The sequence below is a fragment of the Jaculus jaculus genome, chromosome 11 (genome assembly GCF_020740685.1).
Source record: "Jaculus jaculus isolate mJacJac1 chromosome 11, mJacJac1.mat.Y.cur, whole genome shotgun sequence".
In the NCBI taxonomy this organism is placed as follows: Eukaryota; Metazoa; Chordata; class Mammalia; order Rodentia; family Dipodidae; genus Jaculus; species Jaculus jaculus.
This window is the reverse complement of record NC_059112.1, coordinates 22,785,305-22,857,193: the sequence shown is the minus strand read 5'-3', so window position 1 is coordinate 22,857,193 and position 71,889 is coordinate 22,785,305. Positions and strand designations below refer to the sequence as shown.

Sequence of the window (71,889 nt, the reverse complement as noted above, 5' to 3'; positions counted from 1 at the left end):
ATAACAAAAATTAGCAATGTTAAAGTTTATTTGATGATGAATGGTTAATTCCTTAAGAGGTCACAGCAATACTAAATATCTATCTAAATACAAAGCTTCAAAGCACACACAGAAAAAGTTCTAGAACTGAAAAGGGAATCAGATAAGCCCACATGACACCAGTGTCCCAATAATCAACAGGTAAAAACCAGCACGTCCATAGACGATGTCAGTAACGCTAGTGACCAGCTGCCCTTGTTCGACATTCACAGAACCTTCCATCCCAAATCATCAGAACACTTTTGAAGGGTACTTGGAATATTTGCCAATAAAGACCATCTGCTTGGGTATAAAACACACACCTTAACATAATATAAATTAATATGATTAATGACATTTAAATCATACTAAATATGTTCTTCGGCCACAAGGAAATTGAATTAAAAAGCTGTAACGTGGAAAATTGAAATGCATGACAACAGTGCCACAAAGGACAGGAACCGGGACTTGGAAGGGCACTGAGATTGTTATACCACTCATGAAACCACTGACCATTGCAAGCAGTCTGCAATAAGGTCTAAATGTACATTTATTGTCAATCAGAGAGCGGTCACTAACAGAGACACACATTATTATTACGTCCATTATTTTTGTTGTTGTTGTTGTTTACTTTTCTTCTTCTTGTGACCAAATGCCTGACAGGAAGCAACTTAAGGAAGGAAAGGTTTATTTCAGCTCACAGTTCAAGGGGATAGGGCCCATCGTGGCGGGGAGGCATGACGCCAGGAGCTCACAGCAGCTGCTCATTCAATCCACAGTTTGCACTTCCCTCATGATCTGTGATGGGAAACACCTTCTTGTGTTTATCATCTGTGCGTCTCCTTTGGTTAGCTACCACTTAAAAGTTTTGGGCTCAATTTTAAAATTGGGTCATTGTTTTGCATATCTGTGTGTGTATCTGTGCTTGGTTTGGAAGCCAGAAGGCTATATTGGGTATCTTTCTCAATCACCTTCCACCTTAGTGAGAGGAAATTTTTTTTTCTCTCACTCTTGCCCAGGCTGACCTGGAATTCATTATGTAGTCTTAGGGTGGCCTTGAACTCATGGTGATCCTCCTACCTCTGCCTCCCAAGCGCTGAGATTAAAGGCACGCACCACCATGCCCCGCTACGCCTGATTTTTTTTTTTTGGGGGGGGGGTGGCTTTTAATTTATTTAGTTTTTTTTCGAGGTAGGGTCTCACTCTAGCCCAGGCTGACCTGGAATTCACTATGGAGTCTCAGGGTGGCCTCAAACTCATGGCGATCCTCTTACCTCTGCCTCACAAGTGCTGGGATTAAAGGTGTGCACCACCACACCTGGCCTCTCATTTTTTTTTAATATTTTATTTATTTGAAAGAGAGAGGGAAGGCGTACCACTGCAAATGAACTCCAGACCCATGTGCCACCTTGTGCATCCAGCTTTACGGGGATCCTAAGGAAGGGAACCTCGGTCCTTTGGCATTGCTGGCAAGTGCCTTAACTGCTAAGCCATCTCTCCAGCCCTAAAGCTTGACTGGGCTAGACTAGCTGGCCAGGAAGGCCCACGGATTCTCCTGTCTCTGCTTCTCCAGAATAAGCATGACAGGCGAACGCTACATGGCTGGCTTTTTTTTTAAATTTTTTTAATTTTTTTTTTAATTCATTTATTTGAGAGCGACAGATACAGAGAGAAAGACAGATAGAGGGAGAGAGAGAGAATGGGCGCGCCAGGGCTTCCAGCCTCTGCAAACGAACTCCAGACGCGTGCGCCCCCTTGTGCATCTGGCTACCGTGGGACCTGGGGAACCGAGCCTCGAACCGGGGTCCTTAGGCTTCACAGGCAAGCGCTTAACCGCTAAGCCATCTCTCCAGCCCCATGGCTGGCTTTTATGGTGGGCGCTAGGGATCCAAACTCAGGTCCTCATGTTGGCTATGCAAGAATTTTACTGACTCAGCCACTTCTTTGACCCATGGCTCTTATAGCTAGTTACCTTTTATTTATTTATTTTTTTTTTTTGAGGTAGGGTCTCACTTTAGGCCAGGCTGACCTGGAATTTACTCTGTACTCTCAGGGTGGAGCTCAAAGCAATCCTCCTGCTTCAGCCTCTTGAGTGCTGGGAATAAAAGTGTGTGCCACCATGCCCAGCCTATATATATTCTTTTTTTTCTAGGCAGGGTCTCACTCTAGCCCAGGCTAACCTGGAATTCACTGTGCAGTCCCAGGCTTGTTGGGCCTTGAGAGGCCCAGACCTGCTACTTCTGCGCAGGAGTTGGAATTATCATTTCAACAGTCACAGTTTACTTTTGGCTCTTACCTCTCCCCGCATCCTAGAATCCCCGCCTTCGTGCTCAACATTATATAGGTCACCGCCTGTAACAATAAAGCGAGTTCCTGCTTCGACAAGACTCCTGGCTCAGTGTGGTTTTTCTCTGGTGATTGGAGAGGTTCTGAGTCGCCCAGAGTTCACCCTCTTCCTCAACCCCTTGGGAGGAACCAGCGGGCCTGGTCCTTCCTCAGCACTACCCTCTGGGGGAGCCCGGCACCTAGTGCCTAATGTGGGGCCCCAGGAACCAGGCAGATGAGTGCCCCATGAGAGGCATTTGTTGAGGCCAATCGGTGTGTGGGTGAGCGTACCCTCATGAGTTATGAGGCAGTCTTCATATTTAATGTACTAAACTTTGCTTCTATAACCTATACTTGCTGGTCAACATCTCTTCATTCTCTTTCTCTTTCCTTTCACTTTTGGTTCACTGGCAAGCTGAATCTGTGGCTTTTGTATTTCTGAATGGGTCATATGTCCTTAGTGGACACACTGTGTGGCTTTTGACCTTTAGGCTTGTGTTTCTCTCTCTCTGTTTGGGCCTATGAAGGCAGGCCAGCTTTTTCTGCCATTATGGAGCTTCCCCTGGATCTGTAAGCTTCAATAAATATCCCTTCCTCCATAACTGTACCTGGTCTGGATGTTCATCTCAGTAAACTTGAAGCTGTCTGATACAGAACTTGGTAGCAAGAAGTGGGCTGAGATGAACCTGACCATGTGGATGTTGATCTTTTGGAACCTTTGTTTTGGAGGGATAGGCATGGACTTGGTGCTTGCAACTGAAGTTGTCTTCTGGAGTGGCAAGCCAAGTTTTATGGGCTATTCTAATGAGAGTCTTAAAATGCAGACAGCATTGAACTTTGAGGCTTGGCTTATAAGCTTTCTAAGGGGAAGGAAAGACTGCAGAGGACTTTGTTGGAACTGGCCTACTGGCATAAGGGCTGGCTGCGTCCTGCTGCCCAGGCCCAGAGAGTTTAATCAAGGTTAAATTTGTAATGGACTGATGTACATATGTAGGAAACAATTTTCAGGCTAAACCTAAATGTCATGCCTAAAGTTAGAGATTTTTCAACTGTTCACAGACTCTTAAGGAAAAGTTTTATATAGGGACATAGTCTTAATCTAAATTCATCTTACATTAGACACAGGTGATACTTATGCTAGGTGGGTCACAAAGTCATAAGTACAGATGTAATTGGAGGTTTAACCAGGTTAAACATAGATAAGAGTCTATCACCTTGTGTTTTGCAAATGGGTAAATTTGCTATATAAAAATAAACAACTTCAGACTAGGATAAGAAATGTCAGGATGCTTATCTCTCTGCTCTGTAATTTCATTTTGTGCTTGTTTTCCAACATATGCTACTTAAATTCATGGAAAGCTGGACTCTGAAAAAACAGATAAAACCCCCTTTATCTCAGACCCCATACTAATTTAAGCCATGTGTACCCCAGACTCTGACTAGAGACAAAATGGCCAATTGTCTCTGACAAAAAAAAAAGTACAACATATAACTGTGGTTCTCCTTAGTTCTTCTCTTTTAAACACCTAAAGTCACATCTGTTAGATAAAATTTCTCACTAGACAAAATGTTAAATAGGTCAACTGAGGCAAGGTATTTGACCAGGTTACAAACTCCTTACATAAGATAAGCATCAGACTTACCTAATGTGTATATCAGGGGAAGGGTCCCTTCATTAAAACATTTAATTGGATTAAATGTAATGTTTACCTGATGCCAAGGTTTTAATCAATGGAGAAACTGAGTCTTATGATAAGACCTCACTCATTAACAGGTCACTAATGCTAATTTGTTATGATTTAAGGGTTATAAAACTGGCTTTAACACTCTCTCAGTAAAGTAGATTAGGTTCCTCTTTTCATGAAGGTTTTAACTATTCTTAAGATAAAGGCTCACATAGAAGTGGTTATTTTCCAAAGGTGAAGTACTTATACCTAAAGACATTGTAACTTTAAAAATAGCTTCTGTCTTATTTATGCTAATTCTATTAAATGGTCATAACTAGGTTTAATCACTTAGGTTTAAGTGATTTAATTTCAGTAATGATAACTTTCATCTTCCTAGGATATGTTAGGATAGCTTACTTAAGCTTTATCAAATTTAAGTCATGGGTAAAACAAAAAATTGTTTTGTGTTAATAAAAGTTTCTGTGGTACATAAATCAATAGCTATCATGTTTAAACCAAAATCATGGGTTGTCAAATAACATTTTTTCTTTCAAAAAGATTTATCAAGGGTTATATTAAAATTTAGCTAGCTGGTTTGGCTTAAAAAATAATTAAACACTATGGTTCTATTTCCAATATTCTCTGGGTAATTTTTACCAACACAGGTATCTAAACTAACCAGAGATGTTTTCAAACACAGGTGCTAAAAATTTATAGGTTAAATGAGTTAGTCTATAAATGAATTGGTACTGTTTCCAAGACTGGTGACAGGTTCTGCCTGTGTTTATAAATGTTAAATATTTAAAATGTGAGATATTTATAAGTATTAGATATTTAAAATATGAGATATATCTACTTTCTATACCTCATATATGAGGCTTATACTACCATAGTACAACTAAAATTTTAGAGATTGGTAAGATGGAGGGACCCATTGACTGGAGTCTGCAGAGGACCAGACCTGATCCTCACAGCAGGGAGAGGGTTTAGATGTGTCTTCCCTCAAGATAAAAAAAAAAAAAAGACCCATTTGGGTATCAGCGAGAGACCTAAAATATTTGTTCCAACAAGGGGACACTGACAATCACTTCTCCAGGGAGTGTCCCTCCCCTGAGGACTATTCCTAAAATGGTCTTCACCCTGCTAAACCAAATAATTCCCTCCCTTGCAGAGGATTGCTAGCTTTGCCTCTGATCTAGTCCTCCCTGGCTGCTTGCAGTACAGTTGACCATACGACCTTAAAAAATTTCTCAGCCACCTTCCCCATCCCCATCTAGCTTTTCCCAATGTTTCCTCAGGAACTTGCATTTGAGCCCCACCTTCCCCTAAAATTCCACTATAGATGTGGGATACATTCATCCTTCCTTCTGTACTTTTAACACAACTGAGCCCATTGCTCAATGCTGCCCGCCTTCTGGAATGGTTTATGTTTGTGGAGGTGGGATGGCCTATGACTTTCTGCCCACCAATTGGATGGGCTTTTGTGCCCCAGCCACCTTAATCCCAGATGTAGATATAATTCCTGGAAATGAGGCCCTCCCTATGCCCTCCTTTGATCATATCGGAGGGAGACCTATCTCCAACAACAGCTAGTTTCCCTGGCTGAGGTGGTCCTACAAAACAGGAGAGGACTAGACCGAAATGGCTGAAAAGGTTGGCATATGCTTGTTTTTACAAGAAAAACGCTGCTTTTATGCCAATAAATGGGGAATCGTCCAGAACGAGATTAAGAGGCTCCAGGAAGACTTGGAGAGGAGGCGGCGGGACCTCCAGGACAACCTGCTGTGTTCAGGCTTACATGACTTCTTACCCTACCTTCTCCCTCTACTTGGGCCCCACCTTCTCCTTCTCCTCACTGTTGGGCCTTGTGTAATTAACAAGATTACACAATTTATTCACTAAGGGATAGAGGCAATACAACTTTATCAGATCGAAATACGTTATAGGCTCACTACTCAGGAGTCAAGCTCCTCATATGACTGGCTGTCCTCATATGAGCGTCCCTCCTCCGCCCTCCATCTGACCAATGACTGGTAAGATCTCAGGCTGGGACAACTTAAGACAGGTCATGAGTGGATTCTTAACGATCTGGATACATGGTACCCAATGACGGGTAAGATTCCCCAGAGGGTACAACCTAAGACAGGGTCCATGGTGACTAATGCTCTTACAAAAACAAAAGGGGGAGGTGTTGGGCCTTGAGAGGCCCAGACACAAGGACTAGTGGAACTTCCTGAGCCTAGCTAAAGTTTGGCGACCTGTGTCTGGCCAGCTAGGACTCAGCAAGATGCCTAATGGCTTCTTGCCTGCTACTTCCACACAGGAGTTGGAGTTATCATTTCAATAGCTACAGTTTACTATTGGCCCTTAACTCTCCCCCCCATCCTAGAATCCCCACCTTTGTTCTCAACATTATATAGGCAACTGCCTATAACAACAAAGCGAGTTCCTGCTTCGACAAGACTCCTGACTCAGTGTGGTTTTTCTCTAGTGACTAGGAGAGGTCTAGCTGCCAAGTCTCATGGGTCCTGTGCTGTCAGATCTCAAAGATACTGCTAAGTCTAAGGGCATGGGGACTTTCTTATGTTATTTTCTAGGGTTTTCCCTGGCTTGATGCAAATGTACATCTATTCACCTAAAGGAACACAAATAACAAACCAAGGCATGATTGCACCAAATCCAATTTTGGTGAACCAATGGGGTACTTGCAGAGTTCAGGGTGAGGGGTTGCTTACAGGAACAGGGATGACTCAGTGGCAGCTTCATTACCTCAAAGCCCACCCCAGCATAGGTGACCACTTATGGGACCCATATCTCTGGATCACACTGTCCAACCTGCAGGAAGCTAGGCTGACCAGTCTCTCCCTTAGGAAGAAGTCTTGTGACCTGTTTGTTGTGGTGCATTTACCTTCTCCTTGCTGGTACAAAACAACCCATGAAACCACCTGATGGTTTATTTTGGCTTAAATTTTGCCACAGAGAATGGAAGTAGCAACGAGAGACTGAGCTCAGAGCTGGCTATAACACCACCACCTCCAGCAAGGCTCTACCTCCCAAATTTTCACCAGATGGGGATCAAGCATTCAAAACATGGGTTTATGGTGGGGGGTGGGAGTGACCTTATCTGATTCAAATCACATCTTGTAAGTTTCAGCTTTCCCAGACTTGTTTACCTCAGCCTCTTTCTTCCCTCCAGGAGGGAATGTTACAATTTGAGAAAAATTGCTACACAACAGAGAACAGAGTTTCTTTTTTTTTTTTCTTTTCTTTTTTTTTCTGCAAGAATGAGAGTGAGAATTAACAGCAGGGCTTCAGCCACTGCAATCAAACTCCAGACGCTTGCCCCACCTAGTACACATCTGCAATCTTGTGCTTTCCTCACTTTTATGCCGCTCTCCTGGCTTACAAGGGATCTGGAGAGAGATTGACTCTGGTCCCCCAGGCTTCGCAGGCAAGCACCTTAAACGCTAAGCCATCTCTCCAGCCTTCACCAGAGTTTTATGGTTTTGTGTTTTTCATGCAGCGTGTGCTCTGATTTAATTTTCATGAAGGGTGTAGTATTTGCGCTTCCATTCATTTCCTGGTAGCCGCCAGGTGTTGAGACACGGCTTGTTGAAGAGACTAGGCTTTTCTCCCATTGTGTTTGCTTTTGTCTTTTTTTTTTTTTTCCATGTGTTTTCTTAACGCATTTCTTTTTCAAATTTTCTTTATGAGAGAAAGGAAGAGAATGGGCACACCAGGGCCTTTAGCCACTGCAAATGAATTCCAAATGCATGTGCTATCTTGTGCATCTGGCTTTACATTGGTACTGGGGAAGTGAACCTGGGTTCTTTGACTTTGCAGGCAAGTGCCTTAATCACAAAGCCGTCTCTCTCCATTTCCATGTACTTATTGGCCTGTCTCTTTCCCTCTCTCTCTCTCTCTCTCTCTCTCTCTTTCTCTGCCAATACCACAGTTTAGTTTAATTTATTTCAGACATACAGTGAGAGAACAGTGTGGACACATCAGGGCCTCCTGTCACTGCAAACAAACCTCAGACGCATGGGCCACTTGGTGCATCTGGCTTTATGTGGGTACTGGAAAATGGAACACAAGCCATCAGGCTTTGCAAACAAGTGTCTTTAACCACTGGGCCATCTCTCCAGCTCCAATACCACAGTTCTGATTACTATAGCTGTGTAGTGAGTCACTAAGTGAGACCCTGTCAATATTTAGACTGGATTGTCATCCTTCGGTATGGAGTGATCTGTTCAATCTTTTTTGCCACATAGCCACAAGATAATTCTTTGTGGGGGGGGGTTCTGTTGAATCTGTAGATTAAATTCAGAAGAAGTGAGTCTACATTGAGACGTTCTGTTTGTGAATACGTAATCTCTTTCTTTTAGTTTAATATTTCATTTAGTTTCTTTCTGAAGCTTGATAGCTTTCTCATACAGCACGTCTATGAAGGACTCAGGAACCAGAGGGACGCCATGACAGGCTTCAGAGTCACCAGTAGGCCTAAGTTTCTGTTTCCCAGCAAGGTTTAAATAAGAATTTAACAGTTACTGAAAAAAGATCACAAATTGCTTATGCTATACATTTCTATAGTCATAAGACAAGTTGCTTAAGTTCCTCAAACACACATGTAGCCAATCACAATAAAGGTTACCTAATCTTCTTGAAATTCCCCTAGCCCCCTGCCCACCAGCTCTGCCCCCCAGCATCCTCACCCTATCAGAAAAGTACAAGTGCAGTTACTACTTAAATCTATCAATCATGTAACCATTCCCCTACTTCTTTGTTCAAATACCTATAAAAAAAAACCTTGGGCTGGAGAGATGGCTTAGCAGTTAAGCGCTTGCCTGTGAAGCCTAAGGACCCCGGTTCGAGGCTCGGTTCCCCAGGTCCCACGTTAGCCAGATGCACAAGGGGACGCACGCGTCTGGAGTTCGTTTGCAGAGGCTGGAAGCCCTGGCGCGCCCATTCTCTCTCTCTCCCTCTATCTGTCTTTCTCTCTGTGTCTGTCGCTCTCAAATAAATAAATAAAAAATTAAAAAAAAAAAACCTTGCCCCCTGCTGCTCAGGGCTCTTGCACGGATCTACTGGGTTGGTGAAATCAAGAGTCAGAGCTTAAGCCCGAAATAAAGCTCCTTGCCTTTGCATACGTGTTTGGTTCTCCCTGGTGGTCACTGGGGGCGCCGAGAACTGGGCATAACAGTCTACATATTTTATTAGATTTATACCTAAGCATTTTCATTTTGGGGAGTGTTAATGTGAATGGTTTTGCGTGTTAATTTCAAGTTCCATTTGTCTAGTTCTAGAGCTGCAGGATTCCAGATCCAGGGAGGGATTAAATTTCATAAAGATGCGGGAGATTCCCAGGCCTCTGGACCTCAACTCTTGGGTCCTTATCTGAGTTAGCAAAGAATTTGCCCAAGAAGGGTAAATTATGAATCAAGAAGTTTATTTTAGGGAGGGTTAGGATCCAGAGGGAAGGCTAGCAGAAAAGCCAAAGCCAAAAAGAATTTCTCTCCCTTCCCAGCCAGGCTGGGATTAAGGAGGGGGAGACATAGAAAACCTCCCTCACATAGGGAAAAGTCCGAGCACACACACACACACACACACACACGTGGAAAGCAAAGCCGGGGGCTCAAGGCACAAAGCGCCCCTCACGCAGTGGCTCGAAGAAGGCTAAGAGATAGCGGAGATCTCAGAGCTCAAAGAGAGATCATACACGGAGCCAAGCAGGAAAGTGCACAGTCTACAAGAGACCCTTCCTCCCTTACCAGCCAGGCTGGGAAGGGGGAGGAGGCAGACAGACTTACACACTTGTGTCCAGATGGATCCAGAGGAAGAAAGGGGAACCAAGCAGGAGGCGTACACATGCAGTTAGGCAAGGAAGTGTAAGGTTCAGGAGTGACCAAGCCCACGCAGACCACTCTGAGGCAAAGTGGAAGCTTTCGTTAGAGGGGAAAATCGTGAGCTGCCAGGACTGACTCTCAAGAGCGGAGCACAGCCAACTTTGAGATTCCAGATCGTGGGCTTTATAGAGCTCTTCCACTGGGGGAAGGTGAGGAAGGGAAAAGAACTTTACATTAGCCATTTCAAATAGCTAGACGGGTGAGACCACAACAGTGACCAGGTGAGCTGAGAGATAAGGAGACAGGAAACCTAAACCTGGGGCACTGTTAGGCAAGGAAGGGATAATGGCTGGGTGGTTCCTTGAGGAATGTAGATGACTGCTTCCTTATGTCTCTCATACCCTCCTGCTGGCTTTGGTGACTCCCATTTTCTCCCGACCTAACAGGAAACACCCAGAACAAGACACACATGGAAAGTATGCAGAAAGATGCCATTGTAGAAAAGGAAATCCTCTCCCTTCTGGAAAGGGGGAAAGAGTTTACCAAAGAAGGACCAAGAGAGTCAGGTACCAGGAGAAGGAAGAGAGAGCTGAGAATTCTGTACACATGGACAGACGCCCTTATATGGGTCAGACATCCACTTTAGGTTGAACTTCAGCATCAGACTCAGGTCAGGGAGAGACCTGATTGGTTAGTGGGCTCAAGAGATCCAACTCTGGGGCTGGAGACATGGCTTACCAGTTAAGGCAATTGTCTGCAAAGGCTAAGGACCCAGGTTCAATTCCCCAGGACCAATGTAAGCCAGATGCACAAGGTGATTTGTTTGCAGTTCCTAGAGGCCCTGGGGTGCCTATTCTGTCTCTCCCCCCTCAAATAAAATTAAATAAATAAATTTTTAAAAAGAGGCCAACTCAGAAAGGGCCAGACCACAAGTGTGCCAAGCTAAGGAAAAAACAGGGAGCTGTTGCTGAGGAATTGCTCATAGTCATGTTGGATGAGACTGGAACAGAAGCAGGTTCTAGAACTTCCAGGGAAGGAAAAGGTACCATTCATGTTCTTCTTGGGCCTCTGTCCCTGGCTATAAAATAAGCTTCTCTTGCGCCTATTTCCCTTCGCTAGTATAGTGATTTCTTTTTTGCAAGCTATTTCTAGGGTAGTCATGGAGTAGGAAGGACTATCAGGTGCAATTTTTTTTTTTTTTTTTTTTTTGAGGTAGGGTCTCACTCTAGCTCAGGCTGACCTGATATTCACTATGTAGTCTCAGGGTGGCCTTAAACTCACGGTGATCCTCCTACCTCTGCCTCCGGAGTGCTGGGATTAAAGGCATGCACCTCCCCCAGCCCCTCCCCAGTTAAGGTGCAATTATTTTTGAAGCTATTCAGCTTTTATTTTTCAGAGTGCTAAAATAATAATCTTTAATAATGAAGATTCAGATTCAGGCTGGGTGTGGTGTTACACGCCTTGAATCCCAGCACTCGGGAGGCAGGAGGATCCCAGTGAGTTCGAGGTCACCCTGAGACTACATAGTGAATTCCAGGTCAGCATGGACTAGAGTGAGACCCTACCTCAAAAAAACAACACCAAAACAAATAAACAACAAAAAAAAAATGAAGTGTCACTACGAACTTTCATCACAAGACAGTCTTTTGGGGCTGGAGAGATGGCTTAGTGGTTAAGGCGCTTGCTTGAGAAGCCTAAGGACCCAGGTTCAATTTTCCAGGTCCCACGTAAGCCAGATGCACAAGGTGGCTCATGCATCTGGAGGTCATTTACAGTTGCTAGAGACCTTGGTGTGCCCCTGTCTCTCTCTCTCTCTCTCTCTCTCTGTCTCTGTATGAAATAAAAACAAATTTAAAAACAGACAGTCTTTTGCCATAAGCCTTCAGTGGAGAAACACACATAAACACATACTTCAGGCACTCTCCAGGAATGTTCCAGAGGAGTGGAGCTTGGCACCATTATTCACTTCCCCCTTTTACCAAGACCTGACCTAGAGCTGTTTGATTCTTTCCGAGCAGAGGATGTGGGGATGAACTGGGTGACCAGATGAACATGCTGTTCTGAACACAGGACTCTCCTTGTGTCCTGAATCTCTTATTCCTGGTGATAGGTGCCCGGGGCCCAGGAGTGACCACTTACACAGCCAACTAGATGCTTAAAATATATATAAAGGAGCCGGGTGTGGCAGCACACGCCTTTTATCTCAGTACTTGGGAAGCAGAGGTAGGAGAAATGCCACGAGTTCGGGGCCACTCTGAGTGGAATACAGAGTGAATTCCACGTCAGCCTGGGCTAGAGTGAGACCCTACCTCAAAACAAACAACAACAACAACAAAAATCAAAAACAAAAAACCAGAAAGATATATAAAGGCATTGAATTCCAGAACTTTGGAGGCAGAGAGGCAGAGAGGCAGAGGTAGGAGGAGCGCCATAAGTTCGAGGCCACCTTGAGTCTACATAGCGAATTCCAGGTCAGCCTGGGCTAGAGGCAAGACTTTACCTTGAAAAACATATGTACATGAAAGCAATTGGATTATTACATGGTTGTTTGTAAAAAACAAAAAAAAAAGGTTTTTTTTTAAAATTTTAATTTTATTTTTATTTTTATTTATTTATTTGAGAGTGACAGACACAGAGAGAAAGACAGATAGAGGGACAGAGAGAGAATGGGCGCGCCAGGGCTTCCAGCCTCTGCAAACGAACTCCAGACGCGTGCGCCCCCTTGTGCATCTGGCTAACGTGGGACCTGGGGAACCGAGCCTCGAACCGGGGTCCTTAGGCTTCGCAGGCAAGCGCTTAACCGCTAAGCCATCTCTCCAGCCCAAGGTTTAATTTTTATGAATGAATTTAAGCAGCTAAATTTAAATATTCTCCCCAGGTATCCTTAGGCACTTAGTGCCTAGGCGATAAGACACATCTGCTTCCAGAACAGATACTGTTGATGGGGTAACAGCACTGCGACAATTCCATTCGCTTGGCTGAGGACAGCCAAGGGAGCAGAGGTGGGGAGATGCAGGGCATGGTGGTGGGGGTTCTGCCATGGGTGCCTGTTTGCAATATAAATGGCAAGCTTGTCTGGCTCACATAATGGGAAGGATGCTCCTAGCTCGGAAGAATTGTCCTTACAATGTTTCCCTACAGATATTTCAGTGCAGTGTTTCTTTTTTTGTTTTGTTTTTTGTTTTTCGAGGTAGGGTCTCACTCTAGCTGACCTGGCTGACCTGGAATTCACTATGGAGTCTCAGGGTGGCCTCGAACTCACAGCGATCCTCCTACCTCTGCCTCCCAAGTGCTGGGATTAAAGGCGTGCACCACCACGCCCGGCTTACAGTGCAGTGTTTTTAAATATTAATTATTCTGCTAGATTAAGACATGGCATGATTTTGAGAAAGGATGTATAGAGTGGTTCTTGGGGTGTCTGTGGGGGAGCAAAGCTACTTCCTTTCAGTGATTATAACACCATGCTTTTTTTTGAGGCAAGCTCAATAGACTTGCCTTTTTTTTCTCAATTTTTATTAACATTTTCCATGATTATAAAAAATATCCCATGGGGGCTGGAGAGATGGCTTAGTGGTTAAGCGCTTGCCTATGAAGCCTAAGGACCCTGGTTCAAGGCTCGATTCCCCAGGTCCCACGTTAGCCAGATGCACAAGGGGGCGCACGAGTCTGGAGTTCGTTGGCAGTGGCTGGAGGCCCTGGCCCGCCCATTCTCTCTCTATCTGCCTCTTTCTCTGTATATATATATATATATATATATATATATATATATATATATATATATATATATATATATATATATATATATTCTATATATTTTTTTTAAATAATAGAGTTATTTTTGAAAGTTCCTGGCCAGCATTGAGAGATGTCCTTATGCCAACAATCAAGGTGGTTTGGAAGGGAAAGAGGGATAAAGAGTCTTGAGAGCGGGTTCCAGAAATAGGGAGTCCTGAAGTGTAAGTAACATAAAACAAGGGAACTGCAGTTTTATGAGGGGTCGTTATGAGGGGTCTTTCCGGTGACACGCACAGGGAGTAGGCAGTGCTAAGATTAAATCGATTAAGAAGGGAGAGGGGGCTGGAGAGATGGCTTAGCGGTTAAGTGCTTGCCTGTGAAGCCTAAGGACCCCGGTTCGAGGCTCGATTCCCCAGGTCCCACGTTAGCCAGATGCACAAGGGGGCGCACGCGTCTGGAGTTCGTTTGCAGAGGCTGGAAGCCCTGGCGCGCCCATTCTCTCTCTGTCCCTCTGTCTTTCTCTCTGTGTCTGTCGCTCTCAAATAAATAAATAAAAAAGTAAAAAAAAAAAAGAGGCAGAGGAAGAATTGAGACTATGAAAACGTTGAAGTTTGGATGGGATTAGGGTGGACAGGCGGGAGCTGGAGAGGAGACCCTTGAGCTGTGATGGGCAGGAGAGGGGTATTGTAGGGAAAAGAGGCAGCGTGGGAGAGGCTCGCCTGAAGGAGGCGAGAGATAATGGGTTCACGTTCCTGACAGTGTTTGAGTGAGGTCGGATATTGGGGCCAACAAGGGAGCAGTGTAGGATCCTTGAGTTTGAGATGCACAGGTGGGTGATGACAAGTCAGAGCAGGTGATGAAGTGTCCCACACCTGGGGATCAACCTCAGAAGGAAGAAGGGGAAAGATGGCGGTCTTGGTAAGGAAGGGAGCAGGGGTGAGAGTGAGGATGGAAGGAAAGTGGGGCTCAGGGAGAGGGAGAGTTTTTGCATGAGGTCTTGTCCTGGGAGTGGAGCAGGACAAGAAGGCATCCCAAGAGAGGAGTGGGAAAGCAGAGCGACTCCGACATTGCAGGGCAGAGGAACAGTCCTATGAGGAGAATGAGGTCAGCCAGCTACGCCCACCATGATCTGTAAGGGAAAAGTCTGGCCAGGAAAGGATGGCAGGACTGACCACGTGGCCCCCATATCTAATACAAACCAGACAGGCCTACCTGCCACCTGGACTGTTACCCCGGGCTCCTCCACTGTGATGTGGAGAGTCTTGTCAGGGGCCCAGGTCCCAGGACATTGTCAGTCTTCGGCCACCATGCCAATGAGATCATTGAGTGGCTCCTGTAGGGGCTGACCACCTTTGGTGAGGCAGGGAGGGATGGTCAACTTTCCATTGTCCCTGGAATCCGCAGCGAGGGCAGAGTCCTGGAGGAAGGCACGGGTGGAGGCAAGGTCTGGCCCCGTGACCAGAGGTGCTGCACCTGAAGCAGGGTCCTGGGGGTGTTCAGTAGCAGGCGAGGGGTGTAGTCTCATGTGCCAACGTGACTAAGAGGAGAAGCGGATAAACCCAAGAACAGGCCAACCCATGACAGACACTTACCAAGGAGGAGGGAGGAGACAAAGAAGGGAAGAAGAACGAGAGCAAATCATGGTGGGTGGGAGAGCAGATGCCACACAGAGATGGTCTGAGGCCTTCAGAGAGCCAGTGGCAGCTCGGTGGTCTGGTTGGAGAAAGGAGGTCTGGCCACCCCAGAAGAAATCAGGGAGCCTCCTGGCCAAGTCACAGCACCAAAGGTGACTAAGGTTCAAGAATGACCAGAACAGGCAAGCCCATTGTGAGACCAGGCTATCTCATGCAAGAGCACAGCACCTTTGGGTGTGCTAAGGTTATGATTTATAAGGTTTCTCTGCTGGGTGGGGAATAGGGCTATGGAGGGCTTGTTTGTGAAATTAGGTTAGGGGAGTTTCTTCAGGGGAATTTTTCTGTTGATCAGAAGATTATGGACAGGCAATTAGGGTGTGTCACCAAAACAGAGGTCAGATGGCTCTTGAGATAACCAGGAAACTGTGGCCTAGGGGCAGGAGGAAACAATGGGTCAGGTGGTTGCTGAGGAAAGTTTTGTATCCACCCCCACCCAACCCCAAGGCCGCTTCTCTTCTCATTTTGACATCTGAAGGGACTCCATCTTGGGACCTGGTCTGACCTAACTGTGCACACGAGCCACCTTACGCGAGCCTGTGTCACTCTGTGCAGCTGGCTTCCGTGGGACCTGGAGAGTTGAACATGAGTCCTTAGGTTTTGCAGGCAGGTGTAGTGGGATCAGGATTTCAGGGAGAAGGTATCCCCCACACACGTGGTTCCTTATTTATGTAAACAGCGTACTGAGCAGCACGCCAAGATTTGCTCGTCTAGGATGGTGATGACGTGGACTTTCAGACAAACCTAATTGTACAACACGTGCCCCTGGGGAATGTGTTCACTTACCCTATCTCCAAGGCTCTTCTCTGTTGTATTGTTCTGTCAAGTACATGCCTTCTTAGGACTAAACTTCCTTCCACTCTGGGGACACGTCACATTTTGTCTGCTCAACCCTGGTGGACTTCTATATTATTTCTACTTTTGGCCATTACTAGAGCAATGCTATCAACATCCACATATAAATTTCAATTTTTTTTTTTTTTGGTTTTTTGAGGTAGGGTCTCACTCTGGTCCAGGCTGACCTGGAATTCACTATGTAATCTCAGGGTGACCTTGAACTCATGGTGATCCTACCTCTGCCTCTCAGGTGCTGGGATTAAAGGCGTGAGCGTCACCACAGCCAGCTTCAAAGGACATTCTTAATTCTCTTGGGTATTCTCAGGTGTGTATAGAAACCCATGAGGAAATCTACTGGGTTATCGTTTTCCCCCATTTTGGGATCAAACCTAGGTCTTGTGCATGCTAGGCAAACACTCTACCACTAGACCACAACACCTCAGCCCTTATGACTTTGTTGGCAAAGTCCCACTGTTTGCCAACACAACACTTTTTTTTTTTTGTCTTGTTTGTCAAGGTAGGGTCTCACTCTAGCCCAAGCTGACCTGAATTCACTATGTAGTCTCAAGGTGGCCTCAAACTCATGGCGATCCTCCTACCTCTGCCTCCTGAGTGCTGGGATTGGCATTAAATGTGTACACCACCACATCCTTTACTTTCCTACCTGCAATGTCTGAGGGTTTTAATTTCCCTATGCCATTTGTCATTTTCCTGTACCCCATCCTGGTTAAGTACTGTCTTAACAATTTGAGTTACTTTCCCAAGTGCTGGCGTTAAGCATCTTTTCCCCTTACTTATTGCGAGTTGCATATTCCTTGGGGTATATATATATTCAGATTTGCCTGTAATTGGCGTACTTGTCTTTACTGCTCATAAGAGGTGTATGTAATCTGGCTGTCCCTTTTTTCTTTTTACATTACCACACCTATCTTTTCACTCACTAGGATACAGACCTGTCAGGCATGGTGACGCATGCCTTTCATCCCAGCACTCAGGAGGCAGAGATAGGAGGATCACCCCAAATTTGAGGCCATCCTGATACTACAGAGTGAATTTCAGGTCAGCCTGAGCTAGAGTGAGACCTTACCTCGAGAAGCCAAAAAAAAAAAAAAAAAAAGATACCTGCACCTTAAAAATGATTTTCACATTCTGAGCTTTTCCTTGTTTTTTGTGGTTTCTTTTGAGGCCCCCCCCTTTTTTTTAACTTGTTGAAGTCTAATTTATCTTTTCTCTTTATTTTGTTGCTGAAAGCATTTAGCATCACATTAAACAAAACCATTACTGAACCAATGATATAATCCTACCTTTAGCTTTTAGGATATTTATGTCTGTGACCTTGAGTCTTTTTTTTAAAACATGTGGTTGAAATGGAGTTCCAATTCATTCTGCAAAGTATGGATATCCCATTGTGCCTGTATAATTTATTGAAAACAATTATTCCTTTACTCAACTGCCTTGATAATCAGAAACTGACTACCTAACTTTCTTTTGGTTATCCAGCCTTTTTCCACTTCCAGCTGTAGGATCAATCAGTGTGGCAGTTTCTTCTAAGCAGCCAGCCTAGGTTGACAGCTTAAATGAATTTTTGTTTTTCGAAGTAGAGTCTCACTCTGGCCCAGGCTGACCTGGAATTCACTCTGTAGTTTCAGGCTGGCCTCGAACTCACAGCGATCCTCCTACCTCTGCTTCCCTAGTGCTGGGATTAAAGGTGTGCGCCACCATACCCGGCTGAATTTAAGTTTGGGAGGAGAGCAAGCCAGTAAGCCAAGCGTCTTCTGCACGCACCCCTTTGTGCATCTGGTTTTACGTGGGTACTAAGGAACAGAACCTAGGCGTGTAGGCTTTGCAAATAAGCGCCTTTCATCTCCCCCAACCAACTTCTTACAATGTTGCCTTCCACTTTATTATTATGGGATAGTGTTCCAGTATTTACGTCAACATTCCTTCCACTGCCGTTTTATAGTTTGCAGTATGGAAAAGTCGGCACTTACTTTGTTAACATTCCCGGAGTATACTGTTCTTTCTGATGTCACTATAAATAGCATCACCGAATTTTATTTTCAGATTGTTTCTTGCTAGTACATGTAAACAAAACTGACTTTTCTGTTGGCTTTTGTATCCTGTAACGGAATCTGCTGTCACCGTCAAATTACTGAATTCTTTGGAGTAGCTTTCATTTCATATTCTAATCAAAATTATGTGGATTAGGTTTTCATCCAAAATTCTAGATATATGTCTATATACCTGTATCTATATCTCTACATATAATTTATTTGAGAGAGCGAGACAGAGAAAGGGGGGGGGAGGGAGAGAGAGAGAGAGAGAGAGAGAGAGAGAGAGAGAGAGAGAGAGAGAGAGACAGAGAGAGGGAGAGAGGGAGGGAGGCAGAGAGAAAGAGAGAGAAAATGGCCACGCCAGGGCCTCCGGCCACCACAAATGAACTCCAGATACATGCACCACCTTGTACCTCTGTTTACATGGGTCCTGGGGAAATTGAACCAAGGTCTTTTGGCTTCCCCTGAAGTGAACCTGTTTTACCATTTAACTTAGCCTGGCTGATGAAATCATCTGTGCGATCCCACAGTTCCATGATACTTTCATCAGGTTTGTATTTTATGCATTGCTTTAGGAAGCACCAGCCATGTCACCTTAGTCATTTTGCTTTTGTGCTCAGAGCACTGTCCAGAAGCCATCAGCAATCAGCATTTGTTCCTTTTCAAAGGTCATGACTACCGTAGAGTCCTTTCTTCTGATGTGATTGTGTTCTGGGCAGAAGGCACACGTTTAATGTGTGGATAGGCGAGACCGAGAGCAACTCCTACATGTTACGTGAATTCACTACTAGGTCACGGGAGTTTCTAGATGATTTCTGGTCACCTCCCTGGCATTAAGTTTTTGATTTGGATTTTCAGCAGGGAACATTTTCTTTGCAGTCAGGGACAAGCAGAAAAGCCCCAGCCAGCCTCGGAGGGAAGCGTGCTCTACTCACGGGCCTAGAGAGGCTTTTGCAATGAACGGACGAAAAGAAGCCAAAAATCAAACTAACACACATAACAGATACTTAACATTTATTGTGCAATTTTTTTTCCCCCAACAGAACATGTGGCATTCTAGAGGTATATGAGGTAAGAAAATCAATATCCCAATTAGAACACCTGAAATAATTGGCTCTAGTAACAAATGTCTCTTATAATTAAAAATATCGAATGTTTAAAAAACTCTTATAACATTTTAAGTACCTAAAAGAAATGTGTCTAACACTTAAAAAACAACTTACTCTTCTATATAAATTGTTCACAAAAGATTTTTTTTTTTTTTGCTATTCTATATTATACTATGCGGGTTTTTTTTTTGTTTGTTTTATTAACATATCCCTAGTGGGTGTTAACTCTACACAGTACAATCAAATAGAAATTATTCAAGAGAAGCCACAAGACTCCAACAATAAAAATATTAGGATTAATGGATCCGTCACAGTTTCTCCACAGTATTCATCATAGAAAATAGAGTGAAGGCAATTGGCCCCAGTGTTAGGTTGCTACATGATGTTCTGGCTTGGCACGCTCTTGAAGGATGTTAAAGCCAGAACTACAGGGAGGAATCAACAGATTGCTATATTCTTCTACAAAGTTTAACACTTCTCACAGTGACATTGTCAGATAAAACAGTCTTATTTCAAACCAGAACTGGCAACCAAAAGGCTACAAAATGGCCAACGTGAGGAGATGGAACCCTGGCCGATGCCCACTGTAACTCCACTGTTTTCTTTGTATCTCTGCCCGCCACTACGGGGAACCTACAGGTCACGTGGGGAGGACGGGGCAGTGGTAACGCGTTCACTTCTTTTACGAGCATTCTGGCCGGCCTCGGGGATCAGACACAGGCCCAGCCTCATGCAGGCCCCAGGGCTGCCGGAGGGTACGCACTTTTCTGTGCCATGCAAGCATTTATTTGCACACTTTGAAAGTTGATTTTATTAACGCCAACATCAACTTGCCTTCCATGGCAGAAAAGGGTGTTGGCAGACTCTGATAACTGTGCTTACCTGGGGAAACCTGAATGGATCGTCGTACTTTCTAAAGCCCAGTGACTTTCTCAGTACTCCAGGCAGATTCCTTGTCCATTAAGGGAGGTAACTACTGTTACAGCTTAGGGCAGCTATGGGTGTCAACAGGAGAGGGGTGCATTAAAGTGCTTATTGATACAAGTGGTGTGAAAGAACTCAAGAGCTATTCGTTAGCTTTAGTTAACTAGTGTTGTGAGCGTTTTCCAATAGGCCTGAGCTGTTTTGAAAGATGCCAAGACACACCCAGCCACCTGTACTGGCCCACTTCGAGAAGGATCAGGCTTACAATGGATCTTACCAGCAGATGCGCTTTCACTGCCATCAGTCGAATTATATGATTCAACGGACGTGCAGCCCTTACATTTGCCAGGTAGGGATGCTTTTAACTTGGTGACGGTTGCTTCAAAGATCTCGTAAATTCAGTGCTTTCAAAAACTGACCAAGCTGGTTATTAATTAAGGGAATTCCAGCTCTTTTGTATTTCCTGCAATTCAACATACTGTGGGGAGTGAAAGTGGTCTCTGATGTATAAGTGTTATCAGCTGAAGTTTAAACATGGTACATTTGGAGGGACAGCGTTGGTAAGGGGTTATTTTTGCCCTCCATGTTACTAAAGACTGTTCTTCCCTCTCCTTAAAAAACAAAGTAACAGCAATGAAAAATCCCACCCAAATAAAAGAACTGACGCCACAGGCTGATAATACAAGTAGCCGTGTCATCAGTGAGGCGACATTTTCCTCCAGTGTTTCAAGTGAAGTGGTTATTTTTATTCAGGACCTAACATGACTGAAAGAAGCCATCACTATGTTTACAAAAATACATCATAACGATATATGCTGCTGTCCCGACACGTTTACATTAGAGTTCCACTTGACGCGTTTTGCCAAGCGGTTTTGGCAAGTATTGCCACATTAAACATACACCAGCGAGGCGTGCACCATATGTGCAAATCATTTTTTCTATTACATTTCTACAAATCCACGCGTAAGAGCCACCAGAAACGAACACACGACACAGTACTGAATGAGCGAAGTTAAACACTGAAATCTTTTCTAGAAGTGAAGTTATCTAAAAATAGCGTTTAAAAAATTGCCAAACTCTACACAGAAACTAAGGAGGTAGTCGGTGGGTGTCGGGGTTAGGTCGCTAGCACACGCGCCGTGTCGCGGAACCCCAAGCACCACGAAAACACAAAGCGAAACAGGAATTCAAATGAGGGCCACGGGTGTTTGCATACTGAAGTGTCCGCTCCATCTCCACGTGATGCTCTGTAGACAATTTCCCGAGAGCGACACAAAGGAAAGACAGGTCTTTAAAGGCGGCAGGGAATATATAGAAATCCTGATCCCATAGACTCTCGAGTTTGGGTTCTGCCTAGATTTTGTGTAAGGACGTATGATATTTCAGTTAAGTTCCTGGACTGAAAAAAAACAAAAGGCCATTCTTTCTACATCACTGACCACGATTTGAGGCCACACAGGGAAGGTTACACAACCAAAGGACAGTAGCAGGTCTCCCCCATGATGGTGATGAAGGCCTCTCCTCCACTGATGTGTTTATCACTGATACAATGTAAAACCAGGGCAGGAGAGATGGCTTAGCGGTTAAGCGCTTGCCTGTGAAGCCTAAGGACCCCGGTTCGAGGCTCGGTTCCCCAGGACTCACATTAGCCAGATGCACAATGGGGCGCACGCATCTGGAGTTCGTTTTGCAGTGGGTGGAGGCCCTGGGGTGCCTATTCTCTCTCTCTGTCACTCTCAAGTAAATAAATAAAAATGAACAAAAAATAAAAAAAAAAAAAGTAAAACCAACCAGCCACTCCCTCTACTGCTGTGAAACCATACCCTGGTCCAAAGAAAACCACAATGTGTTGAATTTGGTTATTACCTGCTACCTTCCTAATGAAGCTTTAAGAAACACTAATGACAAGTCACCTAAATGCTGTGGTGGAGTGGGGACAGTCAGATAGCAACGCCCAGGGGTGAGGGCCGGAGGAAACGCCTCCAAGCAAGACAGGAACCTATAAATGGAAATGCTTCACTTAACACTAAACCACTAGATGCCGAACAACAAGCTGTTAGAAGTCTGCTCTTACTGCCTGCATGCACACCACTGCTCCCTTCCACAGGCTCCCAGCCCAAGTCCCCTAATGGAGGTCATTCTTAGCTCATCCTCAGCCTTAAAGGATTTGTGCTTGAGGGCAGAGAAGCCCTTATGACCTTGGTGACATTTTAATTGGAGAAACATGAGACTACCAAGATGGCACTTTTAACTATGGACCTTCTGACAGCTAGGACTCTGGATCCAACCAGTCACACGAAAATACCCTACACTTTAAGTGCGTGATGGTCACGGCAGCCTTGCCACCAGCAATGAAGCCGGGCACAACCGCGTCCCGAGCAGCTGTGGTTCACTCTACTGCACAGCAATGCGAAGTGACCCAAGGCGACATCTACAAGGCCACAGAGGAAGTTTCTTCTTCTTTCACGGCTAGCAATGGTCTTAAGTGCACCAGACCAGAAATACAGAAAATCAAATCAAGTTGATAAAAGCAATACCTTCAGACTTCCAGACAAGTGCAAGGCTCACAGGGCAACCATGGTGACAGATTCTTAAAAGGAAGCTAGCTCTTAACCGTGCTCACAAAGGTGCGCAGGCCTTAACCAAAGAGCAAATGAGCATCCATCTTGGATCCCAATTTTAAACTCGGGTGACCATGTGGGAAATCGTCACGAGATTAAGCAACACGGCAATGAAACGAGTATCTGTCTCAACATTCTAGAACTGGTGACAGACTGGAAAACCACAGACGCAGCAATAATTCACCTGGTATGGGAACAGAGGGGAGGAGAGACCAGGAGTGCTGAAAGAGAAAAGACAGTATTCAGGCCACGCACAGAAGCCGTCCAAGTGGCTCAGCTCCTGCCCCTGCTCATGGCTGGGGTGCAGCATGACCCTGTCAAGGCCATGGAGAGTGGGAGCATAGTGTCCTCATCACCCTCAGTCAAGACTAACGCTACACAGAAATCCTAGATGCCACTCAAATGCACAGGGCCCCAAAGCTTATCTGACAATACAGGCTGGAAGATTTTTCTTCAAAACAGTGTTCTAAAAAGACAACACCCTCAGCAGTGAGGGTCCCTACAAGCCAGATGGGGTGATGGTGGTGGTCAGACCCAGATGTCAGGCATGAAAGAATCTCTTAAGACTGACTTTCCAGATCTCTGATGACATACCAAGAAATAGTCTTCTTTACTAGACAAAGCTACTGGCCTCATGTGCCACAGGCAATGTCTCATTTGCCATTATTTCGTTTACTTCTAAACTAAATAGCCAACTGCTCAAAACAGGACACTCATTATTGACTGCAGAAGATAATCTATGATTTAACTTGGACAAAAAAAGTAACCAAGAAATCCTTTTCTAAACTGATGCTCAGGGGTCTGAAATTCTGCTGTATTTTCAAAGGCTGCCAATAATCTTCAATAAATGCTTCCCACTCAGCTCATGGTTCAACACAAAAGTCTAGGGATGCTGACTAATTAAATCTTCATAGAACCAAGACCCCAACAATGAAGATTCTTTCCTAATATTACTGGGAAGAAAACGATTCAAAGACACTTACTCCGCACATGGAATTCTACAAATTAACCAGGGAAGAAGAGCAGCGCCAGCTTAGAGCTTGGAGCGTACTGGAATATTGGCAGAAAGGTTCACCTGGATGAAAAGTTTCATCCACGACAATGGGAAACAGAAATACCACACAAATTTAAAACCTCTACTCACCATAGGAAACCCTTCAAGTTTTGGAGAAATTACTTACAAGCCCACTGCATAGTTGTCAGAATGGCCTTGAAGCTATGTACCTACAATGCCAGGACTTCAGGCAATCTGTAAATGCCATGAGTCACCTTGTGTTTGGTCTTCCTGCACCAAACTGCTAGCTTGGCATTGTGTCGACAAAGCACGACTTTAAGGCTATGGAAACTGTTCATCGATGAGCCTATGAAATCAAGAATTCGAAAATGGTTTTAGATCTTTGGATGTTTCTTGATGGACATAAAAGAAAAACTCCAGAAATCACACACTGCCTTTTTGATCAACATGAGTATTATTTATAAAATAACAGGAAATTAGCTAATTCCACTGAACCACTACAGAAATGGCCTTTGTTTTCTGGCTTATTAACAGTAGCTTTTCTAAGACACAGAGATACAGTGTCACTTATCCTCGGTCTTTGCTAAGAACTCTGGATTCAAGTCTTTGGGAAATCTAAGAAAAACTTACTTGAATTAAGTAAGAGAATACTTGTCCCTTAAAATAACTCCTTCTCGTAGTCAGGAACACTTATCCACAACCTTCCATGGAGACCAGCTCTGCTTAGAAGGTTGGGCTTACCTGCAGATTTGGGGACAGGTGACACCCTCAACATCTAGCCAGCAATTGCTTTACCTAAACCATAACATAACATAACATAACATAACATAACATAACATAACATAACATAACATAACATAACATAACATCATAACATAACAAACATGTCCTCAAGTCCACTGTGTTATCAGAGATTTCTCAAACACCCCTAAAGTGGATTTCTATCTGGGAACTGCGGCAGCAGGTCAAGAAAGTTTTGAGACTGTAAAGAACAGAGTAACATGCTTTGGGCTACAGTAAATGGACATTCACAATTGGAGCTCTTAAATAAAGGACCAGTGGTTGCAATGGGAACTCTGTCCACTACTCCCCCGATGCATCCTGTGAACTTTTGTTGAAGACTTCATCCTGTGAAGCTGGGTGATCAATCCCTTCATAAAATGATCCGCCGTTGTGCAGGAAAGTCCCCACTGCCCGCCCCTGCCGGGCGTGACCCACAGCATCGCTGAATACTTTGTTTATCTGCTCCTCTGAAGGCATCCACCAGTCAGGGTTGGAGGTACAGTGCATCCTAATGAATTCTGCGGGAATACACACAAGAGCAAAAAGAGAGAGAAAGAAAATACAGCTGGTTTTGACAAAAGACAACAGGAAGGCTGCTTAAACTTTATGGAAGCTCTGTCAGAAAAACTGCATGGGAGAGCCAATGCAATGCCATGATGACGTCACTCATTCCACTCAACTCACTCCACACAAATGTTCTCACAGGGAGCAAAGGTCACGAAGGTGTGAGGGGCGCATCCCCTCCATGGAGCAGCTGCTGCTGTAGAGGCCAGTCTCACTAGTGAGGCATTACGGTAGTTTGAATAGATGGCCCCCAATATATTCAGTGTTTCATTAGCTTGTAGTTTGGATCCGCAGCCACCTGGCTGGAGGCGGTGTCACTGGGTGGATCTTGGGGTCCAGCCCTATGGTGTGGTGGTGGGTTTGAGATTCCAATCTAAAGATATGCAAAGTGTGTCTAGCTGAAGTTCCTGAAGTGTGCAGTGGTGTGTGGCTTGTGGTTTTTGTCTCTGTGTTAGGTCCTGTGAAGGCAGGCCATTTTCTTCTGCCATTATGGAACTTCCCCTGGATCTTCAATAAATATCCCTTCCTCCATTACTGTGCCTGGTCTGGACGTTCATCTCAGCGCGTCTGAAGCTGTCTGCTACACGCCCAGATGGCGTCCACTGTGCCTTGGGAAGCTAGGAGCCCAATTCTTAACCTGCGCTGTCATGCGTGCGCATTTTGAGGAAGCTGACTTGTCTCCAGGACAACAGCATGTGTCAGCAGTATGGACTTACGTAACCAGTTACTGCCCTGGAGACAGAGTATGAGAAAGTAACAGGGTCTCAGTGACAGAGAAGATGCCTTCTGTTTATAGTTCAAAAAAACCTTCCTTATTCTTAAAATGTCACCAGATAGGACATTTGCTAGACTTCTTCCTCTACTCTGATTTGTACACGTACTGGGTCAAGTCCCCCCCCCCCCCAGGTCAACCCTTTTAAGTACCTCTTTCTGCCGGGCGTGGTGGTGCACACGCCTTTAATCCCAGCACTCGGGAGGCAGAGGTAGGAGGATCGCCGTGAGTTTGAGGCCAGCCTAGGACTACAGAGTGACCTCCAGGTCAGCCTGAGCTAGTGAGATCCTACCTCGAAAACCCAAAAATAAACAAATAATCTCCTTCTACCAGAAACCATTTAGTATGTGTGGAAGAGGGAGGAGGTTCAGCTGCTTCCAGCCACCATTTCTTGCTACACATTTCCCACTCGGGGGCATGAGGTGTGGCCCTTCGTGACTGCAGGTTCTGGAACAGGCAGTCTGGATGGCATCAGTGTGACCAGGCACCAGCGACGCTTATGGCAGCAGCACTGAGTTCTCTTATGATTTGTTTGCACGTGTGTGTGTGTGTGTGTGTGTGTGTGTGTGTGTGTTATGCACGTGCACATGGAGGACAGGGGTTATACTCTTCTACTGTTCTCTGCCTTATTTTCTCAGGCAGCCGCTCACTGAGCCCACAGCTCAGGAACTTTGCTGGACAAGCTAATCGGCAACTCCTGGGGACTATCCTGTCTCTGCCTCCGCAGCCCTGGGATTATAGGCACACACCACCTTGCCCAGCATGTGTCATGGGTGCCGGGATCTGAACTCACGTCCTTGCCTCGTGCAGAAAGCACTTCCTAAGCCAAGCCATCTCCTTGCTTTGAAAGTGTAAAATGTGAGTTAAGATTTTCAGACACGGTCCAAAGGGACATGGTCAAGACATTCCTTCTATGGAAGCCTGTGGGAAATGCCCTTGAGTGTTCCAACAGCACCCAGTGGAGGCCCCAAGCTCAGCACCACCATGTGGTGAGCAACTCTGTCACCTTTGAGGATGTTGAGAAACAAAGGCAATGAACGATGGCCAATTTGATAAGATATGGAAATTTCTACCAGCCGGTCACTGAGTTAAGTAGAATTTCCAGACTGGCCAGCAGGAGGTGCTCTGGAGCACCATGCCTGCTTCCTGACGGTATGTTTAGTGTCAGGTGGCTTTCAAAACAGGCAACTGGCACCAGCGATCAGCTAGGGTGCTGGTGGGAGCTTACATGCCTCCTCTGTTCCTGATGAATACACATCTCTGGGGTGGGCCAAGAGAACCCCAGCTGCTGGAAACGCTACACGCCCCTCAGGTAGGCGAGGTAGCAGAATTCCAGTGTCTATGGTAAGGCTGCACATCCCAGGAAGGAGTACAGGAATATGCTTTCAAATAGCTTTAAATTTTTATTTACTCATTTATTTATTTATTTATTTATTTTTGGTTTTTCGAGGTAGGGTCTCACTCTGGTCCAGGCTGACCTGGAAGTAACTATGTAATCTCAGGGTGGCCTTGAACTCACGGCTATCCTCCTACCTCTGCCTCCCGATTGAGTGCTGGGATTAAGGCGTGCGCCACCACGCCTGGCTCAAATAGCTTTTTAAAAATAAAGAAATAAACTATGACTTCCTTACTGGGCCAGATGTTGACTAACTCCAATCTAGATTAAATCAACTGTCTTCCTAGGGAGTAAGTAAACTGCGGCTGGGACCATAGAAATAATTGCGCGGGCTCTCCGCTGTGCACTTCCAGATGTGACAGAGACAGGGACAGTGACAGTGTCTGGCTGGCACTGTGCTTCTTCCGCCTAAAGTCTGAGTTTTGTTTCTTTGCACCTGCTCCATCAGCTGTTACCTTCCGACCCCCTCGCCGGCCTGTAGTTGGTAGCATTACCAAGTATTTTTTTAAATTAGAATAAAAAAATTTTTTAACCTGAAGAACAAATGTTTTCCCCGAGTGAGGGGATACTTCAGGCACTAGGTAAAATGAATGCCAAACATTTTTAAAGAGTTGGGCCAAGTGTTCTGAAAAAAAGCTGCAAGTGGAAACAAGGTCTCATTTTACCTTTTTTTCTTCCCTTTAAATTAACACATCTTCCCTCCCTGTATTTCCCTGTGCTTCAGTTTAGCCAAAAGTGTACCTCTCTGGCAGCAAGGAAAATCTGAATTTAAAAGTGTGAAACCAGAGGTGCTATGCAGTGTTTCTGTAGCACTGAGCGAGAACAACGCGGCTACTGCAGAGGAAGCTTTGCAGAGCTTCTCCATGCCAAGCGGACGGGCCACATGAGGCCTCTAAGAACTCGGGGCAAAGACATCAAAACGCAGTCAGGGCCGAACACTTGTGTGGGCGCCACAGCCAATGCAGTGAAATGGGATGGTGGACACTGAGCGGAAGGATGCAGTACCTCGGAGGCACGTGACTTTAACTGGATCCAGAGGGCGTCTTTCAGGACCTGTCTCTCCTGACTGCACTGACCTTTTCCTTTTCCCAAGGCCGCATGAGTACTTAAGCTCATCGGTTGTGAAAACAAATCTGATGAGGTATCGCAGGAGCCGCCTCCCATCTTTCTTTGAAGAATTGACGGCTTCGTCCCACTGTTTGCTCGTGATGTAGACGGGATAGTTGTTCAACAGCTGCTTGCTTCCCTGGGAGAGCAAAACACTTTCCCATTACCTACGGAGCCCGCCAGAAGCCAAAGCGATCTACATTTCAAAGGCATAAACATGCTTTTTAACCAAGTGGCTAGGCTGACAATGAGCCAGGGATTGAAGAGCACAGGCAATTTGCTCACACTCACAACGGGCACTTTTCAAATTACATTTGCATTTTCTATAACAAGAGCCAATGAGGTATAATGAACACCTCTGAAACAGAAGCTATTTATAACTCGTATTTTAACAGGTAGGTTAAAATGTGTCGGGATCCAATGACAGGGACCGCTATTTAAATATAACCTGTAACTTTCCTTTTCAATCTATTAAAATATGCAAAAGTGACTTTTAAGAGTGTGATCAAACAGGTCTCTCTCTCCATTCTCTGGCAGTTAGGTGCTTAAGAGAAATGACGCTGGTGGTCTACTAATGTTTGATGCACGCCACCCCTGATAACAGTGGAAACACTCAAGAGTCTATTTTTAAAAAGGCAGGAGAGTTGTGGAAACTGGAATAAAATAACACAACCAAACATTAACAATAATGCAAAACAGGCTCCAAATTACATCTTCTGCAAATGCCACTGTGTCAACTCAAAATTTTTCTTACTTTTCACCTTCATAATTTATGTCTGCTATAAAATTCCCAGGCTAAACAGCTGCACTGGGACTAATTAGAGGAATTTCTGTAACACTTATAAGCCATGTTTAGTCAATTCCACCTATACAACCATTACTTTAGTTCTGGCTGTCCATAAACTTCTGCAGTCCGGGACAAATTAATTAACCCATGATCCCAGTTTTAATGCACTCCTTCCCCAGTAATTAAGGTGTACAATATAAAAACTCACTCAGTTTTGGAACTCAGCAAATTAACTACAGCTTAGAAATCTGGCACTGTTTCAGTCTGCAAGGTTTTTTTTTTTTTCATTATTTATTTATTTGAGAGCGACAGACACAGAGAGAAAGACAGATAGAGGGAGAGAGAGGGAATGGGCACGCCAGGGCTTCCAGCCTCTGCAAACGAACTCCAGACACGTGCGCCCCCTTGTGCATCTGGCTAACATGGGACCTGGGGAACCAAGCCTCGAACTGGCCTTAGGCTTCACAGGCAAGCGCTTAACCGCTAAGCCATCTCTCCAGCCCAAGGGTTTTATTTCAAAAAGCACTCTAATTCGGCAGGAAGACAAGCAGTATGGAGGCCAGGAAGCCTGAGGAAGCCAAACCTGGCCAGGAGACATCAGCAAACAGTGCACTTGGAAACCCATCACTAGCACATTCACGTTTTCCCAAAGGCAACAGTGTGACTCAGTTTCTTTTTTTCAGGAAGGCCACTGAGGTTGTGGGTTTGTGCTCTGAATTTTAGAGACCGTCTGGCTTTAACACTGAACCTTGGGTCCATGTCTTTTAGCTTAAGCAAATTACTTGCACGTGTTGGGAGTCAAGTTCCCCCATCTGTAACAACGTAAGGAACTGCGTCACACTGGGCACCCATGGCCAACCCTTGGCTCTGCGGACAACGGGAGAGCCTGTGTGTAGGCGAGGAGCAGATGCCATGGGCCTACATGTCCCTTCAGCCTGGCTCCTTTCCAAGGCAGGTGGTGAGAGGTATGAGCGAGGTCTGCGGCAAGACAGAGAGAGAGAGAGAGAGAGAGAGAGAGAGAGAGAAAGAGCGAGAGCGAGCGAGAGAGAGCGCGCGCGCGCGCACGCGCGCAGGAAATGAGAGTGGCAGAATCAAGGGAGTCCGCCCACCAACGCAGAGGCAAGGCAATTCTTCAGTGGAACGGCTGTGTCTTGCACACAAATTGCCAAAGGGGCGATTGGGAAAAGAAGACAGGTGATAAACACGTAATCCACTGCTTGGCTTGAGAAGGAAGGATATGTAAATTGTGCACAGGGTTGTGTGTGGGACCTGGGGCAGGATGCCAGGCTGGCTGTGTCACTAATCCTGATGCAGAGTGGAGTTTCAAAGGTGGGGGGAGGGAGGGAATTACCATGGGACATTGTTTACAATTATGGAAGTTGTCAATAAAAAAAAAAAAGAAAAGAAAACACTTTGGTGGAATAATGTCAATTACAAACCAAGTGTGGTGGCACACGCCTTTAATCCCAGCACTTGGGAGGCAGAGGTTCGAGGCCACCCTGAGACTACATAGTTCCAGGTCAGCCTGGGCTACAGTGAGACCCTACCTCAAAAAAAAAAAAAAGAATGTTAATTACAGCTGTGTCTGAGGCACTTGCCCCTCGGGAGTGGTGCCGCTGCAAAGCTGGACCCTGAGCTTAGCCTGAGCTAACAGCTCCTTTCTGTCAATATAGGGATAATAATCCCAGATTCACCTGATGTGCTGGCTCACAGATCTTGCCTCAAAAACAAAATAAAACCAAACTTCCGATTCCTGTGTGAAGGCGTCTACCTATCTCCCACCAAAGAGCCTGAGGGCATGTTTATTCCAGGCCACAACATGCTCGCAGGACTGAGAACTGTGCCTGGTACACAGGAGGGCAACGCTTACTGACAGAACAGGCACAAAGCGGTCCAGCAATGGTGGCCGCAGTTAAAGAGCTCTCTTATTAAAGCCACCGTGGCGTGGCACTGGGATCCCTGAACTTCTCACGGATATAAACTGGCAAAGCAGAGGGACTTTCACAGAGCAATAAAGACAAGGGGCCATCACAAAGGATGCCCAGCATCCTTCACTGTTCTCCTGGTCCCCCTGTGTAAACAGACTCATTGACCTTAGAAAAGGAGACTGTGTAGCAGCTTTTTCTAAAAAAAAAAAAAAAAAAAGAAAGAAAGAAACTTTTTGTAATTTCTTTGTTTTTGTTTTTCAAGGTAGGGTTTCCGCTCTAGCCCAGGCTGACCGGGAATTCACTATGTAGTCTCAGGGTGGACTTGAACTCACAGCAATCCTCCTACCTCTGCCTCCTGAGTGCTGGGATTAAAGGCATGCAGCACCAAGCCTGGCCCATTTTTGTGATTTTCACAAGAATATTTATGTGTTTATTTAATAGGAGCTAGAAAGGGAGAGAGATGAAATGTTAGGACTTCCTGCCATTGTAAACGAACTCCAGATGCATCTTGATTTATGAGGGTTCTGGGGAGTTGAACCTAGGCTATCAGGCTTTGCAAGCAAGCATCTTCAACCGCTGGGCTATCTTTCCAGCCCCATTTTTTAAATACTATTTAATATTTAAAAAATTGTTTCCTTGGGGAGAGTTGCTTACCTGTAAGGTACTATTACTATTTTATTGAGAACCCATTCTTTTCCAAAGACTCTCAACTCAAAGACTAGAGTGGGGAGTTAGAGAGCCCAGTGCCTGACCTTTTAACCCTTCACCCTGACCTGTGCCCCTCAACTGAGTCCACTTCAAGATGGGGGTTGTGGCTTCGGAGCTGACCATTCAAGACAGGTGCTTTCTCTCACCCTAAGAAACTCACAGAAGAGCTCAGTGCTCTTTCAAAAAGGCAGCAGCTCTTGGTAAAATATGGTCCTCATAAGATGTAGAAATACAATTTGGAGATAATTTCCATCAAGAAACAGGAAAAGAAAGAAGTAATTTACAGTTCAAAAACACCACTCAGAATGCCCTGCGGGTTACAGATGAGAGAGATACTCCTGCTTTAGCATAGTTAATAGAAATAAAATGCCATAAATAACAAAGACAGGAAAACACTCAAGTGCCTAAAATGGCAGTAAGAACAGTAGAGTAATGATGATGACAGGTAATAAAAGTTGAAATAGCCCTATCCAAGGGGAATGCAGATATTTTCCCTCATCTTTATATTTTTAATGGAACCCATTCTGCATCCTCTTCAATTAGCTACCAATAGGTTATTAAACTCTAACCTATTGTTGGGTCTCTTTGAAGAACATCGTCTTCAAAAGCTCATAACCCGGGCTGGAGAGATGGCTTAGTGGTTAAGCACTTGCCTGTGAAGCCTTAAGGACCCCGGTTCGAGGCTCGGTTCCCCAGGTCCCACGTTAGCCAGATGCACAAGGGGGCGCACATGTCTGGAGTTCGTTTGCAGAGGCTGGAAGCCCTGGCGCGCCCATTCTCTCTCTCCCTCTATCTGTCTTTCTCTCTGTGTCTGTCGCTCTCAAATAAATAAATAAAAAATTAAAAAAAAAAAAACAACTCTCAATTCTTTTTTTAAAAAAAAAAAAGCTCATAACCCAAAGGAAGACTCAGGTGTAGATTTACTATTAAGCAAGTTGGCCGGCTCAGCCAAATGTACATGAGCACCAGGCAGGGCAGCCGGAGCACTTCCCGGAGGGAGTTCCTTTTCATGTGTGTTGAGTGCACAAACGTGGACTTCATTCTAGGGAGAAATGAATTTTAATTTAGATTACCTCTTTAACTCTCAAAGACAGCTTTCCACCATGGAGATCGGAAAGAGCCTGTGTCTGTCTGTGACAACGTTCCAGGTGAAAAGTGGTGACCAGTGACCAGAAAGAGGTAGCATGCGATGTCGGGACTAAGAGGAAAGGCAGAGATCTTGCAGGAACCTTTTGGGTGGGTATGGTGGGACTTAGTGACGAGAAAACACGAGCAGAGGAGTGCTGAGCAGGCACACTGAGGCCCAGGGGGCGTCCCCCACGGCCTCATGTGTTTAGACTACCTGGTCCCCAGCTGGGGGCGATGTGTTGCTGCGAGCGGGCTTTCAGGTGCAAGACCCCAGATCTCCCTCGCCAAAGCTGGCTCATTCGGACTACCTCCACCCCATCCCATGCTTTCCTTGCCAAGACGAAGCTTCCTCCAGAGACCATAAGCCTTAAACCCTTTCCTCCCATCAGCTGCCCGTGGTCAGTAGGTAGAACTTCCTGTGGCACAGGAGAGGGAGCCAGAAGACGCGGACACCAAGGTGAGGTCTTGAAAATGCCCTGGGACCAGGACTCTGGCAACTGTGCAGATACTTTGGGAAGTGCGGAGGGTAGAGATCACACGGTGGAAAGGCCCGAGGGGAACTTCAAGACTAGGGATAACACCAGCTATGTAAGTGATCAGCCATTCAAAAACCGAGCCACTGCTCATTAAGTTATGAATTGAGTACCTTCTAGAACAGGCCCTGGGCTGCTAAAGGAGGACAGCCGAAGTGCATGGGAGGTGTGCAGTGGTGTGGCCGAGGGTGCTCTGGGAGCACGCCGTGATGCGAGGGGGAAGGGCAGTAACTGAGGACGGAGAGGAAACTCAACAGTGAGTGATGTCTTGAGTGTTTGGTGTCTGATAATCATGGGGACAGCCCATACTGTACAGCTGTAAAATCGAAATAACATCCACTCAAGACTGAACCCTGAAAAGCTTACAAACACGGAGCCTGTTTAGACCAATATACAACTACATCATAAAACAAACCATTTGTGCTACATAAACGCACCTTGTGTACTGTAGGCCTTGGTGCGTGGAAAATACTGTGTTAGAACTAATGACAAGGCTGGAGAGATGGCTTAGCGGTTAAGTGCTCGCCTATGAAGCCTGAGGACCCCGGTTCAAGGCTCAATTCCCCAGGACCCACGTTAGCCAGATGCACAAGGGGACACATGTATCTGGAGTTCGTTTGCAGTGGCTGGAGGCCCTGGCGCGCCCATTCTCTCTCTGTCGCTCTCAAATAAATACATAAATAAAAATTTAAAAAAAAACAACAACAAACTAATGACAGTGTTAGAGGCGCCCCAGAGCAAGGCACATGGAGACAAGGGCTCTCTCTATTGGATGGCATGGCAGCTTAGCATCTCCATTTTGCTGTGCCAAAGGAATAAAAGATTGACCTGCCCATGCTATTGAGGTTTCTTTTTTAATTTTCCTTCGGTTTTTCAAGATAGGGTCTTGCTCTAGCCCAGGCTGACCTGGAGTTCACTATGTAGTAGTCTCGGGCTGGCCTCGAACTCTACTGAAGTGTCTATTTCCCTCTCCTTGCCCCACCGCAGAAGGTGGAATTGAATCTTTGTTAAGTTAAACCTACACATGATCTTTTTTTTTTTTTTTTCCTCCCCCAAAGAATACTTATCTGCAGATAACCAACCAAGACGCGTTTCAGTGAACCTTGTGTTTAGGTGTTTAGGACAGGCGATCTGTCCCTGCGAGTCCTCAGGAGGCTTCGTCTGAGGAAGTTCCACCCCCAACGGTGCGTCTGCGGCCCGCAGCCTACCTACCTCGGCGGGCTGGTCCACAGGCTGCGGCACGAGGAGCTGGTTGTGATGCTGCAGCACTGTTTTCAGGTAATCCAGGACTGTCTGGCAGGGCACTGTGGGGACAAGCGACAGCAGCTGCACGTCAGCCAGCCCTCAGTATGAAAAGTTAAATTAAAAACAAACAAACAAACAAACAAAAACTAAGATTGTTGGTGTGAACTCCTAAAAAAAAAAAAAATTCGTCTCTAAAGGAAATAAAATCTTCCATTTGCCATCCGTAGTCGATTCAGTTTATAAATACAGCCCAGATGCTACAGTTTGAGGACCATTTTTAGGATCGGCGCACGTGGATGAGAATTTTCAAGTCCAACTTAGCACCAAGATGAATTTGGGTCAACAGTGGTCGTCGTGAACATCTCAAGAGGATCACGTCTTCTCCAAACCCAGCAGCCTGAGCAGCAAGGGCACGTTTTGAAGTTCAAGTACTCGGCTGACGTCTCCCTGCATTTTACTCCCGTAATGCTCGGCAGAGTGTGGGTGTAGTCTGCTCCTGCGCTGGAAGCTTGGCCCGCATTGTGCTGATGTGGAGAAATGGCACCTTTGGCAAGAAGGGGCTGGTGATGCCACTGAGAAAGACCTACGCCGTGGGACCCTTACTTAAGCTCCAGAGCCCAATTTGGGCTTTCTGCTTCACCCTGTGGTCTCTTTCTCTCAGACGCACTCCCACCATGATGCCATCCGCCATGCTGCGATATGGCTAGGACCCTCGTCAGAGCTGGCACCATGCCATGCTGTTTGGACTCTCATCCTCTCAGAGTGTGAGCTATAGAGTAAAACTGCCCCCAAACAGCAGCATCTGTCCTGCACTTACAAACTCAATACTCAGCCTAAGGTGTTCTGTTACAGCTGCAGACGGTGCCGCAGAGCACTCAGCTGTACTGCAGCCAACAGGGATCTCAGCCAGTTCCGATGTCACCCCCAACGCCAGTGCCCCAGCCACAGGTCTCAGTGAGTGTGGCTCACTCCCACTTAATGACTACTGCAAGACTGTCCTGAGTGAGACTTTGTCTTAAGACTCAATCAGTAACTACAGGAAGCTGGGTGTGGTGGCGCACACCTTTGATCCCAGCACTTGGGAGGCAGAGGTAGAAGGAAAATTGCCGTGAGTTCGAGGCCACCCTGAGAATGCAGAGTGAATTCCAGGTCAGCCTGGACTACTGAAAACCTACCTCAAACAAACAAACAAACAAACAAACAAGCAAAAAAAGCTACAGGAAAACCAAAGATATTTAACCTAACATAGAACATGACATTTTTGTACCACTAAGTTAATAATGTATGCCTATATCATCCCATTTATGTTAAGTGTTTCAGGAATATTAGGTAATTCCTTTTAAAGGTCTTGTTAGCTTTGTTAATAACCTAATTTATATGAGTTTTTGTCACCATTATCTTCTTAGCTATACATATTTAACATGTTTTTGTCACATTAAAGAAAGTAAGTGCCAGGTGTGATGGCGCACACCTTTAATCCCAGCACTTGGGAGGCAGAGGTAGGAGGATCTTCCATGAGTTCAAGGCCACCCTGAAACTACATAGTTAATTCCAGGTCAGCCTGGACCAGAGAGAGACCCCACCTTGAAAAACCAAATAATAATAATAATAATAATAATAATAATAATAATAATAAATAAATAAATACTTAATCCAGTGTTTCTCATTTTCTCTTTTTTTTAGATGGTGAACAGAAGTTATCTTTACCCACTGCTAATGGCTTTAGATTTTTTTTTAAGTTGACACCATAGTGTACCAAATACAAATCAGCCATTGTATCAGTATCCTTTAAAACATTTGTTATTTATTCATTGGTTTATTTTGGAGGGAAGGCTTGCTATCCCGCTAAGTGCTAGGGTTACAGACACACACCATCACACCTGACCCTTCGGAACAATTTAAGTGATGAGAAGTGGTTAAGAGGTTAGGAAATTTTCCTCTTACTGAAGAAACCTTTCCTTAACCATCCTCACACGCCTGTGCCACTCATGAACGGCCATTCAAATATATTCCTCAAACTGCAGCCGTATTTGCGGAACCACCACAAAAACCAACCAAAGAAGTCACACCTAGCAAGCACCCTTAATTGTATCAGCCACATACAGTTCAACCAGCTTTACTGATGCAGTTGTAAAAATAACATCCTCTGGATTTGGGCATTAACTACTGAACCAAGCCTCCCCCCTCTACCCCCCCCTCCTCCCCACCCAGAGAGCCTGCCATGGCACCACACAGCTCTGGGAAGGCTTAGGCAAGCGGACTACTAGCTCCAAGAGAATCTAGGCTGCACAGTGAGACACTATGTCAAAACAGAATGTCAAAAAGGGGGCTGGAGAGATGGCTTAGCCGGCAAAGCCAAAGGACCCAGGTTTGATTCCCCAGGACCCATGTAAGCCAGATGCACAAGGGGGTGCATGCATATGGAGTTTGTTTGCAGTGGCTGGAGGCTCTGACACTCTCTCTCTCTACCTGCCTATTTCTCTCCCTTTCGCTCTCAAAATAAATATATAAAATTATTTAATCACAGCATTTGGGAGGCAGAGGTAGGTGGATCGCCATTGATTTCGAGGCCACCCTGAGACTACATAGTCAATTCCAGGTCAGCATGTATTTGGAGCTTGTTTGCAGTGGCTAGAGACCCTGGCACACCCATTCTCTCTCTCTTTATCTGCTTCTCTCTCTCAATTAAGTAAGGAAAACGTTTTTTTAAGCGGAGATTAAAAGGACGAAGGAAGGCATCTGAGTTCCAGTTCTTCACTCACTACGCCCTTACAACTCCATCTACCGTCTTCGCGGGGCTGAGGATGGGAGCTCTTTCTTCTTGATTGTGGTCAGGACAAGCTGCAATGGCGCAGGTGCGACCCTGACTTAGCTTGGTCAAACTTTTGATCGCTGAATAGGACTCCAAATGACCACTGCCTAGAGTTTAAATTAAGATTATGAAATCTCACTTTAGATCAAGCTGACCTGGAATTTACTCTGTAGTCCTAGGCTGGTCTCGAACTCACAGCGATGCTCCTACCTCTGCCTCCCAAATGCTGGGATTCAAGGTAAGTGCCACCAAGCCCAGCATTTAAAAAAACAAAATCTTCAAACAAGAAAATGCTTTCAAAGTGGCTGTGGTCATTTGCATTGAATGACACCCCCCCCCCCCACAATTCCAATGTTCTGAATGCTTATCTCCAGCTCAGGGCTGTTTGAATGATGGGGAAGGGAGGTGCCTGGGGCGGGGGGGGGGGGGGGGGGGGGGGGTTCAGCTAACCCTCCTGCTGTTTCCACCTGCTGGGCAGAAATGACCTCCAGCCTGGGCCCTAGGACTATGCCTTCCCTTCCTTCCTGAAGCTTTCCCTCAAGACAAGAAGCTAGAGGACACCTCTTTTCTCCTTTTCATCCTATCAGCTGCTTTTGGTCGGATGTTTTGTCCCAACTCAAAGTTAACTACATTAGTGGTGGTGCACACCTTTGATCCCACCGCTTAGGAGGCTGATGGAGGAGGATCACCATGAGTTCAAGGCCAGCCTGGGGGCTACAGAGTGAGTGCCTGGTCAGCCTGGACTAGTGAAACCCAGCTTCAGAAACAAAAATAGAGCTGGGAGATGCCTTAGTAGTTAAAGCGCTTGCCTGCAAAACCTAACAAGTTTGATTCTCCAGGACCCAAGTAAGTCAGATGCACAAGGTGGTACATATGTCTGAAGTTTGTGAGAAGTGGTTGGAGGCCCTGGGGCGCGCCCATATTCATTCTCTCTCTCTCTCACACACACACATTAAATAAATAAATAAATGTATATATACATATATATATGTGTGTGTGTATACATATGTATGTATGTATGTATGTATGTATGTATGTATGTATGTATGTATGTGGGAAGGCTGGAGAGACTGCTTAGCAGTTAAGGCACTTGCCTACAAAGCCAAAGCACATTGGTTCGATTTCCCAGGACCCACATAAGCCAGACACACAGGGTGGCACATGCATCTGGAATTTGTTTGCAGTGGGTGGAAGCCCTGGAGCATCCATATTCATTCCTCCCTCCCTCTCCCCCCTCTCCCTCTCACTGCCTCTTTCCCTCTCTCAAATAAACAAACATTTTTTTTTAAAGACATAGGAAAAGAAGTCCCATTACTAGTAAGAGCAATGACTTCTATTTCAATGGTAGCACCATGTATATATATATACATATACATACACATATATATGTATACACACATATACATATATATGGGTATATATGGATTATTATTGCTTTATCCATTGTCATCCTTGTAAAAAGCAGTCCAGAGTTAGTATCCTCCATCTAAAGTCTAAAATGTTCAAAAGTTCAGAATTTCCTGAGTGTCAACATGATGCTACAAATGGGAAAGCTCACAGGTGACAGGCTATAGTCACAACACAGGGACACTGAGCTTTTTATCAAACTATGCCTAATTATGCTGCACGTAAGATACGCACAAAACATCAATCCCTATTGTGTTTAGACTCTGGTCGCATGGGTGAGCTGACTCAGTGCTGAGCAGACCACGCTGTGTGTGCATGGACTGGGGGAGGGGCCTGGGCGGAGACCACACTGCGTGTGCATGGACTGAGGGAGGGGTCTAAAGAAAGCAGCTGAAGGACAAGGAGACCGGGGAGTAGTTCAAAATTAACCAATTTGAGAAAATACTCTCAAGTAGCCACTGCCCTGGGCACTGGGCGTCGTTCCCCTTCTACCCTCTGGCTTGTTGCTGCCCCGCCCGTGGCCCTCGCCAGGTAAAGGCCTCCGGGTCCCCCAGGGCTGTGGAGCATTATTCGTGCCTGGTGCCTCACTGGATCCATGCCTAGATTTATAAAGGGAAGCTGCAGAAGCAAGCAAAACGTTTTCTGCAAAACCATATTCAGTCCGTCTGGAAAACGGAGACAGGCTTGAGTGTTAAATCGGACTGGAATCGATTAGGCTCAACCCCTGCAGCACCATGTGCCTGCCCAGGAGAAGCATGAGCCACCAACAGGGAACTGCGTAGTCTCCTGGTCTCTGACTCTTTTGTCGCATGACCACAGTTCTGTGGACTCTGGTACGATGTCCAACTGGCTCTCCCAAACGGGGACTAGCAGGTCAGTAGGACAGGCGGGGCTCCGGGCACTCTAGGCCTTCCCATGCTGACATGCCTCTCGGTGAGGGGAGCTGGGTCAGGGCTCACAGCTGCAGAAGATCGTCAAAAGGATCCTAAGCTGGGAGTGGTGGCGCACGCCTTTAAACCCAGCACTCAGGAGGCAGAGGTAGGGGGATCGCCGTAAGTTCGAGGCCACCCTGAGCTGGGGTGAAACCCTAAGTCAGGAAAAAGCAACAACAACAAAAAGGATCATCATACAGCCAATTACACTCCCAGAGGCCTTTACCGGAACTGCAAATTACAAAGTTCACTGTCACTCTGGCTGATGGAGGAATGAAGTCCTCAGACCCACAGGGTAGGTTTCATTCACTCACTTGTGCATGTTGCAGAACCAAATACATTTAATGAGTGAACAAAAACTTGAGGGGCTGAAGAGATGGCTCAGCGGTTAAGGTGCTTTCCTGCAAAGCCTAACCACCCACGTTTGTTTCCCCAGTCTCCATGTAAAGCCAGAGGTACAAAATGGACCATGCATCTGGAGTTCGTTTGCAGTGGCTGGTGATCCTGGAGCGCCCATTCTCTTTCTTTGTATGTAAATAAATAAAACATTTTAAAAATGAAGTATTAAAAAAAAGTGGGGCTGGAGAGATGGCTTAGAGCTTAAGGCATTTGCCTGCAAAGCCAAAGTATCCCCAATTTGATTCTCCAGGACCCACGTAAGCCAGATACACAAGGGGGTGCACACATTTGGAGTACATGTGCAGTGGCTGGAGGCCATGGCGTGCCCATTCTCTGCCCCCCCCCAGTAAATAATAAAGTATTTTTTTAAAAACTTCTATTAAAAGCAAAGGAGAGGCAGGATGTGGTGGCTCACACCTGTAATCCTAACCTTTGGGATGCCGAGGCAGGACTGGTGCAGGAAGATTACTTAGGACGTGACAGCACCATCCCATCAGAAAGCTGAGGAGGGAGGATGCATTTACAGTGTTGTTCTGAGTAACAACACTTAAAGAGGTTTATCAGATAATTCTAGGAAGGAAAGCAGATTTTTTTTGTCAACTAAAATGAACACCCCTTAGTCTGCAAAACTGCTGCATCACGGCCAGGGAAGCAGTTACACACACACACACACACACACACAATGGCTCCGTAAGACTAAGAGCTTCCTGGCTAAAGGCTCAGGGACAAGTCCTCCAAGCACTGCCTCTGGCTCTATCTGTGTGATCCTGGGAGAGCTACTTAATCTTTCTATCTTCTGTTTTGTATGTGTGAAAGTGAAACCATTGCCAGAGGTATTGTGAGACTACCAGAAATAACGTGTGCCAGGCAGAGGGCACTAGCCCAGACTAGGGAAGTCTTCAGAACTTTTGAGTTTTTATACTGCCTGAGCAGCTCCTGGGTAAGGAAGTCTCTCCCAGAGAAACATCTAGTGTTGGTTTACTCAAATGAAGGGTATGTGGGGGTCTCGATAACTCCACCTTTTCATTAATTTAATTTTTAAAATTTCATTTATTAGAGAACAAAATGGAGGGAAGGAGAGGGAGGGGGAGAGAGAGAATATGGCCATGCCAGAGCTCCAGCCACTGCAAAGGAACTCCAGATGCATGTGGCCCCACGTGGGCTTTGTGGAATTCAACCTGGGTCCTTAGGCTTTGCAGGCAAGCAGCGTCTTAACCACTCCAGCCCTCAATGCATTACACTTTAATTTTTTTTTAAATTATTTATTTATTTATTTGAGAGAGACAGACACAGAGAGAAAGAGAGGTAGAGGGAGAGAGAACGAATGGGCGCGCCAGGGCTTCCAGCCTCTGCAAACGAACTCCGGACGCGTGCACCCTCTTGTGCATCTGGCTGACGTGGGACCTGGGGAACTGAGCCTCGAACCGGGGTCCTTAGGCTTCACAGGCAAGCACTTAACCGCTAAGCCATCTCTCCAACCCACATTTTAATTTTTTAACCCTTGCTATGTGGTTTAGAACAAGGTCACAAAAGGGAGTATCTAGCATCAAGTAACATGCTTTGAGGATTACTCCGTCTACAGTTGCAGAGCTGTATTTCTTTTTCTTTTTTTTGAGGTAGGGTCTCACTCTGTCCAGGCTGACCTGGAATTCACTATGTAGTCTCAGGCTGGCCTCGAACTCATGGCGATCCTCCTACCTCTGCCTCCTAAGTGCTGGGATTAAAGGCGTGCGCCACCACACCCGGCCAGAGCTGTATTTCTGACAAGCCCTGTTTCAGTAGAATTTAACTCAATGTGTACAGCATAGCAGGCCATGGGCTAGGAGCCAGGTTTAGTCTCTGCAGTCAAGGATGTGGCACAGCCTGTCTCCTTGTCAGGACATCAGGAGACAAAACCACACCCAGAGTAAGCACTCCCCTGGAAAACAGCTGGGAAAGTTAACTTTACTGAGTACGGGAGAGATGTTGTGCTGGCCCAGCCTCAGCCTAAGGGATGTATGATGGGCTCCAGTGAAGGCAGTGGGGAGGGAGAAGAGGTAGACCCAGGGGACCGAAGACTGGTCAGAAGTAGGGGAGACACAAGATCTGAGGCGCTGTGACCTTTTTCTGAGATCAGAACACTTATAATCCAGAAACACAGTTGGGTCTCTGTATTGTTAGCCAAGAAGGGTTTCCTTTTTCTTCTCCTTCCTTCCCTTTTTTTGTCTTTTAAATATTTTGTGTGTGTGTGTGTGTGTGTGTGTGTGAGAGAGAGAGAGAGAGAGAGAGAGAGAGAGAGAGAGATGTGAGCGCACACAGATAGGCAGAGATTGAGAATTGGCATGCCAGAGTCTCTAGCTACTGTAAACAAACTCCAGAAACATGTGCCACCTACCTTGTTCCCCTGTGCTTAAGTGGATACAAGGTGTCACAAGCCAATGCCTTAACTGCTAAGCCATCTCTCCAGCTGTGTTTTGACTGACCATCCTCTTCTGAGTGCTGGGATTCCAGCCACACTCTACCAGGTCAGTTAACTCTTCCTTTTCTTTTCTTTTCTTTTCTTTCCTTTTCTTTTCTTTTCTTTTCGAGGTAGGGTGTCACTCTAACCCAGGCTGACCTGGAATTTACTCTGTATTCTCAGGGTGGCCTCGAACTCATGGCGATCCTCCCACCTCTGCCTCCCAATTGCTTGGATTAAAGGTGTGCGCTACCACACCTGGCTATTTCCACATTTTTCTAATACTGTTCACCTTGCTTTATGGAAGGGGAGACTGAGGCTCAGAAGGGTTAAATAACTCACAGATAGCAAACAGCACACCACACTGTTAACCAGCATAAAAAGATTATGGAGGTTTTTGGCAGAAATTAACATGAATTCCGGATTCTAGAACTACGCCCCATGATGGCTCACGCCTGTAATCCCAGATGTCAGTGACTTCCAATCAGTTTGTGCTAAATAAAGAGACCCTGGCTTTCAAAAGAAAACAAAGAACAAAAACAAAAACAGGTTATTTGAGGACCTGGGGGAAGGGAGAGAAACAGGTCAAAGGTCATAGAAGGCAGGGGAATGGTGGTGCATGCCTTTAATCCCAGCACTCAGAAGGCAGAGGTGGGGTGAATAGCCATACTGAGACTACTTAGTGAATTCCAAGTCAACCTGAGCTAGAGTAAAATCCCTACCTCGAAAAACAAAAACAAAAAAAGGTTATAGTAGAAGTTAACGAGTCAGATGATAAAATTATATTCTAGATTCAGACTAAATGAGTAAATTTTAGCTATTCATGCGGGGGGGGGGAGGGACAAAAATTGAACAATGGTTAGATAAAGGATACGTCATTTTTTCACTTCAATAACTCTTTGAAAAATCTATATACCAGCTGAAGGGATGGCTTAGCAGTTAAGGCATCGGCCTGCAAAGCCAAAGGACCTAGGTTCGATTCCCCAGGACCCATGTTAGCCAGATGCACAAGGGGCCACAAGCATCTGGAGTTCTTTGCACTGGCTGGAGGCCCTGGAGTGCCCATTCTCTCACTCTCTCCCCCTCAAAATCCCATCCTATCATGATGTATACTTTAAATGTACACAGTAAAATTTCTTTTTAAAAAATGCGGGGGCTGGCTATAGCACTCCTAGGTATATATCCTAAGGACTTATCTCATTTCCTTAGAAGTACGTGCTCAGCCATGTTTATTGCTGCTCAATTTACAATAGCTGGGAAATGGAACCAGCCTAGATGACCCACAACTGATGAGTGGATAATGAAGATGTGGCACATTTATACTATGGAGTTCTACTCAGCGGTAAAGAAAAATGAAGTTGTGAAATTTGCATAAAAATGGATGGATCGGGAAAGGATTATACTAAGTGAGGTAACCCAGGCCCAGAAAGCCAAGCACCACATGTTCTCTCTCATATGTGGATCCTAGCTACAGATGATTGCGCTTCTGCATGAGAACGAAAATACTTAGTAGCAGAGGCCAGTAAGGTAAAAAGGAGACATAAAGGGAAGAGAAAGGAAGGGAGGAGGGTACTTAATAGGTTGGTATTGTATATATGTAAGTACAATGATTGAGATGGGGAGGTAATATGATGGAGAATGGAATTTCAAAGGGGAAAGTGCGGGGGGGGGGAGTATTACCATGGGATATTTTTTATCATCATGGAAAATGTTAATAAAAATTGTGTAAATAAAAAATAAAAATAAATGTGGGGGCTGGAGATATGGCTTAGTGGTTAAGGTGTTTGTAGGCAAAAGGCCAAAGGACCCAGTTTCTATTCCTCAGGACTCACACAAGGCAGATGCGCAAGGCAGGCATGTGCGTCTGGAGTTTGTTTGCAGTGGCTGGAAGCCTTGGCATAACCATACTCACTCATTCTTTCTCTCCTTGCAAATAAATAAATAATTTTTTTTTAAAATGTGTGACTGGGGAGATAGCTCAGTGGACAGTGTTTGTGGCACATACAGTGACCTGACTTTGGGTCCCAAGCACCCACACAAAAGCAGAGCATGGCAGTGGCATGCGCCTGAAATCCCAGTGCCGTAGAGACAGGATCCTTTGGGCTGCCTGGCTCCTCTAGCCCCATTTGTAAGCTCTGGGTCAGTGAGAGAACTTGACTAAAGACGTAAGGTAGGGCTGGAAAGATGGCTTAGCAGTTAAGGGACTTGTCTGCAAAGCCAGGTTCAAGTCCCCAGGACCCATGTAAGCCAGATGCACAAGGGGGTGCATGTGCCTGGAGTTCGTTTGCAGTGGCTGGAGGCCCTAGCATGCCGTGCCCATTCTCTCTCTCTCTCTCTCCCCTCCCTCCCTCTTTCTCTGTCAAATAAATAAAAATTAAAAATTTTTTTAAAAAAAGGTAGCTGGGTGTGGTGGTGCACACCTTTAATCCCAGCACTCTGGAGGCAGAGGTAGGACAATCACTGTGAGCTCAAAGCCAACCTGGGACTAAATAGTGCATTCCAGGTCAGCCTCAGCTACAGCAAGACCCTACCTCAAAAAACCAAAAACCAAAACAAAACAAAAAAATAAGGTGAATTATGCCCACCAAACTGCCCTCTGAACACTCACGTTTATGCCCACATCTTAAAGCTACTCTCACTTTTGGTTAGAGAAGCTTCTCTGCTCAGATGTTGGTGTCTGCTAAGATGACCTAAAACCCATGCCCAGCACTAGGTGAGACATCTCGACCACACCCTCCAGGGCTCAGGGGCCACTGTGGAAGAGATGGCAGAAGAATGTGAGAGCCAAGCGAAGAGGATGACGGCTTACAATGCTGTCACCCAGACACAACAAGGTGGCTTTATCTTCATGACATCGCAGTGGCTGATGCTACTACCTACACAAGACCTGCATATTTGGGAGACAAAAAAAAAAAAAAAAAAAGAAAATATATATATATATATATATATATATATATATATAAAATAAGAAAGAGTAGTTGGAAAGAAGAGATTCAGTGGAGGGAGGATTTGGGAGAGGGTGGTGGGAGGGGATTATGATCATGGTGTATTGTCTACATGTGCAGAAGTTGTCAATAAAGTTTCTTTTTGTTCGGCAAAGAGGTAAAAGGTGAAGGAAGACGCTGGATATGTTGACATCTAGCCTCCTCACATATGCCCACATGCGTGACACACACACACAGAACAAGTTTATCTTTCTTATATGTAGTACTTAGCAATGTCCAGGTTTGTGTAAGATGGGTGGACGTGTTCGTACGTGTACATGTGTGTGTAAAGGCCAGAGGTCAACATCAGGAAACTTCCTCAATTGCTCTACACCTTAATTATTTTTTAAACTTTTAAAACATTTTATTTATGAGAGACTGGGGTGGAGGGGTGGATGGGAAGTGGATGGTCACGTGAGGGCCTCTAGCCACTGCAAATGAACTCCAAATCCATGTGTCAGCTTATGCATCTGGCTTATGTAGGTAACTAGGGATCAAACCTGGGTCCTTAGGCTTTGCAGGCAAGCACCTTAACCACTAAGCCATCTCTCCAGCCCCAGCACCTTAATTTTTTTTCCCAAGGTGGGGGTCTCACTCTAGCCCAGGTTGACCTGGAATTCATTATGCAGTCTTAGGGTAGCCTTAAACTCATGTCAATCAACTTACCTCTTCCTCCCAAGTGCTGGGACTAAAGTTATGTGCCACCATACCCAGCTCCATTTATATATATGTAGTTTATTTAAGGGAGAAAGAGGCAGAGAGAGACAGAGAGAGAAAAAATGGGCACTCTGGGCCTCCAGCCACTGTAAACGAACTCGAAATGTATGTGCCACTTTGTGCTTATGTGGATCCTGGAGAATCCCACTAGGATCCTTTGGCTTTGCAGGTAAACGCCTTAACCAGTAGCCATCTCTCCAGCCCAATTATGATTATTGTATATTGAGACAAGGTCTCACCTAGCCCAGCCTCACCTGAAACTCCCTACATAACCGAGGATGGCCCTGAACTCCTGATTCTGCTGCCCCAGCGCTGGGATTACAGGGGTGTACAATTGTGCCCAGTTCTCTCCAAGTCTATTATCTAAAGCAATCACAGTTTACAGTGGAACAGCTACTGGTTCAGGGGAGGACCCTCACTAAGGATGGGATGTGTAAGCTCACAGTAGTGACCCTGAGACTAACTTCAACCATTGTCATCAAGAGTACACAGGAACTAGCATCCTTTTTTAGCTTTCGGGGAAGTCCAAAGACAGTGACTGTTGACGTAGCACCCGTGAGCTAACACCCGATAAGAAGGTAGAGAGAAGACTGAACCCCAAGTGGGATTGGGATTATCAAGGACATTGCTAGACAGCTAACGTTCTGACTGTTGTGTCATTTCTCCTTGCTCTCTGAAACTCCCACCCACGATGAGACAAGGGGGGGGCGTTGCTGGGCCGCAGGTGCAGGGTTCAGGTTCTGCAGCTGGGTAGATCTCTAGGACCCCGTTTCCTCCACAGTGGAAGAGAAAGAGTGGAAGTGAGCTCTGAAAACACCCCTTTGAGGTAAACCAACAGCGAACATTCACAGGACGGGCAGAGGTACCCAATTCCATTGTGCCGAGGCAGCCACCTCTCCCTGATGTGGGGAGAATAGCCACCCTGTTTCCACTACAGCCTTCTGGAATCTACCAAGATGCAAGCAGGACCTGCCGGTTTGGGAAACCACTGTGACTCATCCAATCACAGGCTGACCTCTTTCGCCTCACCTCCCAAGACAACAGCATCCAAATTCAAATCTCAGCTCAACATGGGACACTCTTTGAAGTGAAAAGAGAGTGTGATGCTCCATCTTTGTTATTAATTTGGCAGGATTTAGAATCACCATGGAAACAAATCTCTGGTCCTGTCTGTAAGGGTTCTCTAGGTTAGATTAGCTGAGGTGGGAGGACCCAGGCTGACCACTGACCGGGGCTGGGTTCCTGGTCTGAAAAAAAAGGACAGAGCCAGCCAGGCGTGGGGGCGCACACCTTTAATCCTAGCACTCGGGAGGCAGTGGTAGGGGGATCACCGTTGAGTTCGAGGCCACCCCGAGACTCCATAGTGAATTCCAGGTCAGCCTGAGCTAGAGTGAGACCCTGCCTCGAAAAACCAAAAAATAAAAAGGACAAGAGCTAGCTGAGCAACTCTCACCCCTCAGTAGTTCCCTGCTGGGCTGCCTCCACCCTCTGGGACTGTGGACTGAAACGAAACCCTTTGCCTTTCCTAAGTTGGTCAGGTATTTTGTCTCCACAATGGGAAAGAAGTGGAGGCATAAAACTGGTTGAGAAGTTGGGGCACGGTGATTGCAATAAACCTGACCATGTGGTTCAGAGTCTTTTGGAAACTGCAGAAGGCACGTGGAAGGCTTGGGAACTTGGGACTAGAGAAACTCGACACAAAGCTGTGAGCGGAGCTTGGTGAGACATGAGAGGAGCAGAAAGAAATGCGGACTGGGAAGGCTTGGATCACGATGCTTCACAACTGTGCTACAAGCAGTGGATGTGTGATATTCTGGCAAAGAAACCGGCTGTATTCTGCCCATGTCCTGAGAATTTGAGCAAATTTTAATTTAAAAGTAATTTCAAGCTGGGCGTGGTGGTGCACGCCTTTAATCCCAGCACTCGGGAGGCAGAGGTAGGAGGATCACCGTGAGTTCGAGGCCACCCTGAGACTACAGAGTTAATTCCAGGTCAGCCTGGGCTAGAGTGAAACCCTACCTCAAAAAACAAAACAACAACAACAACAAAAGTGATTTCAAGACAGGAAAGCCTTGAGTCTTCTTCGCTGCTCTTATTCAAATAGATCTCCAATGAAGAAGAGCAAAATACACAACATAAAGATATGAAAAATATAGTTTGACGGAATAAACTGTAAAGTCCCATTCTACTTGTTAAAAAGACTCACCACCATCAAAGACAAGCTTAGTGCTGTACGGTAGACAGTAAAAAAGATGTCCGGAGGGAAGACCCAACCATTGAAAAGATGTGAATGTGAATTCTTCTGAAAGAAAAGGCCAAAAGAAAGAATGTGGAAGGAAGTGTCTATTCCCCAAGGTCAGCAAACAGAGGAAGCTTCAGCAGCGTCCATAGCGAGGCTCCACGGGCTGACAGCAGAACTCGCAGCGTCACTCACGTGGGAGTGGTTTTGAAAGCAAGGACACAAGAGGCCATGGATTATTATTACACCACAGTTCCAGAGAGCCACTGAGGCTAGGAAATGGGAGGCAGGGAGGGAGTTCCAAGGCACTGAGTGAAACAATTATGGTGAATCCCAAGTTGCAGCAGAGACCTCAGGATGTTGGTCATGCAAAGACCGTGAGTCATCTGCCAGGAAAACCTGCAGGCTTGGGCTGATCAAGAAAAGCCATGGGCCTACGGGCATAGTGGTGCACACCTTTAATCCCAATACTCACTTGGGAGGCATACGTAGGAGGACTTCTGTGAGTTCAAGGTCACCCTGAGGCTATATAGTAAATTCCAGGTCAGTCTAGGCTACAATGAGACCCTCTCTTGAACCCCCCCCCCCCACAAAAAAAAAAAAAAAGAAAGAAAGGCTGTAGGCGGCACAGCTATCCAACCCTTTAGGAGCCCAGGGGATTTTATCAAGGGTTCCAGAAGTCAGACATGGAGCTACAAGATTTGCGTTTCCTCTGCTTGATTTCATTCTTGCATTGGTCTGATCATTCATTCCTTGCTAGGCCCCCATTCTTCAACTTTCGGATTGGGAATGTCTACCTTGTGCCTATGCAAGTATGTAACCTGGGCTGGAGAGATGGCTTAGCGGCAAGCCAAAGGACACAGGTTCAGTTCCCCAGTACCCACGTAAAGCTAGATGTACAAGGTAGTGTATACGCGTCTGGAGTTCCTGTACAGTGGCTAGAGGCCCTGGGGTGCCCATTTTCTATCTGCTTCTTTCCTCCCCTCAAATAAATAAATAAAAATATTTTTTAAAAAAAGAATGTAACTCGCTTTTTGATGATGTAGGAGCTCCTAGCTAACAGCCACCCAGAGATTACACTGACACTTTATTAAACAAGCCTGGAATTGCTACAGACGATGGAGACTTTTGAAATTGGACTGAATGTATTTTACATTTGTGAGATGGTTATGAACTTCTAGGAATTAGGGAGAGGAAGGTTATGGCTTAAAGTGCTATGTTTGGGGTTGAAGAGATGGCTTAGCGGTTAAGGCACTTGCCTGCAAAGCCAAAGGATTCTCCAGGACCCATGTAAGACAGATGCACAAGGGGGCACATGCTTCTGGAGTTTGTTTGCAGTGGCTGGAGGTCTTGGCACACCCATTCTCTCCCCCCACCTTCTCATTCTCAAATATATATATATATATATATATTTTTTTTTTCCGAGGTAGTGTCTCACTCTGGCTCAGGCTGACCTGGAATTCACTATGTAGTCTCAGGGTGGCTTCGAACTCTCGGCGATCCTCCTACCTCTGCCTCCCAAGTGCTGGGATTAAAGGCATGCGCCACCACGCCCGGCTCTAAATGTTATTTTAAAGTGCTATGTTTGAATGTCACATTGACAAGGGATGAACTTGTGCTGGTTAGCCTGTAGTTAATTTGACAGGATTTCGAATCATTATGATTATGGAAACAAACTCTGGTCGTGTCTTTAAGGCATTTTCTAGGTGAGATTCGTTGAGGTAGGACCACCTACCCTAACTCTGGGTGGCTCTAGCTCATGGGCTACATTCCTGGATGTCCACAGATGAGAGAACTGGCAGAGCGGCAGAAATCATCATGCTGCTTTTTCACTGTGGACTGACCGCGGCGCCACGCCTCCCCTGCCCTGACCGACCCTAGCTCCCTTACGTGATTTTTTTGGGGGGGGGGGGGCAAAGTTGATTTCTGATCTGGCAGGATCTCTCTCTTTCCCTGTCCTGCTGTCCCCTTATCTTCCTTCACCTCTGCCTTCTCCCTCTCTCCTTTTAGTGACAGGGTATCTCATGTAGCTCATGCTGGCCTTGAACTTCTACAGGCAAGGATGACCTTGAACTCCCAATTCTCCTATTTCTATTTCCCAAGCGCTGGAACCACAAGCATGCACCACTCACCACACCTGGCTCTGCATGATTTGACAATTACCATGTTTCTGGTTTTCCCACTTTTTTGTGTGTCCTAACACACAAATGGAAACTGCAGCAATTGTTTCTTCTTGTCTAAATCAGCTACCAGATGGACGGGACAAAGAAACTGGTTCAAGCAAAGGACATAACATAAGTTTTATGTATGTATCTGCCTTACATTAAAAAAAAATTTTTTTTTAATTGTTATTTGTTTGAGAGAGAAAGAGGGAAGGTAGGAAAGAATGGGCCCGCAAAGGCCGCCAGCCACTGCAAATGAACTCCAGACGCATGGACCACCTTGTGCATTTGGCTTATGTGGGCCCTGGGGAATTGAACTTGGGTCCTTTGTCTTTTCAGGCAAACACCTTAAATGCTGTGCCATCTCTCCAATCCCCACCCACCACCTTTTTAAAGTTTTTCGAGGTAGGGTTTCACTTTAGCCCAGGCTGATCTAGAAATTACTATGCAGCATCAGGCTGTCCTGTAAGACACAGCAATCCTGCCTGTCTTCCATGTGCTGATATTAAAGGTGTGTGCTATCACACCTAGCTGCCCTACAGTTCTTAACTTGATTATATGTACTATCACATATGTAATTAACCAGCAAGTATATAGGCTGGTGGGTATGACCCAAACTTTATCATCTTCAGGCTATATGATTTAAAAAGTTCAAAGATGAACCGGGTGTGGTGGCGCACGCCTTTAATCCCAGCACTTGGGAGGCAGAGGTAGGAGGATCCCCATGAGTTCGAGGCCACCCTGAGACTACGTAGTGAATTCCAGGTCAGCCTGAGCTACAGTGAGACCCTACCTCAAAAAAAAAAAAAAAAAAGTTCAGAGATGGGCTGGAGGGATGGCTTAGCAGTTAAAGTGCTTGCCTGCAAAGCCAAAGGACCCTGGTTCGATTCCCCAGGACCCATGTTATCCAGGTGCACAAAGGGGTGCATGCATCTGGAGTTTGTTTGCAGTGGCTGGAGGCCCTGGCACGCCCATTCTCTTTCTCTCTCTCTGTTAAATAAATAAATATAAAATTCATTTTTAAAAGTTCAAAGATAATGTTCTAGCTAATTATCTTGGTGTCTTAAAAATTTTTTTTTTTCTTCCAAAAAAAAATATTTATTTTTCTTGGTTTTTCGAGGTAGGGTCTCACTGTAGCCCAGGCTGACCTAGAATACACTACGTAGTCTCAGGGTGGCCTCGAACTCACGGCGATCCTCCTACCTCTGCCTCCCGAGTGCTGGGATTAGAGGCATGTGCCACTACGCCCAGCCCAAATTTTTATTAACAACTTCCATGATTATAAAAAATACCCCATGGTAATACCCTCCCCTTCCCCCAAATTTTTTAAATTATTGACAATTTCCAAAATTATAGGCAATAAACCATGATAACTCCTTCCCCCCCTTCCCCCTTCATTGCTCTTTTTAAAAAATATTTACTTGCAGGAGGGTGGGGGAGTGGGCACACCAGGGTCTCTTGCCACTGCAAATGAGCTCCAGATGCATGTGCCACTCTGCGCATCTGGCTTTACACCTGGGCATGTACCACTCTGTGCATCTGGCTTTACACCTGGGCATATACCACTGTGGGCATCTGGCTTTACCTGGGCATGTACCACTCTGTGCATTTGGCTTTACCTGGGCATGTACCACTCTGTGCATCTGGCTTTACCTGGGTCGTGGGGAATGGAACCCAGGCCTTCATTCAGGCTTTGCAAGCGACTTTAACCACTGAGCACGTCTCCAGCCCAATCTTTCGAAGTCCCAGACACAAAGTGCTTTTCTCAACAGTGGGAAAAAAGGAAACAATTCGACTTAGCAACTCAAGGTTTTGCCATAAAAGAACTCTTAAGATGCTGAAAATCAAGAGTGCTTAAGGGACAGGAAATGCCAGGGACATTAATAGTTTAGGGCTGGATTAATTACTGATTTATCTTTGACCTATTAGTTTACAGTTTATTAACTTTAAGGGGAAGCTTGCATGCTAAAAAGATACCATGCCTGTTGAAGCTTAATAAGAAAGGAAAGGCCGGATAATTTAACAGACAGACAAAACCGACCATGTCATCTGTTCAGTACTACTGAATCCTGCCAATGAAATGATCATTCCATGTTAACTTCTATCAGTGACTTAGCCTTAAAAAAAAGGTGGTGGTGGGGGGGACTGGAGGGATGGCTTAGTGGTTAAGATGCTTGTCTGTGAAGCCTAAGGACCCAAGTTTGATTCTCTAGGTCCCATGTAAGCCAGATGCACAATGGTGGCACAAGCATCTGGAGTTCATTTGTAGTGGCTAGAGGTCCTGGCCCGCCCATTGTCTCTCCCTCTATCTGACTCTAATAAATAAATAAATTAAATAAAAACATGGGCTGGAGAAATGGCTTAGCAGTTAAGATATTTGCCTGCAAAGCCTAAGGACCCAGGTTTGATTCTCCAGGACACACGTAAGCCAGAGGCACAAGGGGACGCATGCGTCTGAAGTTTGTTTGCAGTGGCTAGAGGCCCTGGCTTGCCCATTCTCTATCTGCCTCTTTCTCTTTCTCTCAAATAAATTTTTTAAAAAATGGTTTTTTTTAAAGGCCATCTTAGAGCAATAGCGTCACTTTTGTTTGTTTGTTTGTTTGTTTATCTGTTTATCTATTTAAGAGCAACAGAGAAAGAGGCAGACAGAGAGAGAGAATGGGCGTGCCAGGGCCTCCAGCCACCACAAACGAACTCCAGACGCGTGCGCCCCCTTGTGCATCTGGCTAACGTGGGACCTGGGGAACCGAGCCTCGAACCGGGGTCCTTAGGCTTGACAGGCAAGCGCTTAACCGCTAAGCCATCTCTCCAGCCCAATAGCATCACTTTTGAAGGGAATCTGAAGACTTTCACAGTTGATCTGTTTCAATGTCAAAGCACCACATTTAGGAATTACTTTTACAATGACACAGACATCTTTACAATGACTTTGGGCCTTGACCCAAATGCACAGTAGCTTTAACAGACAGGAGGGGTTAGTGGCTTGTTGTGGACTTTGTTTGGACTGGCCAGGGTAAGGACCCCTTGGGCACATGTAAGGGGGGAGGAGAGTGGCATACCTGGGATGCTCTCCAACTTCCTCCTGAGCTCTTCGTTTTCTTGTTGCAGTGAAATAACCTCCTGTTCCAGCTCTTGGCAGCGAGGACAGTAGCCCTCCTCCTCCTCCTCCTCTTCCTCCTCTGGCAGCGTAGAGGAGGACGGGTGGCCATGGGACTCGGACGTGGCTGGGGAAGTCCAGCCGCCCAGCGTATGCACCGGGGAGGTCGAGAGAGGGTCCACCTCGGCCAGGTGGCCGTACTCGCTGACGGATGAGGTGTTCGGGGTCGGGAAACTCCCCGAGAGCAGGTAATTTTGGAGAGAGTCGGTGAAAACTCTCAGAAAGGCAGAAGTTTGTTGTTTTCTTTGCATATACTGCATCTCTATATCCATGTTGTCTGAGGTCTGACTGTGGATCCCTTTCCCAATGTGACACGGTTCCTGTCTTTCATTGTAACTACAACCTTCCTGCTTTACGCAAGAAATCATGGATTGAGAATGATTGGAGTCCAGAAGTTTCCCTCCACAATTTAAAAGGCTAAGAACACGACTGCACTGTTGGGCAAACGCATCCAAGATCATACGACTCTCTGAAATGAAATAAAAAAGAGACACGTCAGTGAGGGGCACTCAAAAGCAAGATGAAGAAGCAAGGTTCCCCCCACCCCCCAGGTAGGATTTCACTCTAGCCCAGGCTGACCTGGAATTCACTACATAATCTCAGGGTGGCCTCGAGCTCACGGCAATCCTACCTGTGCCTCCCAAGCGCTGGGATTAAAGGTGTGCTGCCTGGCTTAGAAGTAAGGTTCTTAATTCTGACTTTCAACATCCAAACACAGAAGGCCCGGTGAATCCACTGATAACGGGACATGGCTTTCTGTGGTTCCGTGACCAGCAGGGTGTCTCCGAGTCACCCCCACCACGTACTCTAAGAAAAAGCCTGTACTAACTTAGGGGAGCTTATAAAGCGGACCCTCTCTGAGGCACTAACTGGCACACACAGGTCTGCACTCACTCCTTTGGTTCCATTAATATCCTTACTCTTAATGAATCGAGCGAGCCACCACACACTCAATTCCTCATGGATAGGAGGGCTTACTGCAATCATTACTGCTATTTCTGGAGCGCCCTCGTGACCTTGCTATATTCATCAGCTCATACAATCCCTGCCTCGAGTACCGCTGTTCCCAGGTGCAAACTGGAGAAGACAGGCGAGGCTAGTTGAGCCCCGGCACAGGAAGGGGAGAGGTCAAAGGGTCACCCAACATCTGTGTGCCAACAGTCTCTCTGTAAGTTACCTGCTAACCTAGATTTCTTGTTAAGGACCCTGTCGAGGGTGACCCAGGACAAGCTCGTCTGAAAACCAAGTGTCTCTTCTCAGAGCCACTTCCAAGCAAGTGCCTTTTACCGCTGAGTCATCTCCACGGTCCCAGAGCCACTTGTATCAGACTGTCAAGCCTCCTTGAAAGTGGCAAAGGTGTGGGTGGGCAGATGCCACGTAGCCCACATACCGTCAAGCAGTGAAAAGCAAAAAGCAGGGCTAGAGAGAAGGGTTAGCGGTTAAGGTGTGTGTGATGCCTAAGGACCCCAGGTTCAACTCCCCAGTACCCACGTAAGCCAGATGCACATGGTGGCACATGCATATGGAGTGCATTTGCAGTGGCTAGAGGCCCTGGCATGCAATGTCACCCATGTTGCACAAGGGAGTGTACATGTCTGGAGTTTGTTCACAGAGGCTGAAAGGCCCTGACCTGCACATTCTCTTTGTGTGTGTGTCTTTCTCTCTCTCTGCCTTTCTCCCTCTCTGTCTCTCTCTCAAAAATAAAAGGAAACAAAAAAAGCAAAAGGCAAGCAGAAACTATCAACTCTTTTTAAAAACAAAGGAAAAATAAAAACCACCCAAATCATGAAAATGTCCTTTAACATTGTCCAAGTCTGAGATTTGTGAAACTCTACCCAAAACTGAAATGCTACCGGTAGCTGCTCCCCTCCACAAAGCACTTCCATTCTTTCGGATCAATACTGCCCGCCCCCTTGCCAAGATCAAGTGGGGACTCCCTCCACAAACCACCTCAAGAGCCTAAGCCGGCCTATTCCTTGAGGGATCTAGCCAAAGACACATCTTGGTGACAGGGCTCGGAAGTTTGAACTGGGACATGCATGTGTGCACACAATGTCACCACTGGAGGAACACCGAACACTGAGAACACCTGAAAACTCCCGTGGTCATTACAAAGGTGTAGTTGTCCAGACAGTAAACAGAACATACTTCACCAGGGTTAGCTTGACTCACACTTTAATTTGTAAAACAGTAAAGGCAGGCAGACAGTGACTGAGTGGGTGGGTCTACTGCCATTGCAAACGAGCTACAGATGCATGTGCCTGCCACTTCGTTAGAAGCTTTGTCCCTAAAGGCTTCAGGCTCACTAACATTTTTGCAGGTAATGAGATACATTTTATAGAATTAAAGAAAGCAGAATAACTGAAATTGGAAGGGTTCCTAGTACCACAGAGAGAAGACACCAGGCAGAATCTACATTTGGTTGAGATTAGAAAATGTCTAAAAGGGAAGTTTTCAATTGTTTCTGGAGAGGAGGAATTGACATTGACAAAAGAAGATAAATGATAAATGGAGATTTTCCTTAGCAGTTCAGTTCTGGATACCAGAAGACTTCAATGGAGTTTTTTCATATATTCAAGGACAGTAATTTTAAGAAAAAACATTTTATTATTTATTTATTTATTTACTTGACAGAGAAAGTGGGAGAGGGAGAGAGAGAGGAAAAAAAAAAAAAGAGAGAGAGAGAGAGAATGGGTGTGCCAGAGGCCTCCAGCCACTGCAAATGAACTCCAGACGCATGTGCCCCCTTATACATCTGGCTAACGTGGGTCCTGGAGAATCAAACCTGGGTCCTTTGGCTTTTTTCGTGCTCTGACCCCACGTCACCACGCTTTGCAAGCAAGTGCCTTTAACCGCTGAGCCGCCTGTCCAGCCCCAATTCATGCTTTTTAAAATTATTTAAGGATTGGGGAGATGTCTTAGTGGTTAAGGTGCCTGCCCGCAAAGCCTAAGGACCCAGGCCCAACTCCTCAGGAGACACATTAGCCAGATGCACAAGGTGGCACATGTGTCTGGAGTTCCTTTGTAGTGGCTAGAGGCCCTGGCACACTCATTCTCTTCTCTCTCTCTAATAAAAATATTTTTAAAATTATCTGAAATGGGGCAGGGGGCCTGCTTGGTACTTTTTCTTGTTGTAAATCCCACAAATAGTTAAGCGCCATTTGTTTTCAATAATCCAAAGGCAAGTAAGGGAGTCACCGGTTGAACTTACACCATGTGGAGAACTTCAAGATGTTCCACTCTCATTATTTTACTTCCTGGCTGCTGTTATTAGTAAAATCACAGGGTGATATTGATTGGGAATATTCAACCCTAGCACAATAGCCATTTTCATTCATTTTAATCCTATAATCCCATCCAAGACCTTCAGTTGCATTTACTGCTTGCATGTTAATCAGTATAGTCCCAATTGATTTACAGCTTGTACAACTTGGGTATAACCTTGATGAAAGGAAACACCACCAGGAAAGGCTGAAACAGAATTGCCTAGAAAGAGCCGCTCCAATATGTATCTGTTCAATGTCCCACAAAACACTGAGCAGTTTTAATCATATTGATGAACCACATTACAGCAGAGACTTTAAGGGAGGTTGAGGGGGGCGGAATCTGACTTAGGGACAAGCATGATTTGTTTTCTTAATTGAAGGATAAACCCATAACATGCTGAGAAAAAATCATTATGTAATATACTACATTATGAAGATAATCTATTAAAATGCACTCAGAATATCAGAGAATAGCTACAATCATCAAATAGTTCTTGCCTGCAGATTTGAAAATGCTTCATCCTAGATTTGTTTTCAGAATTGATATACAGAAAATAGCAAATGTAAACCCTTCATTCAACTTGAATGCTTTCTCTCTTCAATACGCTGAAATAGCTGGATAGTACATTTTAACACTAAGGCACAGAAGGGTATGATGAAAGAATATTACTATGGCACTTGGTGGGGAAAACAAGTCTTTCCACTTAATACATATCACAGCCAGGGATACTTGAACTCTCTACACAGAATATAATTAGAAATTCAAGAACTGAGCGATACCCATTATCACTAAGAAATGGAGAAAAGTTGTGTTTTGAGATGCACACAGTTAAATGACTACTTGATCTGTGATTCCTAGTTGACCAAAGCATGAACACGTATTCTGTCTGATTTTAACTGGTTTTTGTTTTTGTTGTTGTTTTAATTTTCCTTGTCATAGAATGTCCAACACTCCATGAACAGCAGAGAAATACGAAGTTGTCACTTTACAAAGGGACTTTAAAACTCTCACTTCTCGGGCTGCAGAGAGAGCTTAGCAGTTGGGGCGCTTGACTGCAGAGAAAGCCAAAGGACCCTGCTTTGGTTCCCTAGTGCCCACATAAAGCCAGATGCACAAAATGGTGCATGTGTCCGGAGCTCCTTTGCAGTGGCTGGAGGCCCCGCCCCGCCCATTCTCTCTTTTCTCTCTGCTTGCAGATAAATAAAAATAAGGTGAAATATTAAAAAACAACTCACTTCCCTAAAATGAAACCCCATAGAATGTTAACAAATCACAATCATGAAGTACTCAAAAATGACCACTTCTCTCTCATTTAGTTTGCTTTACTGTGCAGCCTGTTGGGAGATAATATGCTGAGAATTGTACCTACTCTGATTCCAAAACCTAAACTCATGATTTTTTTTTAAAATTAAAAATTGCATTTCTAGAAATCCTTGTGCATTAAGTGGTTTTAATCCATCCCAAATTTGGTAAGTGACTAAGGGAGGATGGGAAATCGGCAGTCTCTCTACCCTAATGTCCTTCTTTGTAAGGAGAGCCTTGCAGAGAATGTGGCCATCACAGCAGATCCCTCAGAGAATTCTGTCTCTGTGAGGGAGAGGGAGATCACAGTAGTGAAGATTAGTGGTAACCTTTTGATTTTAGCCCAACGAAGGGTGAAATACATTCATATTAAAAATGCAAAGGCAGAAATTTCTTAGTGACCTACTACTAACTAGGTTCCAACTAGTTTGAGATAAGATGATTTCCTTAAAAACATTAACTTCTTTTTCAGACAGCAATTCACGTCACAGAGAAGCAGAAGTTAGAAAATGAAAGCATCTTGGAAAAACATCAACCATGTCTCACATCAATGAACGATGTCTTAAAAAAAAAAAGCCATCCAATTTTTTTTTCCATAATGACAAACATCAACACGGCAAAACAGGATGCAATTTTTCTAAATAAATAAATCAATGATGTGTCAAAAATTAACAGATGAGTTAATATACTTGGTGCTATCAAAACCAGATGGTGTTCCCCAATATCCATCCCGCTCAGGCAGTCCCGGAATATTTTCTGGACCATCGGTATATAAAATAGGATGCTGCTATTTGTGATGGCAAACAAAAGCAATCACGCCTGCCAAGCACATACTATAACAGGCAGCATTTCAGCTCTGCTAGACAGAAAGTAATTAGAATGCTTTTAATGTCCAAAAGAATGATGCTGATAGGCTGCCACAGATGTGTAGATTTATGAATATTTATATGGTGGTTTATGGCTGACACTTTTATCAGTTGAAGAAGATAAAATATCTGCCTGACTCAAAAGCTTGACAGTCAGGTTAATAAAATCTCATTAAAGAGAATGACCTATGCAATTATATAGGATTTATTGTAATTCATTTTTGATTGTACTCTGCTTAAAGATGCAATTTCCCATTTCCTGATGCCAAATTTAGGCTGCATATCAAGATCTACGTGGGTTTTAACTCTAAGCCTCCCACAGAGGAAAAATATGCTTTTAAAACCATGGTGTATTATTACCCCTCTTACGGAAAATTATACACTTCATGGGATTTTTGTAGGAATGTTGAAAAAAATCTATTTTTAATCATCTTTTTTTCCCTCAATGGCTTATAGCACTTAATGGCAAATAAGAGTCACTACAACCCTTTCATCTTTTTACTGTATTTCCCCTGGACAGTCAGTTATGCCTCTTCTATCTTGGATTCACTTAATCACAGGGATGCCTGGCTATTTTAAGCTTCCTGGGTGGCCCAAAACACTACCTACCAAGAGGGTGCAACAGGCAAAGCCCTGCCTACCTACCCCATATGTTTAAAGGGCCCAGGGCAGAGGCGCTGATTGGCTTAAGGCGGCACTAACAGTTCTTCAAGAGCCAATCAGCTCTTTAGGTGGCTGTCCCTCTAATGGCCACTTATATCCTCACTGTGCCTGCGAGAAAGTTTCTTTCTTTTTGTTTGTTTTGCATTTTATTTCTCGAGATAGGGTCTTGCTCTAGCTCAGGCTGACCTGGAATGCACTATGTACTCTCTGGCCTGCGTCAAACTCACAGCGATCCTCCTACCTCTGTCTCCCAAGCACTGGGATAAAAGGTAGGTGTGTGCTGACAGAACCGATTTGTTTATCGGTTAAGGATGACCATGATTCTATGGCTCCCACACACACACACTTGCCCCCAGAACACTTCTCAATGCATGGAAGAAATCTACCATCCAATTTTCCTCTTTCCACAAATACGAGGTATCCAGGCCCCCTCTGTGCGACCAACCTCACATTTGAGACCTCACACACACAAAAAAAGCAGTCTTATGAAAGAAAATAGCCATATGTGAAAATGTGAATACCTTTCTAGAAACATCCCCTCATATATTTAGATTCGGTGACACTGATTTCTAACTCAGGACAGAGACGAGGCAAACAGGACACTAGAAGAAACAGTAAAGGAAGCATTCAGAACAAGGTGACCATCACATGAAGGAGAGATGGCCAACTTCCAGAGCAGGAGACACATGGCAAGGGTGGCAAACATCTGAGGCAGAAAGGAATAATACAGAGAACATGGCAAGGAAACAACCAACTACAGATGAAAATGGAAAACGAGGGCAGGAGAGATGGCTTAGCTGTCAAGGCTTTTGCCTGCAAAGAAAGCCAAAGGACCCAGGCTTAACTCCCCAAGACCCACTTAAGCCAGATGCACAAGGGGGCGCATGCGTCTGTTTGCAGTGGCTGGAGGCCCTGGCACGCCCATTCTCTGTCTCCTTCTTTCCTTTCTCTCAAGTAAACAAAAGTAAAAATAAACAAAATGGAAAATGAGGAAATGGATTTATAGCATACAAGGGGAAGTAAAATAAAACGGGGGTGGGGGGCACCTGAAGGAATGGCTAAAGGACCCAGGCTCCATTCCCCAGGACCCATGTTAGCCAGGTGCACAAGGGGGCCGCACACGTCTGGAGGAGTTCGTTTGCAGTGATTGGAGGTCCTGGCGCACACCCATCCCCCCCTTTCTTTATCAAATAAATAAAACAAAGGGCTGGAGAGATGGCTTAGCAGTTAAGGTGCTTGCTTTCCGAAGCCTAAGGACCCAGGTTCAATTCCCCAGTAACCATGTAAAGCCAGATGTGCAAGCCACACATGCATCTGGAGTTCAGTTGCAGTGGCTGGAGGCCCTGGCACAACACATCCCTTCTCTCTCTCTCTCTCTCTCTCTCTCTCTCTCTCAAATAATAAAAAAATAAAAGCAAGAATAAATACAAAATCATAGACAAATTAATGAAAATGAGGGAAGGACCCAAAACTGTTGAAAAAAGAAAGAAAGAAAGAAAGAAAGAAAGAAAGAAAGAAAGAAAGAAAGAAAAAGGGTGCTTAGAAATAAACTCTGACTCCATCAAGGCTCACACCTGGCATCCCAGTACTTGGGAGAGTCTGGACGAACAGTGCAAATTCCAGGCCAGCCTGGGCTACAGAATGAGACTCAGTCTTAAAAATATGAACAAGGGCCAGGCATGGTGGTGCACACCTTTAATCCCAGCACTCAGGAGGCAGAAGTAGGAGGATTGCAGAGAGTGCACCCTGAGAATACAGTGAATTCCAGGTGAGCCTGAGCTACAGCAAGACTCTACCTTGAAAAAACAAAATAAGTAAATAAAATAAACAAGGGGCTGGGGAGAGATGGCTCAACTGTTAAAGGCACTTGTTTGCAAAGCCTCACAGCTTGGGTGTGACTCCCCAGATAAAGCCAGATACACAAAGTGGCACAAGTGTCTGGAGTTCCTCTGCAGAGGCAGGAGGCCCTGGTGCACCCATATTCTGTCTCTCAAATAAATAAAATATTTTTAAAGTAGTAATACAGAGGCTGAGGCAGAAAGATTCCAAGTTGGAGGCCAAGCCTGGACTAACCTCCAGGTCTGAGAGCTGAGACTCTTGTCTTCAAATCAATAAAACAAAAATCAGCATGGGATACCCATCCAAAGCTCAAAGAACACGAACCTCATTTAAATTAAAAAAAAAAAAAACAAACCAGAAGAGAGATGCGGGCAAAGAGCCTAACAATGAACATAAAGACACAATGAGTATTAGGCCAAGAACAGCAGGAAAAGAAAAAAAATCCCACCAGTAAGGAAGGCCACCTAAGAACCACACTCAAAAATCTCAAAGACTTCCCAAATCAGTGAGGGATATGACAGAACAAGAACTCACTATAACCTGTAATTAGATTTTCTTTCTCTAAACCAATCCTTCACGTGTCAAAATATTGACAAACAGCAGGGCGCTCAGCACAGGCATCCAAACTCCTTGGAGACAATGCTCCGGTTTCACGGGGGGGGGGGGGTGGACTTACAGATTCGCTGAAGCGCAGAATTAAGGGGTGGGCGTCTGAAGTACCATGCAAGACCACAGTTGATAAGCCCGTAAACCTGGCTGAGCATCCTCAGGGAGCCAAGAAGCTTGGTTACAGGCCAGTGCCAACCACCTTGCACAAGACAGTGAGGGGAGAAGGAGTCTGGGACTCCAGGGTGGGTGAGCTCGCGAGGTAGCAAGATCCGGGGGGATGAGGATGTGGATGGGGGGACAGGGATAGAGATGTGGACCGGCATGGAGATTCCGCAGGTGGGGGACCCGCGAGCCCCCACACCCCACTGAACAAGAAAAAGCCAGCATCAGGTCCAGCGCAAGGCTTGTGCGGAAGACCCAGATGTTTCAGCCACACTTGGATCTATGGGCTCGAGGGGGACAGAAAAAGAGAGAGAGAGAGAGAGAGAGATGGAGCGGAGCGCGCAGGAAAAACAGGAGCGCACGAGGAGAAAAACCAACCCGGAGAGACCCGCCACAGAGTCATCAAAAAGCAGAGAAAGAGAGAGAGGAAGGAGGGAGGGAGGAGCGCAGGAAAAAGTGAAGCTCCAAGGAATAAAAAGGGCATCTTCGCGGAGCCGCCCCAGCCTGTCCCCCTTTTCTCCCCCAACACCCCCCCCCCTCAGCAGGTCGCAGCTGTCACTCAAGGGCGTCCACCGCCCACGCGCGCGGAGAGACCCCCCCCCACCCCGCGCCCCGAAACCCGCCCATCCCATCCATCGCCCAGCGCCCGGGAGCCACCTGTTAAGGCGCGCGTTGCCGTCGGAAGCCAAAGAACCTTCCAGAAGTTGCAGCCGGGAGCACGGGGAGCGGAACGCGAGGGACACACACGCATTCATGCATTCACTCACTCATTCATTCCCCCCACCCGCCTCTGTCGCATGCACCTAAAAGTTCCTTGCACGCGCAGTCTCGGAGCCCCGATCCTCGTCCTCTGCACCCCCCCTCCACCGCCCCCCGGCTCCCCACCCCGCCAGCATTGAAAAAGAAAAGTTGTTCCGCGACCACCCGGTACCTGCGCTGAGTTCCAGGCACGCTCCTCCGCCGTCGCTAGCCGCGCTGCCGCTGCCCGCGGCGGTGGCCGTGCCGGGGCCGTACCTGACGACGGCGGCGAAGGACGACGACGAGGAGGCGGCGGGGGCCGTGGGCGGCGGCGGCGGCGGAGTCCTCAGGTGGCATCGGGAAGCAGCGGGCGTGCAGGACGGCGACGACGACGAGGCGGCGGCGGCGGCGGTGCTGCTGATGCTGCTGGTGCAGCTGGTACAGTTGGTGCTGGTGATGAGGATGGACCGGCCCGGCGCTCCCGGGGGGAAGGCGCTCTGCACCGGGAACGGCGGCGGCGGCGGCGGCTCGCTGCTGCTGATGGAGCCGGCGGCGAGCGGCGCGAAGGGCGGCGGCGGCGGCGGCGGCGGCAGCGGAGATGCCCGCACGTGCGGCGGCGGCGGCGGCGGCGGCGGCGGCAGCTCCACCAGGGTGGGTCTGTCGTAGCGCTTGGCCAGCGCCGGCCGCTTGCCGGGGAACGTCTTGAGGACGCTGTAGGGGCCGCGCTGCTTGTAGATTTTGGCCACGCTGGGCCCCTCCTCCGCCGCCGCCGCCACCGCCGCCGCCGCCGCCGGGGACATCTCCTCCTCCATGTCGGGTCTCGGCAGCCGCTCGTCGCCGTACGTCCCCTCCGCACTCGGGGGCCGCGGGTGTCTCCGTCGCCCGCCCGCCGCAGCCGCCGCCGCCGGCTCGGCCCCTGTGCGCGCCGGGCAGAGGGCGTGTGTCTGCGCCGCCGCCGCCGCCGCCGCCGCCTGTCGCCGAGGCTGGCATCTCCGAGCCCCCGCGCGGGGGGCTGCCGCCCGAACGCTGATTGACAGCGCTCCTCGCCAATGCCTGCAGGGAGAACGGAGGTGAGGAGCAAGTGTTTAGGGTAATATCTGCTAATGAGGATGGGGGTGGGGGCGGGGCCTGGCAGCCGGCGGCGGCCGGAGGGGTCGGCCCGGGCGACGGGGGACGGGGAGTGGGAACTGGGGGAGGATGGGGGGGGGTGCGGGTGGAGGGGGGTGGCAGAGAGTCCGAGTGGAGGGGAGATGGGGGAAGCGATCTGGGAAGATTCCCCCCACCTCTCCAAAAGGGGGGTGGAGGGGAAAAAGCAGGAGTGGAGGTGGAAGGAAGGAAGGGAGGGGGAAGAAGAAAAAGAAAAGAAAAGAAAAGAAAAAAGCCAGCGGAGCGGCGGGGAGAACGGACCTGGAGGAGGTCCTGCAGGTTACAGGTGAGGAGGATGCGGCCCGGGATGCCCGCCAGGGTGAGCGCCGCGCCGCGGGTCCGACGTGGACTGCCGGGCCGTCGGGTCCCGGGTCGGGAGCGGAGCTCGCGGCGGCGCCCTCCGGCGTGACCTCTCAACTCCGAGAGTTTGCACGAGGGGGTGGTACCCGGGCGTCGGGGCGGGGTCGCCGGCGTGGACGGAGCGTGGGCCCCGGGAGTGCTTCCAAGAGGAAACCGCTGCCCCCACCTTCTGGAAAGAACGTGGCCCCGGCGCAGGTTGCTCCCCCGCCCCCGCGCCCGCGCCCCACCCCCGCGCGCGCAGGTTGTCCCGCCCTAAGGGTCTTGGCTGTCCCAAAGACCTCCCGGGCCTCGAAACTTCACCGATGAGCACCGAGACCATTGTACTCGCCTATGATTACTTCATTTGTTTCACACACCCCCCATAGGGGCCGGAAGTAAGTGCGCAGCGCCATTATTCTCTCCCACCTTTTTGCAGATGAGAAGACCGAGGCTCGGCGAGATTGGAGGGAACGGCGCGAATTCAGGAAGTTGTAACTCAGTTGCATGGGTGCACAAGACTCATTTGGATTGAAATTCTTTATTGAGTTAAGAAACTATGCAATTGGGACAAGACGACCTAACACTCTGAACAGTCGTCTTCTCCAGTTTTTCTTTCTGGTACATGTATTTTCTACCGTCACGCCCACCCACATTCACTCAACTGGTGCCACCAGGCAGGGGTTCTGCAAAGTACAAGGTCTGAATGAGAGAAGATCTGGGTGGTTTGGAAGAGGTTCTCCTGGGGCACTTCAACTGTAGAGGCGCTCCTGACGTCTGTTAATCACTCTGCTGCGGGCCGCCCAGGGCCTCCCATGTCAGAGGAAGCACCCAGCCCGCACCAGCAGCTCCTCTCCCAGGCTTGGGTTCCAGCCTGCCTTCTTCATAGATCCCATCAGAGTCACTGGTGCTCTTTGTTTCTCCCACTCTGAAGTTCGGTGTCTTTCTGGAACTTTCCTTGTAGTCTGGGGAAAGTGACTTTTTTTCCTCTGGGGCCCAGGGATGTTGGCCTCTTCCCCACCCACCCACCCCCCTTCCCTTTGGAAAAGACTTCTCTTCTCTGCTGGTTCATCTGTCTTCCTCCACCCCGGATTCTCTCCCTCTCCTGTGCAGGCTCCTCAGATGGTGCTGCGCTCCCCCTCCATTTATTAGAGATGAAATAAATAATGCCATAAATAAAAGTATTTGGGAGTCCAGGAACTGTCAGGGCTGATTAGGGCATAGAGGACATTTTCTTTCTCATTATGCAAAAGCATTTCATGGGGAAATAAAAGAGGTTTCATTGTAACTCATGCATGTCATATTTCAAGGAATTCAAGATATTAATCATATTTAACATTATTTGCAACATTTCTCCCTGGCTTCTGAAAACTGCTAAATGAGGACACGTGGATCACCAGGAGGAAGGGAGATGAGCATGAGAGGGACAGCTAAGAAATAATGAAATGCTGGTGAAAGATACAGAGAATGAGATGGCAGGGAGATGTTTCGTAGGCACCTAAGTGGGAAATGGGGGAGTTGCTTCTGAGATGTGAGACAGCTGAAATTGAGTGATATACTGGAGCAAATAAATGATCACAAGCTTCCCCACAGTTTCCTTTCTACAGAGCAGTTCTGAATTTTGTATTGAATCTCCCTCCCACTTTACTCCCAGCTAATTTCCCGTGTGTGTGTGTGTGTGTGTGTGTGTGTGTGTGTGTGTTCGTGTTAGGGTCTGGCTCTAGCTAGCCTAGGCTGATGTGGAATTCACTCAAGTCTCAGGGTGGCCTTGAGCTCAGGGCCATCTTCCTGCGTGCTGGGATTAAAGGCATGCACCACCACATCTGGCAAACGGTTTTATTTTATTTATTTGATAAGGAGAGAGAAAGAACGGGTGTGCCAGGGCCTCTAGCCACTACAAAGGGCACATGTACCACCTTGTGTATCTAGTTTATGTGGGTATTGGGGAAATGAATCTGGGTCCTTATGCTTAGCAGGCAAGTGCCTTAACTGCTAAGCCATCTCGCTAGCTCCTAAGTTCTTGTTTTTGAAACTAAAATGGAGTAACAGTGGTGTGGAAACTTAAGAGGAAAGAAACCCTTCAGTCCTCTACTGAAGAAATGATTTCCTGTACTAGGGGTTTTTGTCTTCTGTGTAGATATTTTTAATTTATGGTACCCTCACCCTTTAAACACTGGGTAAGGGGAGGTTGGCAACAATCTGTCTGTTTTTATATTTTACCAGCTAAATTTACCTACTGTTATTTATATCCCAAAGGGGCCATTTCTACAAAGTTGAATGCTCAAATTAGTGATTACTATGGTATCAGTCTCCCACAAAAAAATAAAAAATAAAAAAAGCCCATGTTGGAAACTTAGTCCCCGGGGTAGCTATAATGAGGAGCAGGGCCCAAAGAGCGGTGTATAACACTTGAACGCAGCGGAGCGTGGTGGCGCACACCTTAAATCCCAGCACTGGGGAGGCAGAGGTAGGAGGATCACCGAGAGTGTAAGGCCAGCCTGAGACTACATGGGGAATTCCAGGTCAACCTGGGGCTAGAGTGAGACTCTTCCTCGAAAAAACAAACAACAACAACGAAAAGACATGAACACTTAGTCCGCACGACTGGATAGATGCCTATTTCAAATGAGCCTTGAGCCGGGTTTAAGCTTTTGCTTTTCCGGCCACATAATGTTGTCTGCTAGGTTTTGATGCAACAAGAAGGCCCCAACCGGGTTTTGCTGCTGCTTCCCCTTGAACTTCCCAGGCTCTAGAACTGTAAAATGTAAATCGTGGTTCTTCATGAATTTCCCGGACTGATAGTTTGCTCTAGCAGGAAAAATAAAAGACCAAAACATTATGTAGGTAGTGAAAAGTGGGGCTCTTACGACAATTTCAGTTGTGGAAATGGCTTTAGAACTAACTAATAGGTTCAGGGTGAAAGAATTTTGGGGAGATGCTAGAAAAGACCTAGACTGCTGTGTGGATGACTGAGGAGGATTCTGGTAAGGACTCAGGAAAAAAAAATGACTATAGAGAAAACATGGAACTCCTTGGAGATTACAAAGGTTGCTTTTCTTTTTTTTTTTTTTTTTTCTGAGGTAGGGTCTCTTTCTAGCTCGGGCTAACCTGGAATTCACTATATAGTCTTAGGGTGGCCTCCAACTCACTGTGATCCTCCTACCTCTGCCTCCCAAGTGCTGGGATTAAAGGCGTGCACCACTATGCCTGACTTAAGTAGTTTTAAAAAAAAGAGTTTTCAAAAGAAAGATATTTATTTGCAAGGAGAGAGAAAGATATTTATTTGCCAGGACCTCTAACCACTGCAAATGAACTCCACATGCATGTGCCACTGTCCATCTGGCTTTAAGTGGGTACTGGGGAATGGAACCTGGGTCCTTTAGCTTTAGCCATCAAGTGCCTTAACCACTAAGCCATCTCTTGAGTCTTGCTTGATTGGTTTTGAGCAAAGTGCTCAAATGTGGATGGCAGAAGGTTCTAGTAGTCCATCCCTGTAATCCTAGCACTTGCCTCTGATCCAGCAATTGAGAGGCTGTGTCAAGGGAACCACAAGTCCAAAGCCAGCCTGAAGTACATAGCCAGACTCTGTCGAGAAAGGAGAGAAGAGACAATATGGATGGTGAAGGCCATTCCTGTGGGGTCTCAGATGGAAACAAGGATCAAGGTGGTAGACACTGGCGTGGTGAGAGAATCTACAGCAGAAGAAGCAGCTAAGCAAAGCCCTGAAAGTGCTGCATGGCTTCTGACAACGAAGTGAGACACGAGAGAAATTACTTAAAGGCGGAATTTTTTGTAGAGGGGGGATTGGAACCGAAAGATATGGAAGTCTACAGCCTGGCCACACTAAAGAGTGAGAAAGCATGCCGAGGCAGGGGCACTGAGCGCAAAACCAAGTGACCCTCCACTCCAGAGACCATTCGGGCTGGAAGGCTCAGTCAGCTGCCATCCATCAAATCGAGGGCTGGAGAGGTGACTCAGCAGTCAAGGCGCTTTAGCTGCAAAGCCTGACCACCCAGGGTTCGATTCCGCAGTATCCACATAAAGTCAGATGGCACATGCAGCTGGAGTTTGTGTGCGATGGTTGGAGGCCCTGGTGCACCCATTCTGTCTCTGTCCTCTCTCTTTGTACTCGCAAATAAATAGAATATTTAAAAATAAGTGGGACAGCCTGGTACCCATTTCTGAGATCTTTGAGGGCAGCCAGGCCTCAAGGGACAGTCACAGTTCCCAGAGAGGTGTCTGTCTGTGGACCCTCAGCATTTGCTGCCCAGAGCCACTTGGGCCTCTGCTTCCACAGAAGTTAGAGCCATGTGGTACAAACTCAGCGCATGAGCTATGGGGACATAGCTAATTTTGTTGTTTTGTTGTTCGAGGCAGGGTTTCACTGTAGCTCAGGCTGACCTATAATTCACTATGTAGTGTCAGTGTGGCCTCGAACTAATGGTGATTCTCCTACTTCTGCCTCCTGAGTGCTGGGATTAAAGGCATGCACCACAATGCCCAGCCCCATGGCTAGTAGTTTTTAAAAAATCACTTTTTAAAAAATATTTTCTTAGCAAGCTAGGTGCAGAGGCACACACCTTGAATCTCAGCATTTGGGAGGCAGAGGTAGGAGGATCGCCATGAGTACAAGGCCACCCTGAGACTACATAGTGAATTCTAGGTCAGTCTGTACTAGAGTAAAATCCTACCTTGAAAAAGCAAAAACAAATAAAATAAAAAAATAAAAAAATTCTTATATTATTTGAGAGAGAGAGGAAGAGGCAGAGAGAAAGAGAGAATGGGCATGCCAGGGCCTCCAGATGCATGCACCCCCTGTGCATGTGGCTTACGTGGGTACTGGGGATTGAACTGGGGTCCTTAGCTTGGCAGGAAAACGCCTTAACCGCTAAGCTGTTTCCCCAGCCCAAAAAATAACTTTCAAAATATTTTTCTTTACTTAATTGAGAGAGGCATAGAATGTGAGAGAGACAGAGAATGATTATGGACTGACTCTCCAGGGCCTCCTACTGCTACAAACATATGCATCACTTTTTTTTTTTTTTTTTTTTTTTTAATTTTTCGAGGTAGGGTCTCACTCTAGCTCAGCTGAGTGAGCTGACCTGGAATTCTCTATATAGTCTCAGGGTGCTTGTTCCCCAATGTGCCACCTCCTGGATCCTGCTCTTAACTAACTCTCCAGAGTTTGTGCCAGGAATACGTCAGGTGGCTGTGTCCCTACCTCTAGGCTGAGCTTAGCTTTTGCAGTTCTCCCAGGCTACAGGTGAACATTAGTGACGCTACAGTTCTGTGAGGCTTGGAGGTGGCCTCCTTCCTAGGCCCTCTCTAGGCATTGTCCTGGCAGGGGCTCTCTGTACTGGCTCTGCGGTCTGTCAAGAGTCTACGTGGCTGGGCGTGGTGGCACACGCCTTTAATCCCAGCACTTGGGAAAGTAGAGGTAGAAGGATTGCAGTGAGTTCGAGGCCAGCCTAAGACTACATAGTTAATTCCAGGTCATCTTGGGCTAGAGTGAGACCCTACCTCAAAAAACAAAGCAAGCTGGAAAGAAGTAACTGGAGTACTGAGTAACATCTCGATCACACCTTCCAAGGCTCAGGGTCTAATGCGGAAGAGGTGGCAGAAAGAATGTCAGAGCCAAAGGAAGGGTAGGGCTCCTTACAACGTGCTCCTCCAGACACAAAATGGCCTGGATATCCATGACCTCACAGTGCCTGACACTACCTACACAAGACCATCATAAGAGGAGGAACAGATGATGACGTCAAAATAAAAGAGAGACTGATTGAGAAGGGGAGGGGATATGATGGAGAATGGAATTTCAAAGGGGAAAGTGGGAGGAGGGAGGGTATTACCATGGGATATTTTTTATAATCATGGAAAATGTTAATAAAAATTAAGAAAAAAAAAAGCAAGCAAGCAAACAAAAAAAAAAGACATTCTGGAGTCTTCAGATTTAATGTTACTCCTGTTAGATTTGTACTTACCCAGCACCCACTCCATCCAGGTACCTGTTTTGGTTTTTTGAGACAAGATCTCACTCTGTAGCTCAGCCTAGCCTGGAAATCACTACGTAGCGCAAACTCCAGGTGACCCGTGTGCTTCCGCGTGTGGAATGCTGAGGTTACATACATGGCCACCATGCCTGGCCCGTGGTTGTGTTTTGGTTGTAAATAACTTGAGTTCACTGGCTCCTAGCTGGAGAGGAATTTGCCTCAGGATGAACTGCACCCACGGTGAGTCTCACACATAAATCTGATATAGATGCCATTCTTGGACTTTTGGCTTTGAAGGCACTAGAACGAATTTGGGGTGCTATTGTGATGAAAAGGTGTAATTTCTATGTCAGTAGAACGTGCATTTGGGGGGATGGACAGAATGCTATGGTCTGAATGCACTCCCCCCCAGGCATATGTGGGACACATGCATGCATCTGGAGTTCATCCAGGCTCACCTATTCTATTTACCTCTCTCTCTCTCAAACAAATAAAAGTAAAATGAAATAAATTGCCCGTGTTCCAAGTTTCCATTACCTTTACCCTTCTGTTTTCCCCACCCCCCCCACCCCTGTAAAAATCCTCATCACCAGTAATCATTTTTTAAAAATACATTTTTAAATATTTTACTGATTTGCAAGCAGAGAGAGACAGAAGAGAGACAAACAGAGAGAATGGGCGCTCCAGTGCCACCAGCCACTGCAAACAGACTCCAGATGTGTATTCCACTTTGTGCATCTGGCTTTATGTAGACACTGGGGAATCGAACTCTGGCCTTAAGACTTTGCAGGCAAGTGCCTTAATAGCCCCAGTAATCATTTTTTTTTATAAATTTTTTTTGTTCATTTTTTATTTATTTATTTGAGAGTGACAGACAGAGAGAAAGACAGATAGAGGGAGAGAGAGAGAATGGGCACGCCAGGGCTGCCAGC

At 46.2% G+C, this 71,889-nt stretch overlaps 1 protein-coding gene across 1 annotated transcript; it reads right to left on the bottom strand.

The window, feature by feature from the left end:
- Nucleotides 1–22,006: 22,006 nt before the first annotated feature.
- On the bottom strand, nt 22,007–65,380 carry Bend4 (BEN domain containing 4). Its single transcript, XM_045161243.1, has 9 exons — nt 65,289–65,380; nt 64,890–65,127; nt 64,611–64,669; nt 63,951–64,535; nt 63,676–63,896; nt 53,939–54,505; nt 34,758–34,849; nt 28,360–28,600; nt 22,007–25,140 (listed from the first exon to the last, which is right to left on the bottom strand). The coding sequence occupies exons 1-9, from the start codon at nt 65,378–65,380 to the stop codon at nt 24,923–24,925; spliced, it is 2,313 nt and encodes a 770-aa protein (XP_045017178.1). The 3' UTR covers nt 22,007–24,922.
- Between the last annotated feature and the right edge of the window lie 6,509 nt (nt 65,381–71,889).

Bases quoted from the DNA above. Each gene is read 5' to 3' on its own strand.
- Bend4 (XM_045161243.1), bottom strand. From the start codon at position 65,380: ATGGCGCTGCGCACTTACTTCCGGCCCCTATGGGGGGTGTGTGAAACA. The intron at 28,601-34,757 runs GTAGGTAGGCTG...TTGCTCTCCCAG, and splicing joins CTGTGGACCAGCCCGCCGAG to GGAAGCAAGCAGCTGTTGAA. The intron at 25,141-28,359 runs GTACTGCATCCT...GTATTCCCGCAG, and splicing joins TAAAGTCACGTGCCTCCGAG to AATTCATTAGGATGCACTGT.